Consider the following 72,089-nt stretch of genomic DNA (forward strand, 5'->3'; position numbering starts at 1 on the left):
TTGTGCACCGGGCCTCTAGTAAATTTTATAAAACATTAAGATCCCATAACAGTGAATTAAGAAAATTTAGACACAAATTATATTTCTCTTTTTAGCCAAAAGTAGACCAAATCAAATGAGAATAAGGCTAAAATGGTTGATTAGATCACATGTGAATTTCACATTCAGTGTTGGATGTTACTTTTAAAGTTGTATCTATAAGCTAGAATGCATTAGAAGACAGTGTAAGGAAAATGAGATGACTCCAAAGAAAATTAATTTATGTGTTCAATTATTTTGAAATAGCTTATTTAGATGTATGTAAGAGGTGGAAATAGAATAAAGTGTCAAGAACAAGAGGAAAATTAAAACATGTAATGATTACATAGTAATGGAGGTTTTAATGACTGTGTAGGGTGCTGTGGATACATGGTCTTTAAGTTCTAGAGTTTCCTGGCATCCACTTAGAAAATATGGTATCAATCTGACTCACATTGTCCCAATAGAAAAAAAAAAGCGTGCATATTACTCAGCCTTCTCCTGGCACTAAGCCTAAGAGAAATGACTCACATGGCTCTTTATATTGGAAGCACTGAGTAATGTAGAAAACAACGTCCTCAACAACATCTCCCCAATAAGGAAAATAACAGATTCCATATGTCGCTTACGGTGCCCCACAGAATAAACCCCGGGCAAAATGCTGTGAAAAGCATCCCTCCAAGGAGCCAGCCATGGTATAGAAATGCAGAATTTTCTGCACCTTAAATTGATTAAGAGACAAAACCTAATGATCAAATATGACTTGAAACCAAGTCACGTGGAAAGCATAGGATGGTGGGGATAGTGGGGCAGCTGAGGAACTGGACGAGGCTGTACAGGTGGTCTGGATTTAATTCCATCTATGCCACTTCCTGACAGGGTAACTCGAGCAAAATCACGGAACCTCTCTGTGCTTGTTGGCTTCTTTTTGAAATAGGGATGCTGGTCGTGATATTTCTACCTCATACAACTGCTGTTGGGATTGAATGAGTAAATACAAGTAAAGTCCTGTGCAAACGGTTTGGCATCTGACAAATGCAAAATAAATGTTAACTATTGTTTTATCTTTAGATTTGAGAAGGGCTACCCACAAGAGGATAAGGTTTGTTCTGTTTGACACTAAGAAGTGGGATGAGAATAAACACACTCAGTCCTCGTTATGCAAGGACTTGGTGATTGCAAAGTCACCTACTTGCTAACATTTCTGTGTAACCCCAAAATTTATACTAGGGGTGTGCCTTTGCATTCATTTGCAGATGTGTACAGAGCAGTGGAAGGCGGAATCACCGAATGTGAGTGTTGCCACTTGAGGTTGAACAGGGCAAGCTCAGCTCTTACACCGTAAACAAGTGTTCCCCCTCCTCCACCATTCCTCTCTTTGGGTTGTTTTGCTGTTTAAAATTACCCCCAAGCACAGTTTGGAAGTGTAGGGGGTTCCTATTGCAAGAAGCTGGAATGTGTCTTTGGAAAGAAAAACTTTAGAAAGAGGGAAAAGGAGAAAAGGGAGGTGACAAGACTGGTGTCTGTGCTGCTTTAAGAGTTAGTGCGTCCTTGGTTGTTACATTGAAACATACATTGAGTGACCATTTGTCCCCAGTTATGTAAAGAGAAAGCAAACAAAATTCATGTTTCAGGCATAAATCTAATAGCTGTGAGAAAAACGACAACACAGAAAACAAGTGTCTTTTTTCATAGTAAAAAATATTTGGGAATTATAAAGTATTAAGAATTCTATTTGTTTTCTTTAAAAAGTTATAGTTTGGAGAAAATGCTATTTGTTGTTGTTGTTTTTATCATGTTTCTGGTGTTAATGCTTACATTTTTTCAAATATTTGCATTTATAACTGGGTCAGGGCAAGTTTTGTTGCCTGGTTTTAGCTATCACAGCATCCAAGCACCTGTATCCTGGCACATCTGTTCAAGAGTAGAACACTGGCTTGTGAAAAATGCAAATGCTTATCTCTACAAGGCAATGCCAAGTTATCCTTCAAAGCGTTTACAATAACGATCCTACCAGCTACGTCAGAGAGGCCCACTGGCTCATGTGCACACCAGCCCTCAGCTTCATCAGATATTTTAAATGATGCCAATTTGATTAATGGTGACTAATTGCAGCCTGAATTTGTTTATTTCTAATCATTATCATTTTTCCTATGTTTAAGGTCTTTAATGTTTCCTCTTCAGTGAAATGCATATTCATAATTTTTACTAGTCTTTATTGTTTAGAGCATTTTTCGGTTCACAGAAAAATTCAGAAGAAGGTACAAAGATTTTCCAAATACTCCCTGCCTGCCCTCCACAGACTTCCCCACTATCAAAATCCTGCCTTTTTATGAATTTTGTACACTTGTCTAGTGATTTATATGAGTTCTCTCTGAACAGCCATCTATTTCCTAGTTTCTAGCTTGTCTTTTTACTGTTCTATGTTGTCTTTTGAGGAATAGAAGATTTAAATTTAAATGTAGCTTATCAATGCTTTTTTTAAAAAAATAAATATGTTTTATTGATTTCAGAGAGAGGAAGAGAGAGGGAGAGAGAGATAGAAACTTCAGTGTGGGGATGGAGCCAGCAACCCAGGCATGTGCCTTGACGAGGAATCAAACCGTGACCTCCTAGTTCATAGGTCGAAGCTCAAGCACTGAGCCACACCAGCTGGGCTAGCAATCTTTTTTCCCCATCACTTATCACTTTTCTATTTTGTTTGCAAAGCCTATTTTAGCCCAAGGCCATGAAAAGATCTTCCTATAAATTCTTACAATTTTTTTCCTACTTTTGCTTTTCACATATGAGTTTTTGATCCACCTGGAATGGATTATTGTATACAACAATGTAAGGCTCTATTCTAATACTTTCTGTTAGTGATGATAATATCCCACTGGAAATAGAAGGGCTTTAATAAACTTTAATGGAATTGAAAAGAATAAATGCCGTGTCCTAAAAGGGTTATCAAGCAATCAAGCAATCAAGCAATCAAAATAAGTAAGATTTGGATACATAACAACAGTCATAGAGATATTAAAAATAAGGACCCTGAGTGCTAAACCATGTGAAATGCATGGAAAAAATGAGAATCTGTACGTGCAAAGGCTCAGATGGACTTCTGTTTGAGGGACATGCAGCGTGCTTTTCCAACCTTGTATTCTGATTGCTGATGTTTTCATCCCTGGCCTTCAAAATTCTAAGGCTTTTGGTCTTTGCTAGAGGGTATCTTAAAAGTGGTAAATGCCTTGTACACAACAGCTGCTTAATACATGTTTATTTAATTGAACTGAATTTCACACTATAGAGTTACAAAATGAGGAATATGTGTTACAGATCCATAAATGATTGGAATGAAGGAAGGAAGTAAAGGAGGGAAGAAGTGGAAAGAAGAGAATACGAGACGTTCATTTTCTAAGTCCTATGTCACAATATTATCATTTTTTTAAATTTTTCTTAAATTTTTGAGGAAGACTCCTTTTTGTGGAGGAATCACATGACGAGAATTACTTGCACTCTCTAACTGGAATAGATCTATAGAATGAGGGGTGAGTCTGCAGCAGAGGGAGGGGGCTCTAGACACAGAGAGGTAAGGACACATCTCAGACATTGTGGGGTACACTTAAAAAAAAGGGGGAATGTCAAGAGGGGGCAAAAGAAGGAGACATATGTAATACTCTTTGTAATACTTTAAGCAATAAAACAACAACAACAACAAACCCACAAGAAAGCTGTCTTACGTATTTCTTGATTATTTTGTTGCTCCGTCCTTCCCATGCTCCCATGGGTGGTGAGACACCATTCCCTGATGCTTGTCTACCATTACCCATAATGAATTTTTAATGGCTTTTTTTCTACGTTCAGGAAATGGAAATGGCCTGACAGTGATTGTTCCATGACTACTAATGATTTCCTTTCCTCTTGGTACTGAAAAAAGTTATGTGGAAAGGAAACTCACCGAAGCAATCATGTCATAAAATGATACTCATTTGAACTGCTTACCCTTACTAAGACGTAAGTACCATTTAAGAGCATTAAGGCTAATGATGTGAAAGACCTAAAAATAATCGTAATCTTTAGCAGTATGACCCAATTCTGGCATCACAAATACCTTACATAATTAGATGTGGCTCTGCCCAAGCTCACTTAAATATTTTTAGTCATTTGTTTTCACTGATGTGTAAATAAAAAGATTTTCTTTCTGGTTATTCCATGTATGAATGCAAGCTTAAAAACTTACTTAGAAACTTAGAGCCCAAGGAGAGTAAATATCATACTTTCCTAATGTTTCTAATTGGAGTAGATGAGTGATATTAAAAAAAAAAAAAAAACCACCACACACACCAAACACCTGCTGAGATTGAGGAAGCCTATTGTTCCTGCTGGTTAAATGAAACAAAGCTTTATTCTGTTAAGGTTTTCTGCAAGTCATACACACAGTACTGCTTTGTATATAGAAGTTAAAAAACACCCCATGAAGACCCACTCCTTAAAGATATCTGAGGGTATTGCAGAATGAGTGAAAACTTTAGTTAAATGCCCATGAATACTGGTCACGGTTTAAAATTAGAAACCTTTTGGGAAATTCTGTATGTTTATCTCAAAATATAGATGAGATTGAAATGAAAAGCAATACATCACAATGCAATCGTACACGGAGTAATTAGGTATTTGTTAGCTGTGGTATGCACTTAAACTGACAGTTGAATTTTGGGATAAAAATCAAACAGAATGGAGAAAATTAACATGCTGATGTTCAGGTAAAGGGAAGACGACTGAAATATGATAAGTTATTCTTTATTTCCACTAAGATGAGGACAAGGAAGAATGTTAAGTCCCAGCAAAAAGGGATGTAGGTAAAATAGAATGGGAGCATCTGAGTAAACTAAATTTAACTGTTTCCTCCATTGGGATTATAAAGCCAGCACATATTTACATCAGTAGAAAGCTGAACTGTTTGGACAACTCAAATGAAATGATGGTAAAGATGTGTAGTCTGGAGCTCTTGTCAAAGCAGAATAGATATGACACCAGGCCCATCATGAAACATGAACAAAGATTGTAATGAAATGAGAGTAACTGGGAATAAGGCTGGGGCTTACTTGTTTGGGATATTATTTAAATACATTGATTCTGGAATGTTATAACTCTGCATACAAGTCTATTTGTGAGGTTCATTGTGGGGTGATCATTGTGAAGTCCAAGAAGCAGAAACAAGTTGCAACCAGAGAAAGCAAAGAGTAATAATGAGTGTGTTAGCTATAAAACTAATAAAATTACTTTAAAATCTTGTCAAAGTATCATTGACAGGAAAGTAAAATCACATAGGGAAGCAGATAATCTGTTTTTAAGTATGAACCTTAATTGTAAAAAATAGTCTTATGTAAAATGAAATGGGGAAAGTATGTAATATACATTATATATGTGTGTATGTGTGTGTATGCTTATATATATGTTTCTACAGTCATTTAGTTCTACCTATATATGTATGTGTGTATTTGTGTGTGTGTTTATTATACATGTGTTTATATACTATATGTATATACATATACACACACACAAGCACATATACATATTATCTATGCATTGCCACTGCTGAGCACAGTGCTAGACACATAGGATAAATGCCACAAATGCATTCTCACAGACATATCTCTATATACAAAAGCCTAAGCGACCATTACTGGAACGACCAGAATGACTGAAACGGCCAGTCGACCAGTTGCTATGATGTGCACTGACTACCAGGGGGCAGACACTCAATGCAGGAGCTGCCCCCTGGTGGTCAGTATGCTACCACAGCCAACCTCCCACAGCGGGCCAACCTCCCTCGACCCCTCCCCCTGGCCGGCCGCCCCCTCCCTCCCCCTGGTAGGCCTTGATTGCAGGCCAGGTTGAGGGACCCCTCCCATGCACGAATTCATGCACCGGGCCTCTAGTATGACATATTTAGGATTAATTGATACTTTCCCCTACACCCTAACAAACATGCATTCCTCCAAGAGGAAAAACATTGTCTAAACTGTGCTCATGGCTAAGCCACTCTTTGCTTTTCATATAGGAAAAGAAAAAAGAAGAAGCTGTGGAAGGAAAAAAAGAAAATTGGGTAGGAGGTACCTGTGAAGAAAGAACGTTGGGCAGAAGGAGAGAACGGAGAATAAGAATAAGAGGCATGTCATCTGCTTTAAGGGACAAATTTGTAAACAAGCAAGATGTACTCTAGAAAGGTTTTTTCAGAAGTTTTGATGTGATATGTGATAATGCTGCCTCCACCCCCATATTCCCAAGACTCATTCAGAGAAATTTACGTTATCCCTAATGCTTCCAATGTTGAGCTATGATTTTTTCCCCTCAGATAGAACCAGGGGCTGATTTTGCTATGCCCTCTTCTGCTTTCTCTTCCCCTCTTAGGGTGTCTTTCATCCTCAGTTGCCTCCTTGAGACAATGCATGATTTCAGTGTCCTTAAGGTATAGGGAACCAACCAAATTTTATATATTCCTGTTTCTCCTGAAGATACAATATGGATCTCACACTGATTGAAATGTCTTAGTATAAAGAGAAAGATATATGTCACTATAAACAAATAGAGTGAACTGTTCCAAACAGAATTTAATGTTTAACAAAGAATTTAATTGTTCATTAAATTCTATACCAAATATTTTATGTAATTCTGGAAAATAAAAGCCTAAATATTTGTGGTTTCATACTTATTTGATGCCATTAACACTGCAAATAAAATGGTTCCAATTTCATCTAGATTTTACAAGGTTTTGGAAACATCTCAAACTCTATAAAATAGTAAGCTTGAATATAAATTTATGTAAGAAGTATGATTTGGTCATGTATACAATGGCAAAATAAAGAAATTAATGTTTTTAATACTCATAAATTTTAAAAAATCATATATTATTTATATAAAATTTTCCAACTACAGGATGATACTGATTTCATAAAAAAACAGTGTTTATAGATTTTAAAAAAATTGGAGCTAGCGAAGTGACTCATAGTCTAGTAAATTAATAATTTTAATTAGCTTTTTGATTGATTAGAACTGGTTTAATCACTGCTAACGGAAAGTTTTACTTACATTCCACTGTATAAATTCTACAATTAATTTATCTGTAACATATAAGTAGCTTAACAATATGCTAATTGGTAATATTACTTGATTTAGAAAAACAATAACTTGTTGGGATTATTTTAGACTGTAGAATTGAGAACTTGAAATAAATTTTGCTTGGAAGGTAAACTTAATTGAGTTTACAAGGCAGTGGTAATTCTGCTAGGGCTTCATAGCTTCACAGATGAGTAGGATTTTCATAAGGTAATTGCTGGTCACTGGGTAGCTAAGCAGAGCCCATTAATGTGACTGTTCTAAATGATCACTATTTTTAAGAGTCTAAATGACAAAGAGGTGCTGACAGCTGAAATAGATAAAATCAACAAAGATATAAGAGAAACTAAAACTCAGTTGTTATCACTATTCATTGAGAAGCTATTTTCTTGAATTTCACATTCATTCGGTAAATTATATTAGCATTTGTTATGCCCACAGATTACGTTTGATGGTGAGATTAAAGCCATATGTTCTTGAACGACACAAGTAAGGAAGGTGGTTGCTAAAGCATAACAATGCATACCTAGAGAAAATTGCAATGTTTGCTGCTCCCGGTCTTCTCTCACCCTTATAGGAGTATACAGTTCAACTTCTGCCTTGTGAAAAGGTTACAACCACAACTTGAAGTTGACCTGTTTCTTAGCATTTGACCCATTTTTCTGGTAAACTTCATGCATCAGAATGCTTACAGCTGCAAAGAAGACTACCCAACTAACAGCGGCAGAGATATCCTCTTCATATAACAAAGCATTTTAATGCAAGGCATTTTTAGCTTGCCCCTTGTGGTTGAAGATGGATGCCATAGTCAAAAGCATTGTACAGAGTGAAGACTATTCTCCTTCTCTGTGTTTTTTGTTTGTTTGTTTTCTATTGGGAAGGGAAAAAAACACCAACCAAAACCCAGGATCCTCTCAGGCTCTGTTTGTCTGCCCATGCCCTAGCTACACATTGCTACCGGGAAAGCAAGTCACTGATATTTTCAACTATTACAGTGGGAGACAGGCTTTGCTAGGAAAAAAGAAGTAGGCCTGGATAATGATGTATGGTTGGCACATGACCCATACTTCCACTAGTTATGTACAACTGTTCCTGTTTCCGGAGAGCCTCACCAAGACTGTGAATTGTCAAAATTTAGCTTTTCCATGTCTGATAAATGAAAAAAGGTACCATAGTGTGATTTTAATTTGCTGTTCTCTTATAGTAAAAGATTGAATAAATGTATTACTTCTTTGCTCCTGGAAAAATGGAACAACTCTCTAATTAGCTCTCATTTATTGTATGTGAGTGCTACTGTATTATATCTTTTCTAATTAAACAATTTTATTTGAGCCCTGGCCAGTGTGGCTCAATTGATTGGGCATCATCCCATGCACTGAAAGATTTCTGCTTCAACTCCCTGTCAGGCACATGCCTGGGTGGCAGACTCCATCCCTGGGAGGGGGTGTGCAGGAGGCAGATGATCGATGTTTTGTTCTCACATTGATGTTTCTTTCTGTAACTCTCCCTCTCCCTTCCTCTTTCTCTAAAAATTAATAAAATTTTTAACCTAGTAGGTGATACTTTAATGTGGTTGTAAATTCAAATGTATAAAAAAGTATGCAGTAGTTTTTTTTTACATAAGAGATCTTTCTATGTAACATTCGCATATTGTCTTACAAAGTTTTATACATAACGCATATATAAAATATTTTAAAATTATTCGATTTAGCATAATCTATTTTATTGGTACTTTGTTGATGGATATTGAATTGTTTCCAATCATTCACTGATATAGACATTGATATATTATAAAAATATAAACATTACTTCACACACACATGCAAATAAATCTATAGGATAAAATATGAGTCAAAAATATGCATTTGTAATTTTGACAGGTATTGCCTACTTGTCCGTAGGGTTCATTAAAACCTACACTTCCACCAATAATATATGAGTGGATATTTCTCTACGAAACTATTTTGGTTGACATTACTCTTTCAATTTACTTAGTTGCCACCAGTTCAATTTTTTTTTGAATGGGTCAATTTATTAACATTCTTTGTCAAGTTTTAGCTTTTCCTAAAGGTAAATATTGAAGAGGCAATTGCCCACAGGTAATATAATAAATGCAACACTGTCAATAAACAAGTTATTATTGTGCTTAACTTTCATTGAATGCATTTTTATGCACCAGGTCCTATAAGTACTTATATTTCTTAATTCTTACAGAAATAGGGAATTGTTATTAGTCTTCCTATTTTTTAGCTGAAGAAATAAGAGACAGGAGATATTTCATGTTTCAAAAATGCACTGCAAGCAACGGGGAGTACTGGGACTTGAACTCATGTAGCCTGTTTCCAGACCCCATGCTCTTAACCACCACAAACTCTTGTACTAATTCAACAATAACTTCCTTTATTCCTGATGACTTTTCAGCAAGCATTTTTCATCCTAAGACAGGCTCAGCTGTGCTTCCTTCCTTTGGGCTTCAGGATATACCCTCGTGAGCTTACAGTTAATCCTCCTGAAATCTGCTTGAGCGGTTTTAGTTCCTTTCTATCAAACATGCTCTGATGAAGATGACAAGAAAGACTGTGTACAAAAGTCTGCTTGTCTCATTTGTCGTGCCCTCTTTAAACCTTAGTGCAATGAACAGGTCCTTATACTGTGTTGAGAGGCTTCCTTTGGGGAGAATATCTTTTATTCTGAACTTGGGGTAATGGGCACCTCGTCCATTTCCAGAAACCAGCATTGAGTCAACTCAGAGTGACAACCTCTGGGAGACAATATAAATAAACTGGGATTTCTTTATTCAAAACTTCATGTTGTTTCATTGCTGAGAATTGTGAGACCCAGAGAGTCTTTAACCGAACCCAAACACTGCCATTATTGTTTAGAATAGAGGCTTTGTGCGTGGGTCTAAATTGGATATGTCACTCCTTCCCAGTGAGAGATCAGAATCTGGGTAAAGTTTCAAGCCTTAGAGATCAGTTAGGTTTCGGCCCTGGTACCAAGTTTGTTTGATGTGCTTGAAGAAAGAACTATAATTGTTCGCCTCTGCTTTTCTGAAAAAGAAGACGAAGTTGATGGATGTGAGTTGACTCTGGGTTTCTAAAGGACAGACCTGGGGGAACCCAATACATTTAAGATTGTGACTATGGACTCATTATGTGTAGAACAACTAGTCGTGGGCAGAGTATCCTATTTAGATAAATGTGGCAGGAGAGGCAGGAGCCTGGTTTGATAAGGTTTGACAATGTCAGAATGCAAATATGTTTTCTCAGTTTCATTGGTGGGGAGATGAATGTACGGCTCTCGTAAAAAGACATTCCATATGAGACCTGTAAAAACTGAAGGACTGAACTTTGAAGTAAGGCATAAAATGCCAAGCAGAGAAGTTCTAAGAAAGAATGAATGCAGTGGCTATAAAAACAAACCTCCGACAGAAGGCACTCTGACATCCCAATCCAGAATAAACTTGTGAATATGATTACTAATGAGAGAAAAGGCAGTCAAAGTGAACAATCCTGGAAACCTGCACCAATAATCCAGAAAAGAAAACAAACAAACTACTGATTGGGAAGCACAGCAAAATGTACAATAGCTGGACACATTAATATTTGAGCTTCACTTCACGAAGCTTGCCTGGGACATGGTTCCTGCCATTTCAAATTTCTTCATATTTTCTGTCTCTCATCTCAGTTTGGAGAACCTTAAGTGACTTGAGTCAAAAAATACAATTGACTCTTGGTTTCTTTCCAAGATTCAGTAGCTCCACTAGGTGCCTCTTGAGAACAGTCCCCAGTAATTACCATTCCAGGGAATGTGTGCTAGTAGCACAATGCAATAGCCAGAACTCTGTAACTCTCTGTGCACTGAATTGATTTCATTAGCAGCACCAGTTACTTAGAATATCCCTAAACACCAGCTTGATAAGCCACTATCTTGTCATTATTTAAAAATAAATCTCACATAAGATTTAATTTCTCTCTCAGATGTGACAGAAAGCACTCTCAGTTCCCCCAGGCGTATCCCTCTCTTTCTTAACGGTTTGACTTGGCAATGTCTATGGTATTTTTTCAGCCGCCTATGCGCTCTTACAAAGTGCAATGAACTTTGTAAAATATCTTGTGAACATTTTATTACCTCCTAATTTTCCCTTTTTAGGGTGAATGAATAAGCTAATCTCAGAATCTGTGAATTATTGTGAAGTTTCAGAAAGCAGAGACTGGATCTAACTCAGTAACATTTTATGGTGCATTGCCTGTTGCACAGTCAGAAATTAACTAATTTTTGGTGACATTGAGGGTTTGTATTATAGTAAAGTTTCTTTTTCTTTAAATTCTAATCTATTGATTGTGTGTTTTTTTGCTTCAGATATATTTAAATTTTAAACTAATTAGACATGTTATGGCCACTCAATGTACAGCCTGATCAAAACCTAGAATTTATTTTCTGTGTATTTTTCCTTAATTTCTAAATGCATGTAAAATTGAAAGGAAATGTAACCCACATGGTTTCAGTCATTTGTATTGAAATTGTGAAAATGTTTACTTTAAGCTCTTTGAAGTTCAAGATTTTAATAGCCCATTCAAACCTTTTTATCTCTAAACTACCATTGTATTTGCCAAGAATTAACAAAGACAAACACCTAAAGGTTAGGGTTCAGCTAGAAATTCCAAACTCTCATATTTTCTCCCATGTGTTCTAAACTTTAAAATTGCCAACAAAACCTTTTTTCCTCTAGAACCAACTGGACAATGAGCAATTGGAATGTAGTAAGTGTCCTCTTTCCTTCACTCCTTCATATGTAAAGGTGTGATTTGTTTATTTACCAACACTATTTAATAGGTGTGAGAGGGAGAAATATTGATGTGAGAGAGAAACATCAATTGGTTGGCTTCCATATGCTCCCTGACTGGGGATCATAGTTGCAAACCAGGCATGTGCCCTGACAGGGAATTAAACTGGTAACCTTTCGATGCACAGAACACTGCTCAACCAACTGAGCTGTCCCAGCTGGGTGAAAAGTGATGTTCTTTGTTTTTGTTTTTAAATAAGACTTATTTTCTAACTTGTAAAATAATTATACTTTTACATATAAAATATATAACTTACTACATTATTCCACATTTGTTTCTATTATCCGAGAAATGGTAAACCATACTGCAATGTACAGTGATCTTTACTATTGAGAAAAAACAGTTGAAAATCATTGAGCTGAGCCATCTTCCTTCCTGTATTGAGTGTAAAATGGAACATCCTTACTTTTATTTATTATTTTATTTTTCTTTGCAATATTTTCAGTCTTTTTTTTAAAAAAAATTATTGATTTTTTACAGAGAGGAAGGGAGACGGAGAGGGATAGAGAGTTAGAAACATTGATGAGAGAGAAACATCGATTCAGCTGCCTCTTGCACGCCCCCTACTGGGGTTGTGCCCGCAACCCAGGTACATGCCCTCCACCGGAATTGAACCTGGGACCCCTCAGTCTGCAGGCCAATGCTCTATCCGCTGAGTCAAACCAGCAAGGGCTATTTTCAGTCTTGTATAAATTACTTTGCAGGGTTTTTTTGTTTGTTTGTTTTGTGTGTCTTTTTTCACCAAGATTACATACGAGGACCTGGCTCTCTCACAGAAAGCAGATTTGCACATGTTTAGGAAGTTCAGTCTATTATGTGCTTAACCATGTTGTCAGGGCCAACCTGACAAGGTTGAGCCGGACTGAGGCAGGGAGGTGGGAATTGAGAAAAGAAAGAAAGACAGGCAAGTGGGATCGGGAGGACTGCAGCTCATTCGAGGAACTACAGCAACTTTATTAGCCACACAATCCTATTTATACACAACACACTGAATAGGAGGTCTGTCAAGAGGAATGTATTCTTTGTTCCTCTTAATCTCTAAGGGAGAGACACAGCAGAAGGACAAATTCTCGGTACAGCAAATCTCAGTAAATAGTTACAGACTTCTTGGTAAGCCATGAAAGGCTGTTCTCATTCTACAAAGGTTGCCCTCATTCTACTGATAATCGCCATCCAAACAAGTCTGGGAAAACTGTGTGGGTAAGGGTCCCAGCCTTGCTAGCTAGCCCCTTCAGGTGCAAGGACCTTGTCAGCTTACACCTGGTCCCCAACACCATGTGACTGAAATGATTCTCTTATGTGCATTAGCAGAATGGCCATATTTTCTTATTTTTCATCTCTATGTTTCTACTGCACTTGGGTGAAAAGCAAGTAAGGCAAGCGTGCTGTTCTCTGTGAGCCTATAATTGGAACCCTTCTGTTAAGGAAAGAAAGCATGACCTCACCATGGACACTAATACGCATTGGAACTTTCTCAACTAACTGCCTAGCAACTTCAGGATTGCAAAGGAAAGAGTCCCTGAGGCATTTTGAACTGAGAGTCCCAAAGTGGACTGATTCTCTGTTCTAAATGAAAAACTGTGATCCATCTCAAGATACATGAGGATACTGAAGTGGAATTTTTTCTCATCTCAGTTTATCTGAGTCATTAAGATCAGAGATTATACATCCCAAAGTGGAAACACTGCACCGAATTGTCAAATGTATGTGGCTGAAAACCTGTCAGAAAACTCGTAAGCCTTTACCCATGTCTAGGATATTAAAAACTCAGGAGTTAAAGATTAAAGAATAAAACAGAATTTTTAAAGATAGCTGTTGCTGTGCTATAAGCCCCAATACTTTTTTCACTGCAAGATTAGTGAACATGGTTTTGTTTCTTGTAATCCTCACCCAAAGATATGTGATATGTTTCTAGATTTGAGAGAGAGAAACATCGATGTGAGAGAGAGAGACATCCATCGGTTGCCTCCCAGAATCACCCTGAGCAGGTGGGGGGGGGGTCAAATCCACCATCTGGGTATGGGCCCTGAATGCCTGGCTGGGAATCGCTCCCACAACATTTTGGTGTGCGAGAGAACGCTCAAGCAGCTGAGCCACCCGGCCAGGGTGTGAACATGGTTTCAGTGAAACCACAGAGAGTTTGATGTGTATTCTCTGAAGGTAGGAATCGGATAGTAGACTAATCTCTGCTGTCTGTGTGAGATGCAGGCTCCTTCAATGCTATGGAATCAGCTGGAGCATGTGATAAAGGTCACTGGCTATTTTGCCAAAGTGGGTTTAGTGTAGCATGAGGACCAAGTCCTGATAACATTATGATGATGTAAAATGGATTATGTTGATGCAAGATGTGAGAAAGTAGAGACTGTACAGACATTAGTTTTGGTGAGATACTCTATAAAGGGTCCAGAGAAATGAGGCAGGGAAGATGGTCTGGTGGGAAATGGTTTTTTTAAAAAAATATATGATTTCTTATGGCATATTTATATTTTTATAGGAATAATTCAGTAGGGAAAAAAAATGATTCAGGAGAGAGAGTATATGTGATTGCAAGAACAATGTCTTTGGTATGCTAAAGGAAATGATATACAGTGCCCAAGAAGACTAGATTGCTTTTCCTTAAGATAATGCTATTTCATTAAAATTGGGGTACTATTAATAAAATGTATATACCTTTAAAAAAGAGTGAATGGCTTTTTATAACTGCAGGAAGAATCCATCCTTTATAGGAGGAGAGAGAGTAGAACTCCTGGGATCAAGTCCAAAATCCTGAAGTCAATTAGAGAACCTGAAATTATTTTGCCCTTATCTTTAGCCTTACTTACTGTGTTTCATTCATTGCCTCCTTTGCACAAATGCTAACATCTTTTGGTTTCTTTTACAGTCACTCATTGTTCTCTTACCTTCAGTCTACACACATGTTATTCCCACTACTTCGACTACTCTCCTTCAATAAAAAAAATACATCTCCCCAGCTTTTATTACCATGTTCAGCTAAACAAAATTTGTGTTTTAGGGCTAGGCTTACATATCCCTTCTAAGGAATACCTTTCTTATTCCTAAGTAGATAAACAAGCTGTAGTTTTGCTAATACACAGTATTATTCTATAACATTTATTTCACTAACATTTATTTGTTTGCCTTTCCTGCTTCATTGTGAACTCCATGTAGACGATGATTGGGTATTTCTTTTGATAACGCTGCATCATATCATAGTTGACATATATTAGATATTTTATTAATTTGCTGACAGACCAACTATCTTGCATGGTTCAATATAAGGGAAATTCAACCCTTAATTTATCTTTAATCAAGTATCTAAACCCAAAAAGCTCTATGAAATATGCATTTAATATCAGGGGAGCTATTACACTACGTTGATTAACACAAAATTTAAGGTGGATAAACAACTACTTACCAGAGAACAAAGCAAGGCAGGAATGAAACAAGGGATAAATGAATGATGGAAGAGGTATTGATAAAGACCTAAAGCATTGGCTAAGCTTTGGCACAAAACGGGCTTAATGGAAGGAATAAAGTCACTCTGTTTTTCAAGGGAAGAATACAAATTTCCCCACACTCTGTTTTCAATTCAGTCAAAATAACACTGGCCTTTTCTTTTTTGTTAACTTGATCATGCTTCAGACTTATGCTCAATTTAGAGGACTTGATTACTCTTAAATATAGTTTGGCAATAGCATTTTCCATCTTGCTCCCATTAACTGAGTATCTGCTTTATATTATTTTTTTCCAAATTTGTTTTTAGAAAATGAATGCCAACCAATTTTCTAATGTAAATATTAAGTTTTTATTTTCCTTCTGTATTTCTGACATAGCTACCTTTTGCAAATTGTCCTTGAGAAATTAAATATTCAATCCATATTTTGTACATATGGTAAACGTTTGAGAACTTACTACGTAAAGGGCATTTTTCTTGGTATAGAGGAGTGTAGAGGGCATTTAATCCCTCCATAGTAACACAAATAGGTATACAACTAATTATAAAATACGACGCCAGGTGATCAGAGCTACTGGAAGATTGAAAGTGGCGTGTCTTTGGAGCACAGATGAAGGAAGAATAAATTGCCTCCAGAGAAATGAATGGGGTCATAGAGGAATTTGAATGAGGCCTGTGCTAGGAGTACTTGCTGAGAGCATTCAAGCATAAAGAAAAGCATGCTTTCTACGCAGAGATATCAAAGGGTGTTTGGGTAAGTGACTTCCCTGGTATGATAGGAACACTGTCACAAATGAGAAAGATTAGGGACATAAGCCAGGAAAAGAGCCTAGAGCCAACGTGCACAGGACATTGGGTGGCGCTCTAAAACTTAAAACTTTACATGTGTGTGATGCAATGTAATTCAAATTTAGATTTTCAAACAGAACTCATTTGAAGAATTGGTTCAAAAAAACCGCAAAGAATGAGCCCAGTGAGATGGCCATTGTCTAGGAAAGAGAGAAAGAGGCCTGAACTTGGGAGAAAAGAAACTCCCGTTCATTTACTGAGCTCCTACTAGGCACCTGAGAGGATGATGCTTTTTAGAATGTCTGAGTCAACTTGCAACAATCCCTGAAGTAGGGGTTTCTACATCCCCTAAGGACACCTTTATTGTCCAGAATAGGCCCCAGCCCCTACTGCCCCGCCCACTCTTGGCAATAAAGTGGTTTCTTTTCTGAAAAAAGAAAAGAAAAATAGCAATACTGATCTGCTCATTATTTAAGTGCTCTTCATGTTTTAATTCAATTAATTCTCCCAGCAACCCAAATGGAGGCCCAGAGAGGGTAAATAAATAGCATGGCTTCTCCGTGGCTGAACCAGGACGGGCATAAAGTTATATAGTATTTTATGGGTCAATGAACACACTGGGGTCCTTTATGATAACAGTAGGAGGAGTGGAGAGAGAAATTGAGAACTAGGCACAGAGTTCCTTTAAAACAATTTTTTATTTTTGTTATAAATTTGCAAAGTAAAAGTATATAATAATTTCTGGGCATTATCTTTCCACTATCAAGCACAGTGTAATGGTTAGGAGTATGAACTGGAGAGAAAGAATTCTTGGATTGAGTTCCATCTTGTCAGTTACTAGCTGTGTGACCTTCAGGTAGCTACTTAATGGCTCTGTGCCTGTTTTCTTGTCTCTAATGTAGGGATTATTGCTGATCTCAGTGTACTGAGAATTAAATGAGTTAATGTTGATAAAGCACTTAGTACAGTGCCTTGATTGCACCATTATTAGCACTATATAAGTGTTTGTTAAATAAAATGAAAATAAAATATTAACCAAAATCTCAACTATAGCAATCACTTTCAGTAAATGAAATCTTAATTTAGAGCAAAAACTAAAAATTCTCTATTTATGTAGAGGCTTCACTAATGTTTAACCTAGTAGGGAAGATTTATATCTTAAGAAAGAGAGGCATCCAAACGAATAATTTCTGTTTTTGATTTTGAATTTACTTTGCTTTCCCCAGAGGACCTAGGGCTGATCTTCCCGTTTGCCTAAAAGGCCTAACCAAAGTAAATACTGTATGGAAATGCCTCGTTTTGTAAACATGAATAAGCATCTGATGGACTTCTCCAATTAGCTTTCCTGGAATGAGCCTGAACTGTTCATTGTTACTGGGTTGAACTTGGAGATTTTATTACAGATATGTAAGCATGTCATTTTTTTTTTCTTCATCTGTAACTGCAGAGAGCCATACTACTTTGCTAAAAATGGAAATTATAGCAATTTTCATTTCATACAATTTCTGAATGTATCCCAATTTCAGCATGTTTGGAGCAATAACCATATACATGAAATAGCCTGATAGGATTTGAGTGAAATTTTTGTTCCAGAGTGTTTATCTTTAGACTTTGATTCAACCCAATAAGCATCATCATCTCTAAGGCTTTTAGAAGTTAATATCTAAATAATCAGGCTTCATGGTGAACGCTTGCATTATATTTAAGTGGTATATTTTAGAACCTATTGCCAAAATCAGAACACAGGCAGTGGATCAAGTATGAAGCAATCCTTTTTGTGTGTGTGTAATGATAGTACAATTCATTGGGGCAAAGTCTGCACATTTATTTTCAAATTTTTTGGAGTGGTCCCAGATATTAAAGATTTTTTTTTTTCTTTTCAATGTATTTTCCTTACTGAAGAGAGCTGGCTTTGGATTGATAAATAAATCAGGAAAGAAAACCTTGGTTGAGTCCAATGCAGTGCTAAAGCAGCTTACCAGTGGTCCTGAAAAGATGGAAAAATGGCATGAAAAAATCCTTCCGAGCATTTCATAAACAGCCTACTCTCATGCTAGACAGAGCTGCTTATTTACCTGGCTCATTCTCTCACATTATCTCCTGGCATCATAACTCCATCTAACATAAACTGTTGATGTTTAGCAATTTCTGATTTTCTCTCCTGGCATAAAAAATTCTGAGCTCACTTATTAGCTAATAAGATAGGTTACTTAAGATAGTTTTTGAGGCAGAGACCAGACACTGGTTTTTAAACATCTAAAAGATGAGGTATCACTCTCATTTGCAATCAGCACTTAAAAACGGGTCTTAAGATGAGTTGCTGCATAATCTACCACTTCACTGAAATATACATTTATTTTATTTATTTTTATTTTTATTTTTTGAAATATACATTTATAGTGAAGTTCATTTTTTCTACATAGAGTAAGATAAAATTTTGCTTAAAACATTATTAATTTTTTGCATCCCACAAATTTTGATAGGTTGTATTTTAATTTTTATTTAGATCAAAGTATTTTTAAAATTTATCTTTTGTCGAAGGTATTACAGATGTCCATTATTCATTTCTGATACACATTTGTTTAAAATATTCTGCTGTGAGAAAAGCAGCATCTTCTGAGAGATAGCTTTTGAATTTTCCTACTGAAACTAGTTTATAACGTTACAACTTTTGGTTAAGTTGATACTGATGACTTTTGATTTTTATCCTTTAGAAATGAGGAGTATTAATTATTTTGAAGTAAAACACTAAAAGGTTTTATTTTTACTGGTGGGCAACGTTTGAGAGCTATACTTAGCGTGTGCAGATGTTAGAGGATGCAATATTAAACACAAAGAATTTATTATTTCCAGTCCTTACCCTTCAAAGTCAGATGGATCCCAAAGAAAATCCTTGGTTAGTGAAGTAGACCAGTGGATAGGCCTGCAAACAACAGAAGCTGAGAGAGAGAGCCAAACAATAAGAAAGAAATGGTCTGGAAAATATGGATGCAAACGAGAAGGCAGAACTCAGCTCAAGTTGTTGTTGGAAATGTTCCAGAAGGGTTAATTCTGCAGGCAGAATAAGACTGCAAGAGAGATTTAGCAACTCATTTGAGGAGTGGGATATTGGGCAAAAGAGTTTTAAAAGGGACTTTAATAAATTTGTATTTTATATGTGCTAAAATACAATAAAAATTGTATTTTATTTGTCTTTGAAATCTTCAGAAACATCCTCAGTCCCCTTTAATGATATTATTTTGAATTTTTATTTACTTGTCAGAAGAGTGTAGGTATTCTTCTTTGGTTTATTAAGCTGTTATTTATAAACAATAAAATGACGCTGTGCCTCAGCGTGGGATGACTTGGAAGGGCCACTCCAGCTCTAGAGCTCCCATAGGATCAGCTGAAGTACAATTACTGTAGCTAAATTGCAGTGTAACTTTTCCACCCTAATCCTGTTTTCTTCACAGCCTTACAGCAGTGGTCCTGGGTGTGCTACCAACGTGCCTCCCCTACAGAAATCTCTACTGCATTTTGTTTCCAGGAGAGCTGGTGTCAGGAATGGTCCTAAGGAAGCCATCTCTGCCAGTAAAATGAGAATTGGAGGCTTGACGCACCTGCCGGCCAGATGACAATGAACACCCACGTCTGACGGTCAGCAGAGCACCCATAGCCCTTGGGATTCTCTAAGGAAGTAGTTGAGAAACCCCTCAATGGGAGTAAATGGAGATGAATACGCATGAAAGGAATGTAAGACCTGGTGGAACATCTCAAGAGAAGTACAGGGAAAGTAGTAATTTTAAGAATTATGAGATTGGCTGGTTGTTACTGGGAACTACTGAAAGATTAGAAAGAAAACATGCTGGAGGTGAATGGTCACCAATTTAAGGTGAAATGTGACAGAGTATTTCTTTGGCTGCCTCTAAAGAGATCCCATCACCTGCAGGTAGATGGCAGGAAAAAAACGGCCAGGCCCAGAACTTAATTCTAAGGGTAGGAGAGCTCCAGAGAGGTTTGAAGTCTAAACCTTGGCAAGCTTGGAACAGAGAGATTAGGTGTTGTCAAGGCATAGAGTTGAGATTTGAGACAGGGGCATCTAGGTGTATGAGGCTGAGATCTCTGAAACTCCAGATCTCCCTGAACCCCTGAACATGCAGAAGTCACCCAGCGCCTTAGTTAACATCAGTGTTGCCCTTTGCTTGTAGGCAGCGCAGAGGCCTCTGCCTTGCAAGACACTATGCTGTGCCCTGCAGAATGCACCCTTACTTTCCCACCTGGCCACCCCTAGTGGGGGTCAATGCGGCATAAGCCAGAAAAGGATTACCCGCCAAAGAAGCATCCGCTTCTAGGAAGCTACACCGGACAATGGAGAGAGAGCAGTTAAGGGCGCAGGATCAAGGAGAGGAGGCAGGACAGTAAGGGGCTAGGAAAATTCCTGGGCAAGTGGAATGGGGAAACTGAGACGAGATAATGAAACAAGGCCAAACAATTTGGCCAATTGACAGGCAGCCAGTGAATCACAAGGCCTACCTTCCCTAATCAGGGACACTTGCAAACAAATGGTTTTACCTCTCTTCCCTGACCGGAGAATAAATAGCTTAAGTCACCCTGGTCAGGGAGATAGAGGGAAGAGACCCAACTAATACCATGTGTGCCAGCCAAACCCAAGGGCGGATGAAGTCAGGGGAACAAATAACAAAAAATCTTATGAGAGCCAGACAGACCCAAGACAAAAATAAAGTGGTGAGACTGACCAGAGGATAATCCCCAACTCCCCTCCACACTCATGTTGATGCAGCAGCCTGTGAAACACGCACTTGGAAAGCTGACATTCTACTGAAACTCTCCCCTATGACTCTTGCCACAGACGGAAGTTAAGACCTTCAAGACAAACGATGCTGGGTGGGCTCTCTTTGGAGCATGCTTGAACTTTTTACTTCCTTTCTCCTAAGCTCCAAGAGTCCCCATGCAACCAGGGAATCAGCGGGCAGAGTCAGCTTGTTGGGGCTTCCACCCCGAGCCTGTCTCCAGGGCCTCCTTTTTCTCTGACTTTCCATGGAGCTAACAGAGCCCCACCTTGGCTCACTTCTGTAGCGGTGACTTCCACTTCCCAGTGGGCTCATGGCAGCCTCGCCTTGGCTCGCTTCTTCCCTATCACATTCCTAGGGAGCCGAAGCAGCCCCGCCTAGGCTCTCTCCTGTTGCTTCTTCTACCTAAGCCCTCCCGTCATTTCCCTGTCCCCAGCTTTAGTAAACACGTGCTCAAAATCACATGGGCTCTTGTTGTGAAATCTTGCCTGCCTGAAGTCAGGAACCCACACACTACAGGCCTGCCCGAGGCACACCCTCTCTGGGCACAGTCCCTGTCTGCTGACAGAGAGAAGCAGAAAGTTGGATAACAGAAAGTTCTCTCCTAAAATAAGATTTAATATTTTGGCAGAGACCCAAACGAAACAGTGCTAATAAGCTAGTAGGGTGCTCTTGGAAGTTTAGGAAAAGCGATGACCTAAAATACATGCTAGTGGAAGGGCTGTCTTAGTTTGCTCAGGCCAGTAAAGCAAAATACCAGAGACTGGGTGGCTGAAACTACAGGCAAGGCCAAGATCAAAATGCTGGCACATTCATTTCATGGTGAGAGCTCTCTTCCTGGCTGGCAGAACTCTGCCTTCTTGTGATATCTTTACATTATCTTTACACGACAGAGAGAGGAAGCTCTCATGATTCTTCTTTTCCTCAAAGGAAAACCAATCTGGTTATGAGCTCTCCATCCTCATGATCTCATCTTAATCTCTCTCCTAAGGGCCCCACCTCCTAATAGCATCACATTGGAGGAAAAGGCTTCAACATGTGGGTTTGGCAGTGGGGTTGGGGGTGGTGGTGACGCAAACGTTCAGTCTCTGACAGTCTCTAAGGCTCAAGCAGGTGTGTGTGCTGTAATGGCTGCACTAGATAAGGGGGGAAAACCCCCCATCCAACTGTGGGAGGGCCCCAAGGACCCTCCATTTATCAAAGCAGAAAAGAGCATGTCGGAGGGAGCCAGTATCACTGAGAAGCCCCTTGGTAGTTGTCCTCTGTAGGCGAGGCTCATTGTAGAAAATGCTGATTCAGAACAGAGGTCCCTGAGAGTAATAAGGATCCTGAAAAAGCAGAGTCCAGCTGGTAGCACTTAACCAGCAGAATTCAGGTGGGAGCAATTACCATAATGAATAGCAAGGTCTGAGTGGCAGCCTGTGATCCCGACCCACAGAGAGCTATTGAAAACATAGAACACAATGTTCTGAGGCACTAGAGAGTAGGGAAGCCAACAGGAATTCTGCTTAATTTGTACAATAAAAAAAGGAAGGTGGATAACGAGGATGCTGAGGGCAGCTTCAGCAATACAATGTCACATTCTCAGGCCCGATATGAGCCAGGCCTACAAGTAGAATCCACTGTCTGCAGGAGACACATCTCACACCCCAAAGGAAGGACTCGACAACAGATCTGTACAGTAGTGATAGCCCCAGCGCTTTTCTAAAGAAATGCATGAGCATCTACTATTTACTGGAAGAAAGGGGAATAGGGATTTTAGACCTAGAGCACAGGGTCTGAATCGATATTGATAACCAAGGTCACTCTTACACTGGTTCATGAGGACTCGGTAATAAAGTCCTGGCCAAGGTCTGGCTCACAGAGTGTCCGCTTGGTCCATAGACCCACCAAGGGTTTTATCCCCCAGCCCCTGACAAATAGAGTTAAGGGTGTTTTTTTAAGAAGAACAGCTGAAAGGTTATCTTAAAGAATATACCCTGTGCCATTCTCCATGAGGACATGGTATACCCCATGTGAATATTATTTTGTAGTCTACCCAAATGACTGAACAATGCATGGGTACTGGAACCAAGGGCTAGAACTACTGCTATATCACTCCCAGTGAGGCAGCTGGGGAAGTTGGAGATGATTTTTTTTTTTTTGCCTTCCCACCTGGTACAGGAGTGTGTGTGTGTGTGTGTGTGTGTGTGTGTGTGTGTTGGGGGGGAGCATTTGGCAATATCTATAGATATTTTTAGTTGTCACAGCTAAAGGATTCTACTAGAAACTGTGACTTTAAGCAAAACCATGTATAACAAAAACTAATTTTACCACAGAATGAAATAAACAAAAATTAATTTCCTACAGCATATTTATGGTCACAAAAACACCACCAAAATTCTAAATAAAGGCCCAAACCACTATTATTATTATTATTATTATTATTATTATTATTTACATATATATTTTATTGATTTCAGAGAGAGGAAGGGAGAGGGAGAGAGAGATAGAAATATCAATGATGAGAGAGAATCATTGACCAGCTGCCTCCTGCACACCCCCTAATGGGGATGGAGTTCACAACCCAGGCATGTGCCCTTAACCGGAATCGAACCCGGGACCCTTCGGTCCGCAGGCTGACGCTCTATCTATTGAGCCAAACCGGATAGGACCCAAACCACTTCTTTTATTAAAAAAATATTTTTATGATTTCAGAGCGAGGAAGAGGGAGGGAGAGATAGAAACACCAATGATGAGAGAGAATCATTGGTTGGCTGCTTCCTGCTCGATCCCCAGGGATTGAGCCTGCAACCCAGACACGTGCCTTTGACTGGAATCGAACTCAGGACCCTTCAGTCCACAGGCTGACACTGTATCCACTGAGCCAAACCAGCCAGGGCCCGCTTTTAATATTAAACATGAAATGTGAGCTGTACATACATTTAAGAAAGATTAGTAAAAGCAAGTTAGATAATTCTTTTCCAACCTGCTTATTCCATTTCAAGGCCTGGGTGGCCAGAGAGCAGCTCAGGGGGCAATGCAGGGGTCTATCTTGGACAGGACACCCTTCCATGGCAGGGCACACACACACACACACAGACTGGGACAATTCAGACACACCAGTTCACCTCACATACACATCTTTGGAACCAATGTCCCCAGAGAAAACCCATGCAGACATGGGATAACATGCAAACTCCACACAGACAGTGAGTGGCCTCAACAGGGAATCAATTATTATTTTCTCTCATCAGCATTATCACGAAACTACGTTGACTGAGAGGACACTATCAAGGACGTGCTGTACTTTGAGTTAAGAGGACAGCGGAGGGATCATCTATATCCTGATGGAGCATTGCCTTCCCGAGCAGCCTTCTACTTTAAGTGCCCAGTTCTCAAGAGTGCTTCCCTTGATGAGCATCCTTTAAGATTTGAGAGAAAATTAGATGTTAGAAAAGTTAATTGGAAATTGGACCTTTATCTACCCTATTGAGTTCTTTACATTATGTGTCATAGTTTGTGCTTTATAACTTTTTTATTCATTGGAGTTAGTAGAGGAACTAAAAAGGAATAAGATTTCTAGGAAATTCTAATTTAGTAAGTGAGGCACAGAGCCCCCAAGTCTGGGTTTTAAGCCAGTTCCCTAGTTCCTTTCTACTTGAAGTGTGGTCCTTGGACAAGTAGTATTGATATCACTGGGAAACTTTAAAAATGAGAATCTCAGGCTCCACCCTAAAACATCTGAAGCATTTTAGTAATATCCCCAGGTATTTTGTACATAAATTAAAATGGAGAAGCACTGATTTAAGGAGTCTAGTCAATACCCAAGTTTGTTAACCTGATGATGGACAGTCAAGGAAGGCCTGACAATAAGACATCATTCTTTATTATGATTTAGTTGCATGTATCTCAAACATGTGTGACTTATTAACTGTCTTATCAGGATAACCCATGCATAATTAACTAGATTTTGGGAACTGTTTACTGCAAAACAAAACAAAAAAAGTCTTAGCCCAAAATGAACGTCTGTCTACCACATTTCCTCTGCTCAGGTTGTGATAACTGTTCTTTGTTCCCTTGAATAGTCAAATGGCTTACTTTATTTGCCTCTTCTCAATGTAATCTCACCAGCGAGTCCTTCTCTACCCATGTGTGAACATTAATCTCAATATCCATCACTCTCTGCCCCCTCACTTGCTTTATTTTCTTTGCTTACTTGCAACTGTTTGACATCTTCCATATTCACTGTCCACTCTTGCTTTCATATACATGCGTACACAGCCACACACTCACAGGAATGTAAACTGCAATTTAAGGACTTTTATTTTCACCGGGGTGTCCTATGAACTTATGAAATTAGTAATTTCTATATGTATTCAGTAAATATTGGTTGAATGCCAAGCAATATGGCAGAAGATCACAAAAGATGATTTTTTAAGATGTAAATCTTAGGAGCTTTTGACATTCTCTTGACTTTCTAAATCCTTTAAGCTTATAGTTGGAGAACCTGATGATTCAACCAGTGAATGTGGTACTGCAGGAAGACGGAATGCCAGGTAGATTTTTATCTAGGTGATAAATAATTTTTCATGTACATGTAATGAATTTCTTTGGAAAAATTGCATATAAATATTCAAAGAACTAACCTTCACCTCTAATGTTTTCAGTATTTGACTTGTAAACTATGGTCTAAGATCACAAAAGATGAATTGCATTGAATATCTTTTTTGCTTTATCAAAATGTCTCAAGTTAAAATACAGAGTGAGATATTTACATAGAGAAATCAAGTTATGTGCTGAAAAAAAAAGTATGTTGCAAAAATTTATCAAGAATTAGGTAAGAGAAGACTCTTGAAGAATCAGGGGATAAAAAGAGATTTCAGATTAATGCCTCACTTTCAGGTAGCTTAAAATCTATTTGTGGAGATAATACACCCATAGGCAAAGAAAATTACAGTGCAAGGTAGAAAGTGACAAATTAATGATAGAGAAAGCAAGTTAACCTCTGATCAGAGAAGACAGGCTGCAGTCAGAAGAGACTTCGTAGAGGAAGTAGGCTAGTGCCAATGAAATACAAACATTTTCCCAAATTACTCCAAATGAAAGCCAACTTAAGGAGTTAATGCATAATAACTCTTCAGAGTTGAAATAGAAAAAATAATGAGTAATGTAAATAAACTGTCTAATCCAGCCAGGAGCATAGGTAGAACTCCGGGTGATTAATTGACTACCACAAAAGACATAATAGTTCCTATTGACTCTAGGCATAAAGAGTTACTGCCTGCGCAGCTTCTTCTCTTTTGAAGAGGAACGCAAACCTTTAATGTTTTCAGTGCCTGCTGAGCTGACTATAACTCACAGGTAGAAACCATGTTTATGTTTCTAAGGAACCCTCAAGGGTGATGACATACCAGAATAATGTGAACAAGCAGCCCTTTTAATGCTTACAGCAGTGAGTGGGTTTGAGCAATTTGCATTCCAGATCAAACTGAAAAGGAAAGTAATCAAAAGCTGCATGGATCGGTAATATCAATACAACCTCAAATTTGATCCTTGTTATTCAAAGAATCTGAAAAGGTGACACCCACAGGTGTCAGGCTGAATTATGTTGCTACCTTTTTATTAGAATTCCTAATTATTATAAGAAGCAGACAGTTCTTTTTAGAAGCTGCTTTGGTATATATCCATCCCAATCTATTTGCTGTACTATTTCTATACTACATTGTCATTTTTACCTGCTTAATTTAGAGATATTTCTTTTCTTTTTACTTTATCTTTATTGTTGAAAGTATTACAGATATTCCCCCTTTTTTCCACTGACCCCCTCCTCCATACACCCACCCCTCCCAAGCCTTCATCACACTATTGTCTGTGTCCATGGACTATGCATATATGCATATAAATTCCCCAGTTAGGTTAGTCTCTCTCTCTTATTTCCCCACCCCTACCTTCCCTTTTATTTTTTTCCAGCTCTCCCTCAGCCCCACCACCCATTCTCCATACCCCTGTACCTCACAGCAACAGATGAGCAAATAAGAACTGTTTTATTCTTATTACAATAGGAATTAGCCTAAGGAAAGGTTCAGGTGCTCACTAACCAGTAATCATCACTTCAGATACTGAACATAATGCTTTGCATCGAAATATAAATGTGAAATCATCAGATGAAGTGGTTTCTACTCAGTTCTCTTCAAGTTACAAAAAACATTTATCCACAATAACTCCAAATGAAAGATTTTTACACTAAGCTCATACAATATTTTCCTCTTGTTCTCCTCTTACTGCCTCATGTAATTTTTACAAATCTGCCTGATATACTAAACCACAGATAGAGACAAATAACCAGTAGGGTCAGGAGACTGTAAAAGCTTAACAATGACAGAAGAGATTAAGTCAAACTGAAAATTCTCAATTAAAAGAGAAAAGGTGGTTCTGGTTTAAGATAGCAACAAAGAAGACTTTGAACTCACCTACCACGGACACACCAAGTCTACAGCTACATATGGAACAATTTCCTGTGAAAAGATCTAAAGCAGCGGTTCTCAACCTGTGGGTCGCAACCCCTTTGGGGGTCGAATGACCCTTTCACAGGGGTCGCCTAAGACCATCGGAAAACACATATATAATTATATATTGTTTTTGTGATTAATCACTATGCTTTAATTATGTTCAATTTGTAACAATGAAATTGGGGGTCACCACAAGATGAGGAACTGTATTAAAGGGCCCCGGCATTAGGAAGGTTGAGAACCACTGGGCAAAGACTACAAATCAGGCAAACAAGTCCTGAAGGAGGCGCTGGAACACAATCTTGCCATAAACCCCACTCTTGTCTGGCTCTCTAATTTTTGTAGCTGCCATCAGGGGAGACTCCTACTACCATCTGAATCTGGTGGTAAAATTTCATATTTGGGGGGTACACCCTGAAGGCTTCATATGGACTCCAATGAAGACATTTAGATGTTATAAAATGTAATGTGTTAAGACATCTTATTCAGGAATTTCCAAATTTCTTCATATCCTAAAACACTCCTCAAAGATGTTTTAGGGGCTCTCACTCGAGGTGAAGGTGGGGTGAGAGTGGCAGTGAATAAGAACGTTTCACCTCAAATCTTGCTTCAAGGAGAAGAGACGCATTCTATTGCTTCCAATATTGACTGTCCTGTTTCAAAGAAAGGATTTGTGTCCGTTTTGGGGCCTCTAGAAAGCATAGACCAATATGGAACAAAGACCTGTGAAGGCTAAAGGTGCGAAGGAACAGGGACAGACTGAATGTGATATCCGAATCCTCAGAGAAGCAGATGCCGAGATGAAATTGAAAATATCAGGATTTTATAGCAGAAATACCTGTGTGAAAAAGAATGGGCAGGTGGCTGGGTAAGGCTGGGACAGCCATCAGAGATGCAAGTCTTATCCTAAGGGAAGAAGAGAGGGAAGGTTTATTGGAAGTATCTCAGACAGCTGTGCAAACTAAGAGAGAGTTAGTGAGGTCTTCAGGGAGTTCTCAAGATAAATTTGGCCTTCAGAGCAATCCTGTTTCTAAGAATGGCCTGCCTCAGCATCCTTCAGTCATTGGTGGGGAGCACCCATGGAAAGTGTAATCTTGCAAATTTAGCTATGGCTGCTAGAGCTCAGCAGACAGGGCCCTTGGTCAATGAATTCTCTCTGCATTTGGAGGTCTGCGAAGTGAATTTTCACAGCTGCCACGTGGGTGAGTGCCAGACTACAGTGTCCATCTAATACTTGTGAGGAAACAGAGGTAAGGGAAAAGGATTGAGTGATAAAGGCCTCAGATTACAGCGCAGCTCTGAGGAACTCCCATCAGCCTGTTGGAGAAACCGAGCAAGTTGACCTGCTAGAGGAAATAACCTTCACTGGGCACAGAAGATGCAGTTATTTTATTCCCACTGTTCTCAGTCTTTGGAAGTAGCGCAGGGAGAAGGTGGCCTTGGCATAAACACCACAGAGGATTCTAAAGGTGCAGCCGCTGAGAGCTGTCAGCCAACTACATTCTTTAGTGAAAGTTTTTCTTGAAGGAAGATCCGGGTGGTGCACCTTCATGGCCACCACATTTTATGAGCAAAACTTTTCGAAACTAATGTATCTAATAAATCCTAACAGATTGTGAAATTTAATAACTGTATATGAAATGAAATTTCAAGGAAACATAGTTGTTTACAGCCAAGACTAAACCCAAAATATCCTATCAACAAAAACCAGAATTATTTCTACCATATTTTCATGAATTTCCAGCATTCTGTTCCACAATATAGCCCAAAACTTACTATTCTCACCATTAAAACCTTCAAATAATTGCAGGATGAAGAGAAATCGCAATATGGCTTGCATCCTACCTTAATCTTTCTTTTTCTTCTTTACAGATTTTGAAACTCTCAATCAGTAAGTGAGAACTTTAAGGTGAATAGGTAAAGATGATGCTTTTATTAATGTTTTAAACTTCTATTGATTTTCAAATGAAATAAAGTCATAGTTGGAATTACATTGTCTGACGTGGTCTGAATAGTGAGTAATGATATGGATTAGTCCAATTTGTCTGATTGAAAAATCATCAAAGGAAACTGCTCACTTCTTTGGGTATGCTACTTTCATATATTTGAAGATGCTCCTGATGATAAGATTTACTGTTATCTGTTAAGGAAAAGAGAGCCATAAAAATCATTTATCAATAGTCCATTAACCCGTATCCTAATCTTCAAGACCTGCTTCTGGAACTTGCAATCACAATTTGTGAAAATAATTCATAGTATTTTCTTTTCTCTTTTGAAATGTCAGACAAATAAATAGAAAGAATGTTGAGCTTTACATAAAACAAATTCAAAAAATAAAATTTAATTAGAAAGGTGAATTCTGGTGCTATTATTTCTGTGATATTGAATCTCTCAATATACCTAGTTGTAAAACTAGGGTGTTTGTCCATATTTTAATCTTCCCCCTTAATTTTTTCAGTTGTTAAACAGTATAATCCTACTTGCTTATTAAGTTGGCTTTCTTTTTGTGTATTCTAGACTGATGTATATACTTTAGTGGCAAAAGATAAAATATCTGCCTCAGTTGGCTGCTCAGTGGTTGGAGTGTTTACCCGAGGACTGAAGGGTCTTGGGTTCAATTCTGGTCAAGGGCATGCACCTCGGTTGCAGGCTTGATCCCAGCCCCGGTCAGCGCGGGTGTGGGAGCCAACCAATCAATGTGTCTCTTTCACATCAATTTTTCTCTCTGTCTGTCTCTCCCCCTCCCTTCCACACTCTCTAAAAATCAATGGGAAAAAGATATCCTAGGGTGAGGATTAACAACAACAAAAAAGATAAAATATCTTAGCTCCTCTATGAGGATTTTCCTGACTGCATGCTCAATGGTGTCTTCTGCTTATTGTCAGAAGAAAATACAATGAAACCGGTCAGCAACTTAACTAAAACTGAGATTAACTATACCAAAAGAGCCAATTTTATAAGAGGATATGTACAACATTTTTTTTTCTGGTGTGTTGGAGTTTTGGTTAAACAACCTGTATCATCAGATTATAATTATTTATAATTAATAAAATACTAGGAACTGTGCTACACAGAAGAAATTAAAGACTCTCTTTTGACTCACTAAAGGCTTAATCACCAGATCTAAAATGAATTTAGAGATCATCCAATTCATTTTCTTTCCTGTGCATCTCCGAAAATAGCCAATAAATTAGCAACTGCTTGATCAAGAATTACCCTAATTGTTAAGAGAATGTCTTCATTGTATAGGCTATGGGCATCTCATCCACTAGCTTAATTTATTCTCTGTGGAGTGGCTCAAAATTGTTTCTATTCATTTTTCCACGTGGTAGCACTTTTATATTAAAGACAGCTCTTATGCCATTTATCTTCATGTTTTAGCTACATAATTGTAGCTAAATGTATACTAATCTAATTTTCTTTTAAAAATAAATATTTTGCTACTGTGGCTTTAAATGTATCCTGGATATCATTAAAAGCCTTGCCTAAAGGAGGTGCTTTTGGGAGAGTGTATAGAAGTTTTTATTTCCTTGGCAGTGTTAAAAAACAGGATTCTTGATGAGAATTAAAGGAGAGGGAAGAATTTAGCTCCTTCAAATCCTTTTAGACTCTGGAGTGAAATCTCTGGGGAAATAGCAGAAGAAATGACAGAGGAGAATGAGCTTTAAAAATAACAAAACCTGCTAATTAGATTAAATTGGGGCACCTCCTTGCTATCATCATAATCATCTCTCTCACTTAGTGTTATTACACACACCAGGAGAAATAATGAGAACATTTTATAGTGAACAAACTGAAAGTCTGTAAAAAAAGCGAGACATTTTAAAAAATGTAGAAGTAGTCTTATTGTAGCTATCTTAAAAATTAGTTTATATTTTTGCATGTATGCAGCCTAGTGTCCATTATGTAAAAATTGGAATGCATTATGTAAAACCTAGATAATGGTGAGTGGGATTTTTATACTTCTAAACTAAAACTAGGATTTACCTTTTTTAGTCTAAATGTTTTAATTCTTTTGCACAATGAGACAGAGTAATATCTAAGTGCTACAGAAATTAAGTTTGCACTAGCATATATAAAACCTTCCAAAACCCCAAGATTTACTTTCAGCCATGTTCTGATAATATCCCTTTGCAAACTGACTATTAAAGATTATCTTCTTTGGAAGCTCAATATATTTGATTCTGGTTACATAGAAACTTGCGATAAAGTTAGAAACATTGATTGCAAGTATTTTACGCATAGAGACATAGTATTTTGTCAAAATGTATACTATAGAAATTTTGATTATTTTTTACTGTATATTACCTTTTAGTAATGTTACTTTAAACCAGTTTTTGTGATATTACTATTTATTATTTCAACCTTGTTAACTCTTAAAATATATTATGGTGCAAAAGTGAAAGATTTGCTATGTTAATCTAGAGTATTATGGTTTCACATAACTTTTATACATCACAACAGAACAGCAAAGAAAAAATAGAAAGAAATAATCAGATAAAGCAAAATTATTTTCTATGTTGGTATTCTAGCATCCTACTCTATAAATGCAAAATCATCCCATTAAAAATAGAAAAGTTCATGCAAAATAGATGAAGTAAAAAGCTTGCTAAGCTGGAAATTGAAATTTTCTAATACATTCACTCCTGTAGCTATTATGACATCTTATTTTAATGTTGCTAGATTCTTTCTTCATAGGTAGCAACCAAACTTAAGGGGGTCTCACTGGCTGGGAGAGTTGGTACTTAATGGCTTAGATTTCTATTTCTTAGCTAAAACTGAAGTTAGATATTTTTACATAATTCTTTTAATACTGTCTACACTATTTGTCATGAACAAGACTTAAAAGTTATAATAAATCATTCTCTATTCAGGGAAACATATATGTACATTTTTATTGCAGTCAGTTATTTATAAAATTTTAATTCTTTTTTTAATGAAGGGTGAAGATCAAATATATTGTTCATTGTATATAATAAAAGGAAGACTACACACTTTGTATGTTTAAATAAAGTCTAGATTGTGAATATGAATGAATTTTAGAATGAATTTTGTAAATGAAACATTTTGTCATTTTCCAGATACATTTAGCCTAGCAGTCATGTCAAGTTTGCTGTCTATTGTCATTGTCTATAAAAATAGCTTCTTTCTCCATTTATTAGGTGGAATAATTATACAGGATGCGGCAAAAGTAGGTTTATATTTGTGAGTACACAAAACAGAGTTTATTCTTGTATTATTACTTATAAATTATTACATTACTTATATTATTGATTATTATATTACTTTTGCCACACATTGTATATGCAAAAAGATAGGTTTTGCTTTGGCCATAAAATTTTGGCAGATATTGGGGCTACTGAAAGCAATATAGGTTAATCTAAACACCATCTTTCTGCTTTATGCTACAACACATCTGTCTTATCCCATCATCACCTGGGAATTTTTATCTGAAAAAATATGTTTTTATTTCTGATTCTAGCCTTGGTTGCATCATGCAATTATTGGTAAGGCTATTTCAGTGTTTTACCAACTAGGAAGGTATAAGTAAGCAATTCATTAGTCATGTAAAAGTCAAATTTACTAGTTTTTCAAAGGTCACATTCTTTCAGTTTGAAAAGGAGATGCTGCTTCATATGAAAAACATTCCAAAGATGAAAAAATGGTTTCTTGTTACAGAGAAGTAAATATTTTAAGTCCACACAAACTGAGGCATTTTATATCAAATTCTTCCCATTGCCTTAGAAAAACCTCATTCATAAATATAGCCATGTGGTATTATATTGCACTTAAGTCTCAGTTTCAAAGTGTTCTTGAGTTAATATTGTTTCAGTAATGAATCACTATAGCATGTACCTTGTTCACAACGGTTACTCAGAGTAATCACTTGTGGTATTACTGTGATTGCCTGACAGATTATGTGGTGATTTTAGAGGGCCTTTTCCTTGACATCACTACCCCAATAGAGACTAGGAAATAAAGATCACAAACTAGAGTCCTAGACAACGGAACTCTATGGCTAGAAAGTGAGCTGCTTTTGGAATTTCTATTTAGTTTTGGATAATGCAATTGTGCATGACCAATTTCTAAAACACAGTTAAAACCAACAATATATTGGACATGATTTCCTGTCATGTAAAAATATATACTCTACTTTTCTTAAAATTAATTGTTAAAAATTTATTCTTGCTTCCTTTTTTATTATCTTCAGAATCCATACAACTATTGTTACTGCTATTACTATTACTACATTACTAGTAACAGCTGATATTTATTGTATGCTTTTATACCCTAAATCTGGTATGCGTCACAGCACTGATTTCTTAGAACAGTTCTATCAAGATAGTACAATTAGTATCATCCCCATCTTCCAGATAAAGAAAAAGGAATGAATAACTTATTCCATGTGACACACGTCAACTAAATCAGCGATTCTCAACCTGGGGTCGAATGACCCTTTCATAGGGGTCGCCTAAGACCATCTGAAAACATATATATAATTACATATTGTTTTTGTGATTAATCACTATGCTTCAATTATGTTCAATTTGTAACAATGACATTGGGGGTCACCACAACATGAGGAACTGTATTAAAAAGGGTCACGGCGCCGTAGCCGGTTTGGCTCAGTGGATAGAGCGTCGGCCTGCGGACTGAAAGGTCCCGGGTTCGATTCCGGTCAAGGGCATGTACCTTGGTTGCAGTCACATCCCCAGTTGGGGGTGTGCAGGAGGCAGCTGATCGATGTTTCTCTCACATCGATGTTTCTAACTCTCTATCCCTCTCCCTTCCTCTCTGTAAAAAATCAATAAAATATATTTAAAAAAAAAAAAAAAAAAAAAGGGTCACGGCATTAGGAAGGTTGAGAACCACTGAACTAAATGGTAGAGTTAAGATTTGGACAAAGCTACTTCTGCTTTTAACCAATAGCCAAGAAAATATTAGAAGCACCTAAGCATTTTGTGAATTTCAGGGGTAGAGGTATAAAAGCATCACATTGTGGCTGTTATCAAACATATCATTTTCATCATGGCCACTTGTCTCTAGGTACAATAGATCTGCATCATGGGGCTATTCCTCAGGTAAAATGTCTATAACTTCCTCAATATGACCCCTCAATGGTTCTAACTTTTATCAGCATAGCAAGTATTTAATACAATAATTAACTCCAATACTACATTTTTATGAGCTTTGCAATCAACATATATGCATGAATATATTTCAACTTGGCTTACACAAATACATACTAGTAAATAAATGTGTGTTTATAGCAGAATAAATGTTAAAATATAATTCCACTTTCCATGTAACTAATGTGAATCAAATGAGATAAATCAAGAGTGAGTGACATTTTCTTTCTCATGCATATCAGTTTTGGTGACTCATGCTTCTGTAGCTAGAGTCCTCCATGCTATCTGGTGTGCAGAGTGGGTGCTTCTATGAACACGGAGACAACAAACTCATGAACCCAGAAACCCACAATCTCAGAATTCAATCAGTGTTACTCATTACATTTACTTGATGAAATTGAAAGTCAGGAAAAATATTAATTGTTTTTTTTTTCTGATAAGGAATGAAAGGTTATAGCTGTCCTCTGTACACCTGGACATTCATCCTCATTCCCTTCTTCCCTTCTCCCCCCTTGCACCACACACAGGCTTTTAAGGTATCAACTCAAAGCCTCATCCACTGATGAGTCACTACAGTTATTTGTTCAAGTGATCATGCAGGAACACACCAAACAGAATGGTAGAAACATGAGGGATACCTTAACAAAAGGAACACTTGATCCTTTTAAGAGGAATATCATCAAGGTGACTAAACACGAAAGGATGCGGACAAATACAAATACTCGGTGATGCCATTAGGATGTGTAACAAAATCTTAAAAGCATATCAAACATAATTACATTAAGAGCCTCAGCCTGGATTCAGATCTGTGCTTTATCATTTGTTATCCTGCTCAAAACTCAGCTTCACTCTGTTGTTTACATGGAGGTAATTGCAACACTCATCTCGAAGAATCATGCTGAGGATGCAACTAGATACTACACATAAAACAAAAAGGAGAGTTCTTAACATGTAATAAAAACTCAGATGTTTGGTACTGAAACAGAATCTATCACAAAGGGATACAAACTGGGCTGGAATGAGAGCTTTACCAAGTTCTCTGACTCAGTCGTCCACCATCTATGGATCTAATTCATTGGCTAGAATTTAGTCCCATACCACACCCAGTGTCAAGGAAAGCTGTGAATTGCAACCAAGGTTTTGTTATAATGAAGAAGAAAAGAATAAATGTTGGAAATGCAACCATTAATCTCTAACATAGTATGTTGCTATTAAATCTAAATTTGAACCGAACCTGTTGCTCATTCATAACAATCTATATATATAAAAGCCTAAGCGACTGTTACAACCTGACAATCGGCCAGTAGCTATGACGTGCACTGACCATCAGGGGACAGATGCTCAATGCAGGAGCTGCCCCGTGGTGGTCAGTGCGTTCTCACAGCCAAACTCCCGTGGTCCCTCCCCCCAGCTGGCCCTGATTGGGCTGGGCAAGACAGCCTCAATCGGCCGGGAGGGACACCACCTGTGCACAAATTCGTGCACCGGGCCTCTAGTATATTGAATATTAAGCTATATTTAGACTCTTGATACCTAATGACCAACTGCAACATCATTAAATAGTAGAGGCCCAGTGCATGAATTTGTGTACCAGTTGGGTCCCTCAGCCTGGCCTGCGGGATCAGGCCGAAACCAGCTCTCTGACATCGCCTGAGGGGTCCCAGATTGTGAGAGGGTGCAGGCCAGGCTGAGGAACCCCACAAGTGCATGATCGAGGCCCAGGAGGGATACAGCTGCAAGCTAATCTACTGGTCAACTGTCTGCCCCTGGTGGTCAGTGCACATCATAGCAAGCGGTTGAGTGGTCTTAGCATAGCATTAGCATATTATAGTTTGATTGGTTGAACGGCCGACCAGCCAACCAGACACTTAGCATATTAGGCTTTTATTATATAAGATTATCCAAATTTCTCCCCCTCTACTCTTGACCATAAAAAAAATAATAATGCTGGAAAAATACTAACACTTATCTGTTCCACTATCTACCAATTTTCACCTCAAAATACATACATAGTCTGCCTTACACTGTGAAAACAAATGTGTAGTCACTCATTTCCTGGGAAATAAAGCAAGTTTATTAGTGAGAACACCAGTAAATTTACTTTCTCAGAACAACAAAAATCTGTCAAGTTCTTTTGCCACTCTATAAATTTAGCATACAGCATTCTATCAGATAGCCTTTATCCTGCGATTACAGGGAATGTGTAAATTACTAGAATGCCCTCCAGAACCACATTGAGTTAGTGTTACATTTACTAATATTAATTAATACAAATATTAATTACTTATTAATCACTAACTAATACTAATATTTTTTATTCCTTTGAATTATGTAGACATACTTATGCCACCTGTGACAAAAATAATTTTACTTGTTTCTTTCCAATATTTATAGGTTTAATCAACCTGGTATTACATTGGCTGGGACCTTTAGTACAAAATTGAAATGAAGTGGTGAAAGTTTACATTATCCTTACCTTTTTTCCAATATTAAAGAGAAAGCATTACATAGTTCACCTTTTAGTGTGATAGTTGTAGAGTTTTTTGGTAGACAATTTTAATTAAATTAAGGGAGATGCCTTCAATCCCTAGATTTTTTAATGATGTTTATATCATAAATGGTTGTTGAATTTTACCAAATGTTTTTTCTGCCTCTGCAGATGATCATATAGTTCTTCTTCTATCTTATTTTTAAGGTGATAAATTACAATAAATGTTTTATGAATTATAATTTTAAATTTCTGAAATAATTGATACTTAGGCATGAAAACATATGTGTATGTAAGTATAAGATTATAAACATTTTGTTTGTAATTTTTATATTTATGTACATTAGAAATGTTATATATTTTCATTTTTGGAATGGCCATACCACATATTGGTATGATGATTATGCTGGTTTCAGAAAATGAACTGAGAAGTAGTTTTTCCTTTTCTATTCCCTAGAATAGTTTGTATTTGGATAAATTTATTTTTTTAATATATGGAGAAATTTATCAGCAAAGACATCTGGACTTGGAGTTTTCTTCATGGGAAAGTTTTAAATTATGATTTCAATTTCTTTTAGGTTGTTTTTTAGATTACCATTTTTATATTTTATCCTCAAGCCTAACTAAGATTAAGAACATTAATATAAAGTGAGTGTTGACAAGTGAAACTCAAGTAAATATAAGAATTCAGGAAATATGGAAAGGGTTTCAGTTTATATAGAAGTTCAAGTTACTGATGTTAGAAAATACCGAAGAGTGATATGAGTATGCTTATGTTCCATTTCTATTGAACACATATTATATTTATAATTTCAAAAATATTACATTTTTGTTTAGAAACAAATGTGCAACGTCAATGGGTTTTAGCAATTTGAAGAAATTTTTTATTTTATTTTGTCAGATTATTATACATATATATTTCAATTTGAAATCAGTCAATTTATTAACAGACCAGATTACAAAAATAACCATGACAGGTACCTCAGCTCATCCTTGTAATAAACCTATTGAGCTGGTGTTTCCTGTGCCAGCATCTCCATCTTCTATAAAATGCGTGGTCTTTTACTTTATTCCACCTCACAGAGAAGGTACTTTGAAGGGCCACAGGAAGTTGTTTCAGATCCTCCGTGAGGATGATGCCACATTTACCAAGAGATCAAGCAATTGATGTGTTGTCTGTCAGGGAAATTTGTTCTTTTTGACTTGGCCATACCACACTTGTAGATAAATTCATTTACTGGCTTCAGGTTTGGGTACCTCCATGCAATACATAGTCCCACAGTCCTCAGCATGTTAACGGAAGCCTTGCTGAGCCTAACAAAGGTATCAGCGAAGATTTGAAAAAGGCGAAGAAACCGCCACACCTTTCGGACTTTTGGGCTCACACTGTTGTTACCTCTGGTCCTGGTGACAAATGCCAATTTGTGTTCCGCAGCTACATAGAAGTCACCAGCTTTTCTTGCCATTCTAGCTGTCCGAGCTCACGTCTGTACATATGCCTATGTTCTTTGTGATGGTGCTCAGCATGTTCATGCATAAACTTTCTCCTTGCCTTTCAAAGTATCTTTTGGGGGAACGCCTTTCTCAGGTGTTTGATCTTCAGCTCTGTGAAATTCCTTGCCCTTTTCTCAAGGGTCCTGGCACAGCAGGAACCTTCTTCTTGTCCTCACCTTCCTGGGTTCCAGCTGGAAAAGAGGTTGTCCGGTTACTTTTATATATCACTGTAAATATCTAAATTCACCTGTTTTAAATCCCACCAGTTGTCTAGATGGTTCCTCCCTCTCCTCTGTCCACACACATAATAAGCAATCTATATGTATTAGAAAGTTAAATGAATTTTTTTGCATTTGGTTTTAATTATGTCGTCTGGTTGGTTCTTCTACCTCTGAAAATCAAGTATTTCCCATGTGAAATAATTTTAAGAATTTGCTTAATAGAAAGGATATCTATCATAAGTTTGCATGATTTTATTTTGAAAGTAATCATGCCTTTCTAATTCGAGCTAGCCTGAGAGAGAAAAGCATACTTAGTTTTTACTTATTAACTCCAGAACTTTTTTTTTTTTAACCTGGGCCATTCATGAAATAGTTCCATATGCCATTGTACAAAATGATATATTTATGTCAAATTATCTGTTTTTTGTTTATAGTTGGTGATATTATATTAACTATCACTTTCCTAAAGCAAAGTAAGAAAGAAAAGAATAAAAAGACAGAGTAATTATTTACATTGTTGTTATTCTCTCAAGAAAGTTTTCTTCTGTTTTGTATATTGCTTAGCATAAAAGATAGATTTAAAAATGCTTACTCTCCCAATGACATTTTTTAAAGAAATAGAACAAAAATTTCATTTGTGTGGAATCACAAAAACCCCAGACAGCTATCATAATCCAGACTATTTGATCTTTGGAAAAATATTTATTCTGGTCATTTGCCCATTTTCAAAATTGAATTATTAGGGTTTTTGTTTGTTTGTTTGTTTTGTTTTGTGTGTGTGTGTGTGTGTGTTTAGTTGTATGAGTTCTTTATTTTATTTTTATTTTATTTTTTTATTTTTTTTGCAAAGGGGGCAGAGGAAGGTGGGGCAGGGGGGAGAGAAGGGCACTATGGAAGAACAAATAATTTTTTGGAAAGATAGACGGGAGATATGATAGTTTTTTTTTTATTGTTTTATTGCTTAAAGTATTACAAAGAGTATTACATATGTCTCCTTTTTTCCCCGCCCTTAACAATCCCCCGGCCTCCCCTGCCCCCCAGTGTCTTGTGTCCATTGGTTATGCTTATATGCATGCATACAAGTCCTTTGGTTGATCTCTTACCCCCACCCCCCTCCCACCCCTCAACCCTCCCGGCTTTCCCGCTGTAGTTTGACAGTCTGTTCAAGGCAGCTCTGTCTCTGTATCTATTTTTGTTCATAAGTTTATAATGGTCTTTATTATCCATGAGTGAGTGAGATCATGTGGTGTTTTTCCTTCATTGACTGGCTTATTTCACTTAGCATAATGCTCTCCAGTTCCATCCATGCTGTTGCAAATGGTAAGAGTTCCTCCTTTTTTACAGTAGCATAGTATTCCATCGTGTAGATGTACCACTGTTTTCTAATCCATTCATCTACTGATGGGCACTTAGGCTGTTTCCAGATCTTAGCTATGGTGAATTGTGCTGCTATGAACATAGGGGTGCATATATCCTTTCTGATTAGTGTTTCTGGTTTCTTGGGATATATTCCTAGAAGTGGGATCACAGGGTCAAATGGGAGTTCCATTTTTAGTTTTTTGAGGAAACTCCATACTGTCTTCCATAGTGGCTGCACCAGTCTGCATTCCCACCAGCAGTGCACGAGTGTTCCTTTTTCTCCTCATCCTCTCCAGCACTTGTCATTTGTGGATTTGTTGATGATAGCCATTCTGACAGGTGTGAGATGGTACCTCATTGTTGTTTTGATTTGCATTTCTCGGATGATTAGTGACTTTGAGCAAGTTTTCATATGTTTCTTAGCTTTCTGAATGTCCTCTTTTGAGAGGTATCTATTTAGGTCTTTTGCCCATTTTTTGATTGGATTGTTTATCGTCCTTTTGTTAAGTTGTATGAGTTCCCTATAAATTTTGGAGATTAAGCCCTGTATGAGTTCTTTATATATTTGGATATTAATCCATAATAAGATATATGTTTTGCAAATATTTCTTCCATTCCGTTGATTGTCTTTTCATCCTGTTGATTTTTCTTTTCTTTTTTTGCTGTGCAGAAGCTTTTTGGTTTGATTCAGTCCCACTTGTTAATTTTTTATTTTGTTGCTTGTATGATTTCCAAAAATTCATTACCAAAACCCATGTCAAGGAGTTTTTGTTTCCCTAGGAGTTTCATCCTTTCAGGTCTCACCTTTAAATCTTCAATCCACTGACAGTAGAATTTTTATGACATAGTTGAATCTAAGTATTTCATTAAGCAATTAATTAAATCATTAGGCACATTTGTTTTTGATTTAATGTTCATTGGTAGTATATTTTACAAAATAGTATTAATAAAGATAGATCCATTATTTCAGTTTAGCAGATAACCATTTGCATTTTTCTAAAAAGCTTATCTAATTTTAATTATAACTTAATCCTTAGCAAATGTTAAAAAGTTACTATCAAGTTTTAAAAAATCATTTAAATGTTTAATATGGTTTTTGTACTTTAGAATTAGTATCCTCTCCACTATATTATAAGCTACTTTCATAATGGGTATATACAATATTTTTCTTTGAAACCCTGGCACCAAGCAGGTGGATTGGTTGCTTCCTGCACTCACCCCAACCAGGGCAGGAGATCAAACCTGCAACCCAGGTATGTGCCTTTGACTTGGAATTAAACACCATCCTTCAGTTGGCGTGCCAAACCTCTGACCATTGAGCCATGCAAGCCAGGGCAATTTCTTAGTCTTTTTACTTAAATTTAAACCAAGTTCAACCATCTTCTGATAAGAAAATGGAGATGGACACACTACACTTATTTTGGTCTAGTGACCCAGTGATGGTGAACCTTTTGAGCTCGGCGTGTCAGCATTTTGAAAAACCCTAACTTAACTCTGGTGCCGTGTCACATAGAGAAATTTTTTGATATTTGCAACCATAGTAAAACAAAGACTTATATTTTTGATATTTATTTTATATATTTAAATGCCATTTAACAAAGAAAAATCAACCAAAAAAATGAGTTCGCGTGTCACCTCTGACACGCGTGTCATAGGTTCGCCATCACTGCTCTAGTCAATGGCAACTTTAATTTCAAGGATTCATAAGTCACAAACAAAGACCAGGTAGAGGTGTGTTATTCTATAAGAAACCCAGACTCAGAGATTGAGCAATAACCATTAGCAGAGACTGGTCTTACATAATCTGGAAAGCTGTCATAAACTGAATTTAATCTATGTCTCTCAGAGCTTACATGTCTCCCATTTCTGTCTCTCTCTGCGTATATGCTCTATTCTCCTATTTATGTCAGCAGAATAGGCTTCTTCTGCTTATATGATCACCCTTAAATGACTCAGTGCTAGCAGCCTTAACCCCAACATTTGTCATTTGCCTGGCATTCATTATTGGTTAATTATAGTCTGTGTTCTTGAAGTTCTTACTAGAAATAATCTGATTGGTTTAGTTCAGCCTATGAATACTTCATCTTCTTGTGTTTATCCCAATGTAAACAGTAATGCTCATGGCTATGGATTCATGTGATACCAGGACAGCCAGATCCAGAAACTCTAGGTGTGGTAGATACTCTGTAATGAGCCAATACTGTACTAATTTAAAGAGAGCAGTTGCCCTACATAATAGGATGTGAGGCTATTCCCTTTCTTTCTTTCTTTCTTCCTTTCTTTCTTTCTTTCTTTCTTTCTTTCTTTCTTCCTTTCTTTTTTCTTTAATTGCTCTCCATTTACAAACTTTTAAAGATAAATTTAGACAACATTTAAATAGTTTTGAAATTAGTGTTTTTGTTCCATTATCGACTTAGACTGCTTTGTTTCCCTTACTCACCTTTTTCTCCACTTTCAAATACTTGTAACCTACACAATGCTGAGGTAAGAATAACTAAGAAATAATTATGAAAACATATTTTTAAATGTAATATTTCTAAAGACTTTATCTCTCATCTGTGCTCTCACCTTCCCAATGATGATAGTGATGAAACAAATGAACACAGTATTGCATAGTGGCCAGTAGTGCAGGATTTGGAGTTAGATCATTTAGTTACTTATTCTAGCTCCATCTCATTCAAGCATTATGATCTTTGACCATATGTGTATCATGTAAGTTGCTTAATACATATAATTGATTGCAAATATTAAACATGAAGTAGGTGTTTAATAAATAACAACTATCACTACTATATTATTACAACTGCTAATATTACTACTAATCCTATATAATAAAAGAGAAACATGGTAATTAGCGTATGACCGCTACCCTTCCCATTGGCTAATCAGGGCAATATGCAAATTAGCTGCCAGCCAAGATGGCGGCCGGCAGCCAGGCAGCTTAAAGTCTACATGAGGCTTGCTTGCTTCAGTGACGGAGGACTCCAACATTCCCCGCCTGCCGCTGCAGGTCTCTGAGCTGCAACTCTAAGCAACTATGTTACAAATATAGAAGCTAAACAAAACCCCAGAAACCTGCTTTAGTCGCTGGGCTTCAGCCAGCAGGATTGCAACATTGTTTCAAATACAGAAGGTAAACAAAGGCCAGAAACCTGCTTTCAGCAGCAGAGGCCTAAGAGCTGGAGCCAAGCCTCAAAGCTAAAGCTGGCCCAGAATAAAAAAAAAAAAGAAAAAAAGGAGCGGTTGGGAGTTTCAGTCACTCCCAGCCTGAAAACAGCCCTCAGCCCCTCACCCAGACTGGCCAGGCACCCCAGTGGGGACCCCCACCCTGAAGGGTGTGTGACCAGCTGCAAACAACCATCATCCCCTCACCCAGGCTGGCCAGGCACCCCAGTGGGACCCTCACCCTGATCCAGGACACCCTTCAGGGCAAACCAGCTGGCCCCAACCTGTGCACCAGGCTTCTGTCCTATATAGTAAAAGGGTAATATGCCTCCCAGCACCAGGATCAGGGGAGCCAAGAGGCCTCCCGGTACCAGGATCAGTGTGACAGGAGGCAGCGCCCAAACCCCCTGATCGCCCTGCGGCTCTGAGTGTGACAGGGGTTGGGGCAACAATCTCCCTATCCGCCCTGCTCTGTTCGTGACAGGGGAAGGCGCCACAACCCCCTGATCAGCCGTGCTGTGTGTGTGTGACAGGGGTCAGCACCCCACGCCCCTGATCGGTCCTGCTCTGTGTGTGACGGGGTAGAGCCATAACCTCCCCATCGGCCCTGCCCTGAGTGTGAGAGTGGCGGCGCTCCAACCCCCTGATGGGCCCTGCTCTGTGGGTGATAGAAGGTGGTGCCCCAACCCCCACCCCACGGGCCCTGCTCTGTGTGTGATGGGGTAGAGCCATAACCTCCCCATCGGCCCTACTCTGTGAGTAACAGGGGGGAGCTCCCCAACCCCCTGATTGGCCCTGCTCTGTGCGTGACGGGGTGGCGCCGCAACCTCCCCATTGACCCTGCCTTGAGTGTGACAGGGGGCGGTGCTCCAACCCCCCAATCGGCCCTACCCTGAGCGTGACTGAGGGTGGCATAGCAACCTCCTGATCCGCCCTGCTCTGTGCATGACAGGGGGCGGCGCCCCAACTCCCCAATCAGCCCTGCTCTGAGCCCGACCAGGGGCTGCACCTAGGGATTGGGACTGCCCTCTGCAGCCGGGAGCAGGCTTAAGCCATCAGGTTGTTATCTCCTGAGGGGTCCCAGACTGCGAGAGGGCACAGGCCGGGCTGAGGGACCCCCCTCCCCCCCGAGTGCACAAATTTTTGTGCACCGGGCCTCTAGTCTATATATATAAAAGCCTAAGTGACCATCACAACCAAACGGACGACCAAACAGGCTGCGTGGGGCGACCAGGCCAGCAGGGGGGTTAGTGAGGGACGACCAAACAACTGAGCAGCAGGCTGCAAAGATGGCGGCGCCCACAGACAATAAGGAGGGAGTATGCTAATTGACTGCCATGCCCTCAAAGATGGCGGGCCCACAGCCACAAGATGGCTGACAGGGGAGGGCAGTTGGGGGAGACCATGCCTGCAGGGGAGGGCAGTTGGGGGTGACCAGGCCATCAGGGGAGCAGTTAGGTGTTGATCAGGCTGGCAGGGGAGTGGTTAGGGGGTGATCAGGCTGGCTGGCAGAAGCTGTTAGGGGCAATTAGGCAGCCAGGCAGTTAAGCGGTTGGGAGCCAGCAGTCCCGGATTGTGAGAGGGATGTCGGACTGCCGGTTTAGGCCTGATCCCTATGGGATCAGCATCCCCCGAGGGGTCCCAGATTGGAGAGGGTGCAGGCTGGGCTGAGGGACAACCCCCCCCCCCCCCCCCGCACCAGTGCACGAATTCCATGCACTGGGCCTCTACTCAGTTATATTTAACATTTATTAGGTTTTTTTTAAGATTTTCAAATTAATGAAACATGTTTAATTACATTCTTATAGCTTTCCTACAAAGAATATATAAAATTTTAACATGAGCCTCATCAATAGCTTTCTGTCAACTTATCTTTTTGTAATATTTGTCTGTTGGAAAAATTCTATCTGCTGCATTGAGATTTACCCAAAATGTTTTGCTCTGTTTATCATAAGAATTGTCATTTTCGAGGCTGCGTCACTGCTTTTACCCTATAAATATTTATTTCTCATTTTCTATTCTAATGTAAATAGTTTAGAATACTCTAGGATCTAGAGTCTAGGTCTTTAAGGGAGGAGATTAAAATATCTACTTTTTACTTTTTCACAACTTTAATTTTTATTCAATTTATATTGTTTTCAATTGTCTTACATTAGAAGAATAAAAAATAACTGAATATATAGCATTCCTTTTGAGCGAAAACTGTAAAACCTTAGTTGTCTATTTTGGAAGAACAGTATGGATGGCTAAAATATGTCATTCATGCACATAAACTATAAGCACAGAACAATCTTATCCCTTGAGATAATTCACACTGTGGAAGCCTTGGTTTGCCTCAAACCTTGGTTTTATGTAAATGTTTATATCAAAGTGCAAATCAAGAGGAAGGTCTTTTTTAGATTAGTGTTAAACATGAGGATACATGACAGCACAATTGCTGGGAATAAACATTGTCTGGTGCTTCCAATCTTATTTCCAAGAATGGCAGTCTTCAGGAGTGCTCACCAAACTCTTTCCAGGAAGAGCTCTTTGAGAATGGCAGCTGGTGTAGAGCCGTCACGACATTGAAATTCTTCAGCCAGTCATGCCTGGGAGGAGGATTATGAAACAGATGTACGGAAACCTTATATTTACATGTGATGAGAGTAACCCACGTGGTGATGAGATTAGACTTTTCTTTGGCCTCTCTAAAAGCCTAATGTTATTTAACTGAAACAATGATATGTTGCTCCAAATAGATAAAATAAAATTACATCAATAATAAATATTTGAAATCAAATAGATGTTTTCTTAATCCCAGCTAAATTATCTTGTTTCTCTCTCTCTCTCTCTCTCTCTCTCTCTCTCTCTCTCTCTCTCTCTCTCTATCTCTCTCTCTCCCTCCTTCTGCGGTCAATGAGACTTGTGTTCAGATAGGTAGCAGCAAGTTCATAGAATGTTCTTCTGAGGTCACTGAAGTAAGTGTTTTTGACCAAAAACCTCTCAAAACCCAACTGTATTTTTGTTGTTGTTGTTGTTTCTATTTTCAAAGTAGAAATAATGTTTTCTTTTCAAAAGTGAGTGATTCTAGAAACTAGTTAATTGTTTTGATGTCTCTGGTTCATATTATACATTTTGTGCTTTTGGTAGGGGTTGCTCTTTATAATAATTTTAAAGAGAAATGAAAGTTATTAAGTCCAGTACACTCTGTAAAAGTATTAAATAGAATGTAATGCAAATACGTTTACATGGCCTTCAGCCTATTTCCAAAGGAAAGGACAACATCATACTTGTTTTTGCACTGACATGCTTGATAGCACGTTTCAGACACTAATCTTTCTGGTGTAAGTGCCAGAGCCTGTGCTATTGGATAGGACTTGACATTTAATTTGAAACTCAGATGATGAGAAACATACCTAAGCAAAGGGATAGAAGGGGTATTTATAGAAAAGGGGAATCAACTTATTCATGTATTGATTTATTCATTCAATGTGTCTTTCCAAAACACCATGCTGTTTAATTGGATATTGAGAGAGTGAAATGGGCAAGTAAAACAAGACACTTTCCTTTAAGTCCTTTGAATCACTGAGGCGAGAACATTCATCTACATGATTAATATAAAGGCGAGTACAGATGAGTTCCAAGAAGCATTTTGAATCCTGAGTTGAGCCCCAAACTGGCAGCCTCAGACTCTCATGTTGTTCTTATACTGAGTGTCTCTGAAATCTCATCTCAGGAGCACAGCTAGAAAGAATGCCAGATGGTGAGGTGTCTTTTAAATCCCATCCCTGGGTCAAAGTTGATGACCAGATGTAACAGATCTGGAAAAAGGACTCTAAGCCAGATGGAAAGGGCTTTTTAAACACACACACAAACACATATATACTCTATATATTTTAGGAAGACTAGAATCATATTGTTTCTTTAGTAACTCATGACTTTTGTATCTATTTTCCAAGTAGAATCTTTAAAAGTTAAATCTATTAATATTAAGAGATCTATAGTTTTAAGCTTATGTTAACAAAAGAATAGGACTTCATTTGTTAAAAACATTGTAATATACAAGCTTGATTGTAAATCAAGTGATTGTTAATCAAGTGGTAGTGACAGTAAGTCTTGATGAGTCCGTATCAGTGATCTTGAATCAAACTCCTTGTTATATTATAAAAACATTCAGATGACCTTTCTTCCAAGTACCCATGCCTTTGGAGGCAGTTAGTCATTGACTTGCTCTCAATATCTTTTGCAGACTTAACGTTCTTAGGTATTTATTCAGTCTATAAATATTCTTCTCCCATTTATTGTACCAGTCATCCAAATCAAAACACTCTGCAATATCGATTCCCCTGAAGCATGTGGTCCGGATATCTGAAGAGCCCGCTGGAAATAAAACAAGATCCTAAGTCAATGAAAATATGCATTCTTTTAATTCATTGCTGGGATCATAAGAAAACTAAAACACTTTCTAGAGACAAATAAAACAAAACAAACAATACACAAAAACAACAATAAAAATGTGAGACACTTAAGGAAGAGGGAAAATGGCCAGGGATCATAAAGTAATAATGAACAAAGAAATAAGTAAATATGTAGTAAACTGAAATATGTACTGTCTATATAAAATAATAAGGGCATTGAAATATGTATTGTTTATATAAGATAATAATAGCACAGTCTAACTTACAGATTTAACAAAAAACAAATAAAATTCTGCATATTAATGTCATATAAATCAGAAAAAGAAAGATTAGAATTAAAGAGTTCTAGTCTGGCTGGTGTGTCTCAGTGGTTGAGCACTGACCTATGAACCAGGAGGTCATGGTTTGACTTCAGATCAGGGCACATGCCTGGGTTTCAGGCTCAATCTCCAGTGAGGGTGTGTAGGAGGCAGTCGATTAATGATTCTCTCTCAGCATTGATGTTCCTATCTCTCTCTCCCTCTCCCTTTCTCTCTAAAATCAATAAAATATATATTTAAAAAAAGAGAAAAAAGAATGGGGAACAGTTGAAAAAACCTTTAAAAAATAAAGTTCTAAGTATCTTGTATGATATATTATGGCAGTGGTCGGCAAACTCATCAGTCAACAGAGCCAAATATCAATAGTACAATGATTGAAATTTCTTTTGACAGCCAAATTTTTTAAACTTAAACTATATAGGTAGGTACATTGTTATTAACTTAATTAGGGTACTCCTAAGCTGGCCTTTGCTAAAAACGTCCTCATTTTATAATAATAAAGCCACCAACACAAAATAATTACAATTCTTAAATTGATGACAAAAATACCTGTAGGATTTGCAGCTGGTTGGAAAAATACAGGTAACTTTATGCTTCGAGTAGGTGCTTTTGTCACCCGCATGTGATTTGCGGACGTGACTAGCACTAACCACTGCACAATGAGACTGCTGACTGACTGGCTCACTCAACTTGTGCATGAATTGCTCACACCTCTCCTGAACTGTGTGTCCCGTGGCCCGCCTGCGCTGCATCTCCTGTCGCCCGACCTACTGACACCCCCCCACTTCTTCTAACGCCACTTCTTCAAAATAGACTCGCCCAGGCCCAAAACCGACTTTTGCGCATGGGCCACAAAGTTTCAATCACACTGTACGTGCATGCCTGCACGTGGTATTTTGTGGAAGAGCCACACTCAAGGGGCCAAAGAGCCGCATGTGGCTCATGAGCCAAGGTTTGCCAACCACTGTATTAGGGGATTGAGATACTAAATAACTTTTGAATCTTAAGTTAAATATATATGTAATGAAATTTCAAAGTATTCCTAGTCAAAGAGAAAAAATTAAAATGATAAAATAATTGGTATGCCAAAAATTAAAATATAAGATAAAAGGAAGCAGAAAAAGTGACATTAAGAATCTATATATATAAAATGGCCAGTAGGTATGACACGCACTGACCACCAGGGGGCAGATGCTCAACACAGGAGCTGTTGAGTGACAGCAACTTTGCAGAGTGCCCTCTCACACTCTGGGACCCCTTGGGGGATGTCAGACTGCCAGTTTCAGCCTGGTCCCCATAGGCCAGGCCAAGGGACCCCACCTGCTGGAGGGACCCCATTCATTCTGCAGATGCCTTTTGAACCCCGGCATTGTCCCAGGTCTAGCCATCCAGGGAGGGACTGTGAAAAGTTGGCTCCAACGTGTGTCCGGCCCGTCTTGCCCAGTCCCACCCTGCTGGCCACCTTCTAATTAATTTCCTTTCAATGTGCACGAATCCGTGCACTGGACCTCTAGTGTAAAATAAAATGGTGGAAATAAGTCTACCAAATGTGTCAGTTATCACAATGGAATTAATAGGCCAAGCTTGACAGATATGATAATGAAGTACAATCTATCTATGTGTATACTACCTGTATAAGGATAATATGGAAGATGCAAAAAACACATTTAATGACAAAACTATGAAGTAATTAGTTAACTTCAGAGTATAGGACATTCTAAGTGCAACTGTCCATAAGTCAATGGCATGAAGATGGTGGTGAAGGTGGCATGGCAGAGATCAGTTCAAGAGCAAAATCTATTTATGTATGCCTCGAGAGACATACAACCCAATTTAATAATTGTACCTTGTTTTCCCTCGGCTGTGTGCTAAGTGGTTAGAGCATAGGTTTGTGCACCTAAGGGTCACAGATTGGATTCCCAGTCAAGGGTACATACCTGGGTTAGGAGTTCATTCTCTGGCCCCAGTAGGGGGCATGTGAGGGAGGCGGCCAGTCAATGTGTCTCTCTCACATTGATGTTTGTTTCTCTCTCTCTTTCTCCTTCTCCCTTCATCCCTTCCACTCTATGTAAAAAGCAATGAAAAAATATCCTTGGGTGAGGATTAAAAAAAATTGTACCTTGTTTCAATCATAATTTAAATGAGCCGAGTATAAAAAGACATAGTTTAGCAATAAGGGGAAATTTGCATAGGAGAATAATGACAGTCAATTTGAGTTGGACACAATCTCTTTTAAGGCCCGAGTTACCGAAGGTTCAGGGATTGGTTCAGAAGTAGAGATTAAGCATTTGGGGGACAAATACTACAAAGTTACACTCTGCATCTTCAGTGACAAAGAAATGATAACCTAAAAAGTCAACTACTTCACATACATGGTGCCTACATTTGAAACATTTTATATGTTTATTTGGCTATATGTTGATGTGACATATCCAATGAAACTATAAGCAGTTTATTTACTTTTTCTAAACTGTCTTTTGAAACTTCCTATAGAGGGACTTCTGGAGTTACACCTAATAAATTTTATTAGTCTCTGATGAACAAGATACATCCAGAGACACTGAAGCCTGCAACAGACTAATGAATTTCAGAGGGAAGGGGTAGGGGGAGGGAGACTAAGCAAATAACTTATATGCATACTAGAGGCCCGGTGCATGGATTTGTGCATCAGTGGTGTCCCTCGGCCTGGCCTGCAGGGATCAGTGGAACTCTGCGCCATTGCAGCCTGGCCTTACCTGCCAGCTCGTCGGGGTCCAGTCCACTGTCCAGGTCGATCCCACACTGCAGGAAGTAGTGAGTGAAGAGGCAGGTAGCCTGGGAGGAGCTTGAGCCCAGGCTGGGCACCTCGCCACTCCTGCTCAGCTCATCCTGCCCCTGCTGCACCTGCCCCTGCCCCTGCTCACGTGGGCAGGGGGAGTGTCCATGGGAAAGGCTCATGCTGCCACAGCTGCACTTGCCAGCCATGAACCTGATGTCTGGTGCCCATCTGTCAGCTGAGCAGTGCTCCCGCTGTGGGAGCGCACTGACCACCAGGGGGCAGCTCCTGCATTGAGCATCTGCCCCCTGGAGGTCAGTGTGCATCATAGCTACCAACCAGTCATCTGGTTGCTTAGGCTTTTATATATATAGATATGCATACCCCATGGACAGATAATAGTTTGGTGAAGGCCTGGGAAGGGGTGTGAGCAGGATGGATGGGGGTCAATGGTGAGAAAGAGGGACATCTGTAATAGTTTCAACAATAAAGATAAATTTTAAAAATAATATTTTACATAATCAAGGTGTAATTCTATAGGGTTCTAAATCAATATAATATAGTTAATTACTTTAATATTAAGGTAAATATTATAATATAGTTTACTATTACATAAAAATCAACTATCCCAATATATTTCCTCCAGTGCAGAGGTGTTTTAATGTCATAAAATACAAATGGAAAGCCTCAATTTTAGAAGGTAAAATTCTATCATCAACACATAGTGTGATTAAGGGCTCCCCCCTTACCCACAGATGAAGTCATCAATATTCATTTTACAACTTTCCTCCCCAACCCTTGTTTAGGTTGTATTACCAGGCTGGATTCCAAGATTCAGCTCACTCGTCCCATTCACTAATCCTTGAATTTGCTCCCTGTCTTTTCTTTTGGATTTAACATTGAACATTTTAGAGCTCATTTATGTCTCTGCATGAGACTCTAACTTTATTTTACTCTCTGCTTTATGCTTTCAAACCAAGATCAACACCAGTTATAGCCACCATAAAGTTCAGGTCTAAGGTTTCCAGACCAGGTGAGGGTCCATATATTATTAATCCAATGAAAAAGAATTCCATTCTCTTATTTTTTAAATACATATTTATTTAGCATTATGCTCAGACTATTACTTTTGGCAATCAACAGCATGAGTTGCAAAAACACACACCAGACTGCATTAAAGCCCTTGGTTGGAATGCTTTACACTTTCCACAGAAAAGAAACTAAAATAACCTGCGATACAATTAGTCATAAATTCATCCCTCGAGATTTTTGCCCATTCACATAAGTATTGTCTAAAATATGTCTTCTTGTAGCAGCTAGGCCCTGCCACCACTGTGCATGGCCGAGTTCACAAATCTGTTGTAACCTGTAGCTTCCCTGCCACTTCTCTGGCTCTACTCTCTTGCTGAGCTTTGTTTCCTGGCAGTAATTAAAACCTTCTGCTGCTACCATAGCTACTGCAGCTGCTGGAAGAGCCATAGCCCCACCACTGATTTTGTGGTTTGACAAAGAATTGGCCTCCACCACCATAAGGACCAGGGCTTCTGCCGCCCAAGTTTCCTCCTCTCATGGGTCCAAAATCTGAAGATTGGTGGTTGTAATTGCCAAAATAATTGTAGCTTTTGCCACCTCTAAAATTGCTTCCATCATTACCAAATCCATTACAGCCATCCCCACTGCCACCATATCCGCCACCACAGCTGCCACCAAAGCCGACTCGATCACTGAAGTTTCCTCCACCACTGAAGGGTCATTCCCACCAACATTTTCAGAACCACTTTGGATGAAGCGCTGGCCATCTCTTGCTTAGATAGGGCTTTCCTTACGTCACAGTTGTGGCCATTCACAGGGTGGTATTTCTGAAAGACAGTCTTGTCTCCAGAGTCATGGTCATCAAAGGTTACAAAAGCAGAGCCTTTTCTTGCCACTGCCTTGATCAGTCATGATTTCAATCAATTTTCCCTTACTGTTCAAAATAATCCCTTAGTTCTTCAGTGTCTTTGATACCACCAACAAAAGTCTTTTTCACAGTTAAGTGGCACCAGGTATTTCGGAATCTTCTCCTGAGACAGCCCTCTCTGGTTCCACACTCTTTCATCCATCTTGTGTGGCCTTCATTCATAGCCACACACGCCTTCTCCACGGTGGCATAGGTGACAGACCCACAGCCTCTGGAGCACACAGTCTGTGAGCGTCCCCCATGGCTCACCATGGCTCTCATGGATTGTCTCAAAGCTCAAACCTCTGATAAAGAGCTTCCACAGCTGTTCTGGCTCTTTGGGAGTCTCTGATTTAGACATGACGACTGTGGGAGGGGAGAGTTTAATGATGCAGAAAAAAAAAAAGAATTCCATTCTTTTAAAATGTGTTCATTAAAAAAAAAAAAAAGCAATTCTAAATCTTTTCTTTATTATAGGTCCTCTGGCCAGGTTATTATAACACTTACATATCATGTTCAGACAGTCAAATATGTGGAATTTTCAGTTAAACAAAGTTGATGTTGACCATACAAGGGAAAAGATAGGTGAATACTGACTGGGGAGGTATTATAAGCTGTTTCCTATACTATCTGTGATATAAACCAAGTCTCTTTATCTTTCTGGGACTTTTTTGATTTATTTATACAGTATACTTGTACTAGGCTTTTTTCTAAGATTGCTGCTTATTAAATTATATCTAGCTTTTTTATCTTTGTTAATGATGCATCCTATGTTTGAAAACTTCCCCTGAGTGGTCTGGACTATAGAAGTAACACCTACCTTTGTGTTTCAATGGCAACTTATGTGACTCTCTGAGGATTATAATTAAATTGTCATCATTGCTTTTGTCTCCCATTAAACTTAAATCCTCTTGTTCATTCTTATTTTCTAGCTGTCCATCTTGGATTCAACACATAATGTGTGTTCATTAAATATTTATTGAAAATATGAATGAATTACAAAGAATGTTTTCAGTTTAGATCTGTATCATATCATACAGTGTTGCTGTTATTGTGTGTGTGTTTTTAAATTATGTTGTTTTGGTCCAGTTTTGAGGTCCTGAGCAAAGGTCAACCAGTTTCTCTTCTTGAGCAGCTAATCAAGTACACACCCGACCATTTCCCTTGTTGGGCACGCGCACTCTAGGCCACTGTGCATCGGCCCTAATCAGCTCCAGCTTTCTGTTGCCATGTCCCTGGTGCAAAAGCCCTGTGTGGCCCTGCCTGGCAGCCTTCTCTAGTTGGGAGCTATAACTAACAAGAAGTCCTGCCTTTCATCTACCTGGTGTTAGTTGGTTATTTCTTACCATCAAAAGGACCTTTAAATTTCATAAAACACATGACAACCCTTACCTAAAAGCTATGTGTGTCAAATAAAAATAATCAACTTAGCCTTTATATTCAGAACTCCAAATAAAATGTCCCTTAGAAATTGGGAATAAAAAAATCTTTATTATAAAAAATATTGAAATAACTGCCCTAGAGTGGACAAAAACATGTGGAGACTACTACCATTTTTTAAACCAACTTTAAAATTTTTAAAAGAAGCAATTATGCCATATTCCACACTTATATACCTCTTGTATTTCTAGATGCATAATAGGAATTTAAAGACAATTACCAACTGATTGAATTCAGGACATATTTTGGTTGATCTTCCTAAGGAAATGATACTATTTCATTATTTCTGTGAGGACAATTTAGTACAATCTAACTATATTCATTTAAGGTGATCTTTAGACCAAATAACACAGAGACAATAACATAAAATAGATCAAATAACAGAATTTAACTGCAATCAAACTCAGACATAAGTAGTATGTTATTTTAAAGTATGCAATTAGTATTCTTTTTTCCAGTTTCCAGCATCTGCTGAATTTACTCTATAGGTTGTATTGTCCTTACATTTTGGCAGAAACATAAGAAAGAACATATTTTCCTTACTGCCCCTCACACTCTTTGATTGGAAGGTTCCACTACTTTATTTGGACATTTTCCATCATACGCCTTATAGTATCCATATGCTGGCTTTTTATGCCTGTTAATGTTTTCTTTACTCTGGGCACCCTTCCAAACACACTACTTTGAAATATGGAACTCCTTATTTAGTTATATAGCCAATATCTAAAAACCTCAACTAAGAAAAGATTTCCACCAGCATTTTCAAAGGTGCTGTTAAGATCAATCAAGGCAGCCACTCAATGAGTGTGGAAAAGAGTCTTATAACAGCTCAGGAAACCATCCCATAAAGCCTCAACCAAGGAAAACGTATCCGAAGACGGATACTACAAACCACCACAAGGGGAAGCCAGCCAAACCCAGCAGCAACAGATGGAGAAGAAATGAGCTTATTGACTAACTTCCTTGTGAGGTTGCATTTATGTTTCTACTCATTGGGTGCAGATTATGCTTTTCTGCCAACAGTAAATGCTATTGATTTAATACATGTGAGCTCTGCAGCACACTGTAGCCCTCTGAAATGTAGGGATAGAAGAGAAACATAGAGCTTGTTTTCTAAGATACACAAGATAACCCATAGACTATTCAGACACCTTTGCTCCAGAAAGGCTCATGACTAAGGAATTTGCATATTGTCTTTTGAAAAAAAAAAAAATAGACATGAAACAAAACACATTTTGGATGGAGATAGGCGATGCTGCTTCTTTTCCAGATGTCTGCCCAATTTCCTGGCCAGAAATCTCAAAGATTTATATGAAAATTTCTTTAAAAAATGCTTACCAATGCTCTGTGAAGGAAAAGCAAGGCGCATAATGACTTCATCATCTCAGAGCGAGTTGTAATGAACAAGATGCCGCACCATTACTGAGAAAATATGAGTTCAGAGAAACCTTGGCAAAGCCAGGCTGGCTAACAGGAGCAGAGGCTTTTGATCCCGTTGTGGATTTGCCCCTTTGTGAAGATGACATGCCATCTCCGGCATTCAGGAAGTAAACATTTTAAAGTAACTGGCTATGTCACTTGAAAATCCAATCCCAGAGTGGCTGGCTGGAGGCCAAGGAGTTACTCCCAGATGCATAAGCAAAGTGGTTGCAGCATATAATTAGGTTAATGCTGGACTAGACCCTGCTTTTGATGAGTTGGCAACTCCCATGACTGCTTTGCTTTAAGTGGGCTGGTGCCTGGGAGGGAAATAGACCTCTGGGACTTAATAGGAGGCAAGCACCAGAAAGCAATTGAAAGGCTAGGATTTCACAAACGGTTCAAATAATGGAATCACAGAACAGAAAGGTCCTCTGGATGGGTTCCTGACACTACTTGGGTTTTAGTCTGAAAGACGAAATCCGTCTACTTTTTCATCTAGATCGCCAGAGAAGGGGGCTCCACCATCTTCTTTGGTGAAGGTTTTAAGGTTTAATATATCAAAAAGCTCTTCCCTATGACACCTTGAAGTCTCTTTATTACAGTTAAGCCCTAGTAAATTTCTCTCAGGATATTGTTTCATATACAGGTGTGTGATTCACTCAGACTAACTCTTATAATTTTTTCATTAGAATCACTTTCTACACTCTGAGAATTTAAATTTCACAGTGGCTCAAAATTGATCAGAATTCCATAAATTCTCAGTTCTGATAACATGGAAAACATTGCACTCTGCTTCTTGGGTTTCCTGTTAAAGTTATGGTCACTTGCAATAAGGAATGTCTTCTAGTCTACTTGACACTTTTTTTCTTTTTGGAACCTCACTTGAGGATTTTTTTTTATTGATTTTTAGAGAGAGAGAGGGAAGGATGGAGAAAGGGAGAGAGAGGGAGAGAGAGAGAGAGAGAGAGAGAGAGAGAGAGAGAGAGAGAGAGAGAGACATTGACTGGTTTCTCATACATATCTCAACTGGGGATTGAGCCCACAAGCTAGGTATGTGCCCTGACCCTGCCGGGGAATCAAACCTGCAACCTTTTGGTGCAGTGGAGGACGCTCCAATTAACTGAGCCACTCAACCAAGGCCTATTCAACATTGTTGTTAATTGGAAGGAACTATGAGGGGCACTAAATAAACCTGTTACCCAATATTAAATGGTTATGTTACCTAAAATCAAATTTGGCTGAAAGTGAGAATAAAAACAATATCAACATATATAATGAGCTTCTGGTATGTAAGACAATATGCTGATTTTTATGAAAAAATACAAACTATTATTCTATTTATTATTCAACATATAGAACCATATTTTCTAAAGATTTTTATGATACCTCAGAAACATACATCTTTCAAGAATTTTAACTGCTATAATCTGCCTGACTCATATGCTAGCACTAAAATATTACATGCAGTCACTTTCAAACAGCACATCTAATAATATTGCTAAGATATTGTGTGTACTCTGGAATATAATTCTAGAAATGTTTTTTCAGTAGCGCATTTTCTAGTCTGCCAGCAACAGAAATCAACACTGAGCCCCCAATATGGCATAATTCCCTGGGGCCATCAGTCTTCTACCCGGTGATAGGTTCATTAGATTGGATTGCTAATCATCATGGGAAGGGCACTATTTTGTTCTTACTGGTGTACTTCTATGTATAGAGATTTGGCATTCTTGCATGCAATGCTTCTCCCCAAACTACCGTCCGTGGGCTTACAGAATGCCTTCTACACTGTCACATAGCATGGCTTCTGATCAGGGAACTCACTCCACAGCGAATGGAGTGCACTAGTGGACCCATGCTCTTGGAACCCTTGGGCCTTCCTGTGTTCCCCATCATTCTGAAGCAGCTGACTTGGCAGAATGGTTACATAGCTTTCTGAAGACCCAATTACAATCAATAGGTAGAAATATATCTTAGGGCTCAGTTCATGTTCTCCAGGAGGCTGTACATCAGCTACCAATATATGTGCTGTTTTTCCAATAGCCAGAATTCTCGGGTTCAGGAAAAAGAGGTGAGAATGGGAGTAACACTGTTAGACATGGTGATCCACTAGCAAAATGCTTTCTTCCTGATGCTGGTCTAGAGGTCTTAGTGCCAAGAGGAGGAAGGCTTGCCCCAATTATTCCACTGAAATAGAAGTTAAGACTGCCTCCCAGCCACTTGGAGGTCCTCATGCCTCTGATCTGCAGGCATAAAGGAGAGTTAGTGTGCTTACTGAATTTATTGATCCTGATAACCGAGGGGAAATTGGACTGCTACTCTGCAATGGAAATAAAGAGGAGTGTGTCTGAAAGTCAGATCCGTTAGGTGTTTCTTAGTACTACCATGCCCTGCCATTGAAGTCCATGGGCAACTTCATGGGGGACTGTGAATGTCCCAGGCCCTTCAGGAACGAAAGTTCGGGTCCATTCACCAGGCAAACAACCACAACGAGCTTCGCTATTTGCTGACGGTAGTGAAAGAAGGTAGTTATAAATACCAGCATCAGCCATGTGGCTAGTTGCAGAAACAAGGATTATAATTGTTATGTCCTTATTGCATTGTGAATACGTTTGTGTATGTTATGTGGAAAATCTTGGCCAATATAAAAATATAGGCAATAAAAATGATGACAAGAGATAAGAAACATTATGAGAATTAGAACACATACAAAACAAGAAATAAAAAAGGCAGAAAGAAGATAGAGTTAATAATTTTTAAAACCCTGTCAATGAATTAGTCAGCAGATCATTCACAAAAGTGAGTTGCAACTTCATATTTTGACAAACACCATCATCTTTATTACAGACTAGTAGCCCAGTGCAAGAAATTCAAGCACATTAAAAGGGAATTAATTGCCTAACCAGTTTTGCTCAGTGGATAGAGCATCAGCCTGCAGACTCAAGGGTCCCAGGTTCGATTCTGGTCAAGGGCATGTACCTTGGTTGTGGGCACATCCCCAGTGGGGAGTGTGCAGGAGGCAGCTGATCGATGCTTCTCTCTCATTGATGTTTCTAACTCTCTATCCCTCTCCCTTCCTCTCTGTAAAAAATCAATAAAATACATTTTTTTTAAAAAAAGAGAATTAATTAGCGGAGATATTTTAATATTGCTATTTGACCTTTCTCTATAATAGAAGTGTGAGAGATGAAAGGAAATTAGTAAAATATATATGAAAATAATATATAAATTTATTAATAAATAAACAGTAACAAAAAGATATAACAACAACAGAGGCATGATATAAAAACAACAAAAACATGATATGAAAACAACAGAAACATGATATAAAAACAACAGTGATGCAAACAATGACTGATAAAGTGATTAAACTTATTCTAATATCTCCCTGTACACCACATTAAGAGTGAAAACACTTTCAGAGTGCTTGACTAATTTCCCTTGTGATGAAGTACTTAGAACTTTAACTGTAACATCACATGCTCTTCAAACTCGAGAGAAAGCAACATATAACTGACCATGTGCGAAAACGGGTTCAGGTAGGAATATGCCTACTTTGTCTAGAGTTTGTCTTTGTGATTTATTAATAGTCATCACAAATGCTGGCATCACGGGAAACCATTGTCGAATCAATTTAAATGGGAGGCCAGTGTCAGATGGGGACAAATTAATTCTTGGAATCAGAACAACCTCTCCCTCTGCAGATCCTGTTAATACTTCAGCTTCGATAATGTTAGGTCGTAATCTTTTGATAATAAATCTGGTACCATTATAAAGACCCCATTTATTATTGAGATTTCTCAATAGCATGATGATTGCACCCACTTTCAATTTTAATTTATGACACGGCATTCCTGAAGGAGTAATACTATTAACTAATTTGATGGGAAAATTTTCCTTTTCAGCATCATCTGTGGAATCAATGGAATCATCACTCATATATGTGTGAAAATCTCCATCTAGTATATCCAAATTTTCTTTATTTAATTTTTGAACATGCTCATTTTTTGGACAAAGAATTGCATGTTTGGGTATATTTTTAATATTATCTATAGCAGTGATTCTCAACCTTGGCTGCACATTAGAATCACCTGGGAATCTTTTTAAAATCCTGATTCCTGGGCCTCATCCTCCAGAAAGTGTTTCTTTGTTATGGGGTGGGGCCACAACATTAGTAACAAAGAAACAGAATTTCTGGAGGATGAGGCCCAGGAATAAGGATTTTAAAAAGATTCCCAAGTGACTCTAATGTGCAGCCAAGTTTTAGAACCACTGATGTATAGATAAAGTATTTCCAAAGGTAGCTTCAGTAATAGATCCATTACAAATCATTTCACTTCTACACTCCGCTCCGAGGGCGGGTTCCTGCCTGAAACCTCACCCTGAGGGCAGGTTCCTGCCTGAAACCTTGCCCTCCAGGAAATAGCTGGGGGAGGGTGCAGCCATTTCTAAGACAACCCCTGCAGGACTGACTTCCTTCTGTTTGGTCGCGGTTCTGGCCGTGATGTTACACCCAGGGTTTTTATATAAGTAGATTGTTATGCTAAGCAATAACTTTATTCAAAATTATTTAATAACAGAGAGCTTGTTTTTATGATTATTATCATACTAATAGTTTTAGATAATCAAATAGAACACAGAACTTACTAAAATGAAACAATACTTTTAAATTTTCAGGATTTTAGAAGATTCTAGTTAATTTTATGCAGAATCAAAGGTTGCCTATCTTGTTTTGTGTAAACTATTCTCAACAAACAGACTTTATTTTGAAATACTGAAAATAGAGTCTCAGTTACACATTTTTAGGCAAACTATGTTTGCTTTCAGTGGTCAAGATGAAAAGTGATGTTCTATAAGTGAAAATTTTATATGCAATCCTAAATTAATTGCTGAATATGAGCCACATTTTCAAGGGGACTTGGAAAATATCAAATGGAACATATGTAACTAACTTAAAACATTCTAAGATTAATTGAAATCATTATAAAGTATATAGAGAATAATGATCCAAATAAATAAACTAGAAAACAAATATAACTCATACCTGTATATTTTACATCCTATATAATAAAAACCTAATATGCAAATTGACCAAACAGTGGAATGGCAGGTGGAATGACCGGTCACTATGACATGCACTGACCACCAGGGGGCAGATGCTCAATGCAGGAGCTGCCTCTAGCCCGCAGGCCCCAGGTCAGCCAAGGTGGATGTCAGGGGGGCCCCCTGATTGCCTGGCCGGTTGCCCCACAGATTGTCCCTGATCACCGGCCAGGCCTAGGGACCTTACCCGTGCACAAATTTCGTGCATCAGGCCTCTAGTTACATAATAAATAGCAATCACTGACAATTACTTGTCCTACTATTACAGTGGAAAATCCTTGGAGTGATTTTTTTAAAAAAACTATTTGATAAATAGAAAATTAGCGTGGTTTTAACTTACCTTTAAGTAATATTCATAGTCTGTTATATGGCAATATTACTTTTAAGAGCTGAAAGCATTCCATAAAAACAGCACCAACTACACAGAATATGTGCCATAAATTCCTAACCTTGATGTCCTTAAAGAGAGAGCTACTGCTGGGATACCAGAAACACGACTTTGGTATTTTGCCATAATTACAAGTTTTGTCTTTGGTTTATCTTAAACACATTTGACAAGTTGGGTTTTTCTCTAAAGAGAAAATCTGCTCCTTATTATAAAGTTGTAAATGTAGTTTTGAAGATTTAAAAGTGAAACCAGAATATAAGCAAAATATGAAAATGTATTTCAAAGTTGATAAAGCTTAAATGTGCTATTTTAATTGCAATTTGGAAAGATGGTTTGGATTGCTTGATAAAACAAGAGAGAAATTATAGATTACTCACATGGACATATTTAAAAGGTAACTTTTTTGTCACTTTAAAATTTATTTACTAAAAAGTTGAAAGTTCAGGAAAGATGAAATATAAAACAAAATGATAGGGATGCGCAATAATATCAGTAGAAATCATTCTGATATGCAGAAGTGAGTTGTAGCAAAAAACATTTAGATTAATACTAAAACAGAAATTTAAGAGGAAGAGATAAATTTTGAGTATAGTAATGAACAGACATATTTATTATAGGATGATCAAGTTATCCAAGATAAGTAAATCATAGTCACACATTTGAAAATACTGATAATAAAAACAATATAAAACCTACAATATGCTACTATAATAAAGAAATGGAATATTTAAGAGACTTTGATATGCCCTATATTAATTTGGCTTCTTAAGGAAGAAACTTGGTAGACATCTCCTCAAATTGACAACAATCCTAAAAACTTACATGATATTAATTGATAGACTAAAATAATTCCAACAGACACTTTTTCTAGTGTCTCTATAGTAAATTCTCTTACAAAATTATTGTTAAATTAAGAAGCAATCAAAATATATACAACCAAAATTGCAAGAAAAAAACATTATTAGAAGTATGTCAGACCACTAACAAAAAGTCCTAGACTCTCCTGCTAAGGTGGTTTTAGATCATGGTACTGCTTTAGATAACTTACTGGATGAGCAAGGAGGAATCTGCCATAGCGAATAGCTTTTGCTGCACATGCACCAACACCTCTGGTATTGCAGCAAGTATAATTAATTAACAAACAAGCTACTTGGCTAAATCAGGTTAATGCCCCTTCAGCTACATTCTTTGATACCAGCAACTGGTTTGGTTCAGGGGGGCCTTGGCTGGGAGTATACTTCCTTCTCTTGGTATTGTCCTCCTAATAGGTCATCACTGTAGTGTCCCTGGTGCACTATGCTCCCTCACGGGCCTTAAATACACATTCACAGCCACCAGCAGCTCGTCAGATGGTCTCACTGGGTTTGGAGAAAATAACCAAAATGAGCAGCAAAAATAAGATTTCCACGGATCTGACATCATAAGCTATGAGTTGTACAATGAGACAAGAGCAACTTAAGCCTAATGGTGACAGAGAGCGATGCTTATACCAAGTTTTCGATTACTATCTCACAAATGAGAAGATGAGCAAAATGGGGGAATTGTTTAATTATTTAAACAAAGAAGCCTTTAAACTTAATGTAGCTAGCTCTAATGCCATGGTGGCCTGCATAAGCAAACCCAAATCTAAGTCTATAAATGCCTCAAGGCTATGAAATCAAAATGCTAGGGACAAACAATCGCAAACAACCAACTAGACTTTCAATTATAGCCATTCCAATAATTTATTTTCTTCGCTTCCACACTTTCTTTATAGAAGTCTTTCTCCTGACTCCTGTTGGGGGAGCAGTCCTAATCACTTCCAGGTTGGCGCTGCCCAATTCCAATTGATCTTTGCTCAAATAACCTCAAGTAACTGTACTTTTGATCTTATGGATCCTGAGAATGGGGTTCAGGATTCCCAAGGAATCGACAGAAAACACTTTGGGAAACATGCTCGAGTGGAAGAACAGATAAAAGTTTACTGAATGGCCCTGGCCAGTATGGCTCCGTTGATTGGGCGTCGTCCCTTGCACTGAAGAGTTGCAAGTTTTATTCCCCATCAGTGTACATGTCCAGATTGTGTCTCCATTTCCAGTAGGGGGCGTGTAGGAGGCAACCAACTGATATTTTATTCTCACATTGATGGATCTCTCTCTCTCTCTCTCTCTCTCTCTCTCTCTCTCTCTCTGTCTGTCTCTCCCTCTCTTTCTCTCTAAAAAAGACTCAATAAAAAATCTTTAAAAAAATTTATTAAATAGACTGACAAATAAAGAAGAGGATCATAAAAACTGTTCATTTGTCTCCAAATGCTCATATTATGAAGCTACGAAGGGCATTATTCTCAATGGTAAGCTGTCCTTCCCAGTTTTTGGCATGAGAGAAAAGGACAATAATAAACTCATTTTTATTTATTTTACTTCAGATTAAATTCAAGAAATCCCAATTTCTTAACAAGTAGTTGTGCGAGGAAATGTGTTAACATTTTATTTCCTTGATATTTAGCAATTTATTCTTTATGTTTCTGACTCATAGTCTGAAAATGTTAATGTTGTTAGATTTTCAAACTTGTTAAAAGCCATTGCTTTTCATTAAAGCTCATTATGGTTCCGCCACTGTGGAAAGCAGCATGGAGTCACCTCAAAACCTACAAATGGAGCTGACTTAGGACCCAGCAACTCCGCTTCTGGGAATTTATCTGAAGAAACCCGAAACACTAATTTGAAAGAATATATGCACCCTTATGTTCATTGCAGAATTATTTACAAAGCCAAGATTTGGAAGCAGCCCAAGTGTCCATTGATACCTGAAAGCACAAAAAACCGTGGTACCCGTACACAATGGAATACTACTCTGCCATAAAAGGAAGAAAATCTTACCCTTTGCAACAGCGTGGATGGAGCTGGAGGGCATTATGCTAAATGAAATAGGCTTGTCAGAGAAAGACAAGTACCATAGGATTTCACTCATATGTGGATTCAATGAACAATCTGAACTACCAAGCAAACCAGAGACAAACTCATAGAGAGAGCAGGTAGACAGCTCTGGTGGGTGAGGTTGGTTTTTTGTTTTGTTTTGTTTGTTTGTTTTCATGGGGGGATCAGCAAAAAAAGGGAAAGAGAGAGAGAGGAAAAAAATCCCTCATTATGGCAAGAGTTTGGTTTTTCACGAGCTGGTTTCAGCTGTCACCTATTTTTTATTTATAATAAATTGTCCATAGTGTCTTGGAAGAAACTTAGGAGCACTTGTTTTTCCTCTGCAAAAAGAAAAGAAAGATATCGGCTGGCTGCACATGATGTTTTAGTGGGTGTGGACTTAGAATAATTTTCTCCATGATTACTAACAAACTGCTCTCTGCGCTCAGCTCTGTTAGTCAGAGTCTTATTAAAATATTTAGTTTCTAAATATGATTACCTAAATCCCGAGGGAAATAAATGGATTAAAGAATAAAACGCCCATGCAGGTTTCATTCCAATATTTTTGCACTCGTAGTATTAGTGTGTCCAGCCCTAGACTTCATTCTTTCTGTATCTTCACCTATAAAAACGTGTACTGTGAATTATTTACTTATCTGCCCTCATTCCAGAATTCCGTGCTCACTCGGATGCTTTATGAACTAGAAAATTAGGAGTGGCCTGGCATCCTTGGCGGATCACTAACAAAACTGGTGCTCTCATTCAGAGCAGATGGGAAAGGACAAGGCTTATTAGGAAACATGCACAGATATAGCACGTGGTGGACAAACATGTTCCCCGAAATAAAGGAAATCAATTACTGCTTTGATGTGATAATAAACTCTTTCCCTATTTATACTCATCGACCCATTAGTCATTTGCTTATTTTTTTTCACAACTCTCAATCCTGGGCACTGAGATTAAATTTGTGAGGAGAAGACATATACTGAGGTGTTGCTAATTTAACCTTGATGAGGGAGTTCCAAGATGGCAGCAACCGAAAAGCCCCTCTAAAGACATCCTTAATCAATGCATTTTTTAACTTAGTTTCTGAAAAGACTTCTTTTTTATGGAGCAGTTTTAGGTTCACAGCAATTTTGACAGAAAGGGAAAGAGATTTCACATATATTCCCTGCCCCCAAACATGCACAGCCTCCTTAATTATCACATCACCACCACAGTGGCACATGTGTTATAGCTGATGAACCAACAGTGACACATCATTTTCGCTTAATTCCATAACTGACATTAGCGTTCACTCTTGGTAGTGGCATACATTCTATGGGTTTGGCCAGACATCCATCATTGTAAATATTATATAGAGTAGTGTTTTGGTTTTGTTTTTTTATAAATTTTATTCAGTTTTTACAGAGAGGAAGGGAGAGGGAGAGTTAGAAACATCGATGAGAGAGAAACATCGATCAGCTGCCTCCTGCGCACCTCCTACTGGGGATGTGCCTGCAACCAAGGTACATGCCCTTGACCGGAATTGAACCTGGGACCTTTTCATCTGCAGGCCAATGCTCTATCCACTGAGCCAAACCGGTTAGGCCTAGAGTAGTTTTAATGTAAAAATCCTCTGTGCTCCATCTATTGATCCTTCCTCTCTCCCCTCAAAAGCTGGCAATCACTGACTATTTTACTGTCTCCATTTTTGCCTTTTCCAGAAGGTCATGTGGTTGGAATCACACAGGTGGAGTTTTTTCAGATTGGCTGCTCTCACTAATATTCATTTAAGTTTCCTCCTGTCTTTTCAAGGCTTGATAGCCCTTTCTTAAAAGCACTGAATAATACCCCATTGTCTAAATGTACAATAGTTATCCATTTACCTACACAAAGACATCTGGATTGCTTCCCAGTTTTATCTATTATGAATAAAGCCATCATAAACATCTGTCTGCAGGCTTTTGCCCAGGCATACATTTTCAGTTGCTTGGAGTAAATACCAAGTAGCACAATTGCTGATTCATATGGCCAGAGGATGTTTAATGTTGTAAGAAACCACCAAACGTTTTTTCCAAAGTGGCTGTACTATTTTGCATTCCATCAGCAAGGAAACTGTGTGATCCTGTTGCTCCACATCCTTGCTGGTATTTGATGTTGTCAGGGTCTGGGTTTGGCCAGCTGAGTAGGCATGTCATGGAATGGCATTGCAGTTTTTATTTGCATTTCCCTAGTGATGTATGATGTGGGACATCTTTTCAGATGCCTTTATGCTTTTGTATGTCTTCTTTGGTGAGGTGTCTGTGAAAGTTTTTTGCCCATTTTTCATTGATTGTTTCTTATTGTTGACTTTTATGAATCCTTTGTGTATTTTGGAGAACAGTCCTATAGCAGATATGTCTTTTACAAATATGTTTTCCCAGTCTGTGACTTGTATTTTTGTTCTCTTAATATTGTCTTTCACAGATCAGAAATTTTTATTTTTAATGAAATCTAGTTTATCAATTATTTCTTAGATGGATCCTGTCTTTGGCTTTTTATCTTAAAAACTCATCTCTGAACCAAAAGTTATCCATATTTTTTCCTATGGTATCTTCTAGGACTTCTACAATTTTGCATTTTACATTAAGATATGTGATTCTTATTTATTTATTTGTGTGAAGGATCTAATCCTGTAACAAATTTTGAGAGTCCAGGGAAGACAGATAACAAAGACATTCGCATCTTATAGAACCTGGAAGTTCATTTTCCTTTTGCCAAAAGCTCATGCAATTGATAGGACTTGGGAAAATTCCATAATTTATTTGTATATATTTTTTAACAATAATATGATCTGTAGTGAGAAAAAGGCTCTAAATTATTATGTATTTGTGAATCCCTTCTACAGGAAATACAGTAAGTTTCTCCTTACTACTCTGTTATTTTGTGACACCTGAAGAACTGCTATATAACATTTTAGATGCTGTGTATGTGGATTAGTAATCCAGGATGTCTCCAGACTAGCAATGTTCAGCCAGTATGCCATGGCACACTGCTGTGCCACATAAAACTTTAGAACACGCAATATTTAGTCAGGGGCACTGACCTCTTTTCCCTTAGATTGTCATATAAAAGAATGACAACAGTCTAAACAACCATAGTCCAGGGTGAATGAATCAAAATTATACTTATAACTATTTTTTGTCGGGTCAGCTATATATATATATATATATATATGTATATATATATATATATGTATATATATATATGTATATATATATACATATATATATATATATATATATATATATATATATCACAGAATTTTAGTAATTGGTTTATGTGTGCCATGAGATTAAAATGTTGAAAATCACTGCTTTAGACCTGTGGTCGGCAAACTGCAGCTGGTGAGCCACATGCGGCCCTTTGGCCCCTTGAGTGTGGCTCTTCCTAAGCCTTAGGAGTACCCTAATTAAGTTAATAACAATGTACCTACCTATATAGTTTAAGTTTAAAAAATTTGGCTCTCAAAAGAAATTTCAATCATTGTACTGTTGGTATTTGGCTCTGTTGACTAATGAGTTTGCCGACCACTGCTAGACAATTGATTTAGCTCTGCGTCCTCTTTCGAATTTGAGATTTTAGTTTTATACACTCACATGCCTTAAATGTTTAAACCAAAGCAATAAGCAACAAGAACAACCTTCCTTAGTCCAAAAAGTATAAATCAGATTGAAACTTTCTACAAATGGAGAAATTCTATTAATGAGAAATTAAGTTTCCCCTTGCCTTCTCTCTCAGAATCCTGTTTGTTCCCTTCATTGTATTCACTAACTATGCAATTATTCTGTTCTCTTTGTTACAGTTTGCTTCTCTCACTAGGATGCATGTTAGAAGAGGTGTTTTACTTTTTCTGTTTTATTCATAATTGTAACCTGGGCCCAGCAGAGCATCCAGCACAAAGCAGACACTTTTAAACAAGGTTTTGAGTTCAATGCTTTAAAACAAAACGTTTTATTAATGTTTACCACTAGAGGGCATTTTCCTTCCATCTTAAAATCTTAGTCCTTGTCTTTTAAAAATTGGAGATACTGAGTACACTTTATTAACTTGGAAAGATAAAATATTTCTGATCAATCAATCACCTCAAATTATTAAGAGCACATATGCTCTATTGCACATATTCCTCTAAAATATGTATTTTATAGTTAAGCCAGCTGGAATTTAAAACACTGATCTAATAAACTATCCAGGCTTTCCAATTTAGATCCATATATCAATACACACACACACACACACACACACACACACACACAGGTATTTAAATGATATGAAATAGACATAATGGCCAAAAGCATGCATCATATAGCATTTCAGTTACCTAAGAATGTATTGTCTGTTTGATACGATTTAATAAGAGATGGGTAGCTTTTGAATATGTTAAAAATAAAGTTTTGTTTTCATTTAAGAGGACAAAACAAAGTCAATGGTCACAGTGAGACTCTCCTGCTTGAATTTCTGTTCCAATGATGGCACAGAACTCAGAGGTGACACGCGAACTCATTTTTTGGTTGATTATTCTTTGTTAAATGGCATTTAAATATATAAAATAAATATCAAAAATGTAAGTCTTTGTTTTACTATGGTTGCAAATATCAAAAAATTTCTATATGTGACAGGGCGCCAGAGATAAGTTAGGGTTTTTCAAAATGCTGACACGCCGAGCTCAAAAGGTTCGCCATCACTGGTTTAGACCCCCTGGAAGCAGCCTCAGAGATGGAGTGAGCCTTCAAGATGTTCATTAGGAAATGCCCTGGTGTCACACCTGTGGAGAGGAGGTAAGGAAACAGGATCGGGCAAAGACTGAATGCAGGCTCCGGAGGTTGATAGGAGTCAACACTAAAAGTCGCTCTGGAGCTGCAAAGATCCATTAGAGCAGTTGGAAGTTAGGCCCACATGGCTGGCCCTGTATTCCTCCATCCTCCAGTCACTGGGCGTGGACCAGGGGAAGGGGAGCAGTTGGGAGAGTCAGTAGGTGCAGCTGGGGAATGAACCCCTAAGGAGGCTGCGAGCTGAAGTGCAGGGCCACAGGTCCTGCTTTAAGGGGGATCTGGGAAGTGCCTGGCCGTGTCTATCACAGATTAGTTTTATGTTGAATTTATGTGAAGCACTAATTAAGTGGGGACTCCAGAATGGGTAAGTATAGTTAGGAACAAAGTATATTTTGTAGAGCAAGTGAAATACTTCAATGTAATGATATTTTATAAATTAATAAATGGATGTTTAAGACATAGTGTTACTATTCAGGTCAGGAGTTGGGGGAAAAGTGTAGTCACCTTGCATAGTGAGTAATGTTTTAAGTGGAACAAAGATGTTATTGAAATAGCTTAACACTAATAAAACTATTCTGCTTTGTAATGTTTTGCTATGTGCCCACTCTAATTATAAATGTTGATATTAATGTTCTTGATTAGAGAACATTATGTTTTAAGTATCAAGAAGTTTAAGATTTTTAAATAGCGAATTTGCCTGAAGGCATTTTCAAGAAAATGTACATAACTAGGTGTAAAAACCAAAAACTCCTCTCTTAACTGTAAAAGGAGAACTTCTCTTGTTAATTTTCTCTACCAAAAGACATACCTTTGTCTTCCTTGTCCCAACCCCTTCTTCCCACTTTACTTTTTAAAGTGAATTTTTACTTTCTTTTATGTAATTTAGAGTGGAATATAGTCCCAAGGAGGAAATATTTTCAACAATCCTGTAATTCAGCTACAAAGAACCGAAATTCTTTGTTCAATCACTTTGTGACCTAAAAAGTTCAAGGAAAACCTCCTTCTGTTCCCACCTCGTTTACCAGAAGATGGCGCTCGTGCTCCTCAGCGGCGAACCTGGAGCATTTGAAACTCCACACGTATCAGTCAGGTATCTCCCCTTGAAAGAAGTATAATAAAAAAGGCGCCTTCAGCATGTTTATCTGAACCAATTGAGATTCTTTAAATGCAGGTGCAACTAATCCTTTCAAGATGTAATGAAGCTCAATAAATCCTCCTTTTGCAATATCTTCACTGGTCTTTGGGGCTGATTTTGCTTTTTGTACGAAGCAAAGTGCAGACTAGCTTTGCACTATGCCGCGTGTTTAAGCAATAAGGAGACTGCTCCATTGTCTCCTGTCAAGCTGCCTGGGACGCAATTTCCTTTTTCCTGTTCTCAAAATTAGCTGATGAGAGCAAGTTCCCAGGTGAGCATAAGTTCTCCAGATCCCCCTCACCCCCGTGAAATTGGTGACCAAAGAACCATGCCTTCACTAGCTGTTATTCTCAACTTTATGCGCTGGCAAATTCACTGGGGCACAATATATTACCCTTCCATATTTCTATAGCTGCTTCTTATTATTACAACAAAGTGTTTACCCGCTATTTATTTTCCTTTAAGTTATTGTGTAAATGCTGAAGCTATAAATTGGAAATTTTCAGAATTATTATAAACATTGGGGTCACTATCAGGCAAGTATACAAATATATGTAATATTAAAGTATATATATATGTAAGATATTATTTCTTTCTTTATATAATACAGGATAACTTGCCCTTTGAACTCGTAACCATCATTTCAAGCTAATGTGCTAATGTTTTTGGTCATTTCTTAGGGAATCTCATATTCTCAGATGCAATTAGTTAGAAATACTTCTGCTATTTAGTTATGACATTCTGTGAGAAATAGGTATACATAATAAACAAACAGGACTTCTCTGAATTATTCTTAGCCCAAGAAAGTTACAATAATATCAATTGATAAGCTAGGGGTTTTAGCCCTTCAATCACAGTTTAGAGCTGCTAATGAGAATGAATGAAAAGTAAATGCAGAAGAAGCCGATCTTCCTCCTTTAAAAATCCTCAGCTTTCCTACTGCCATTGTATTCATACTAAAGCGTGCCACTAAGAGTTAGATATGGAAATAACATGCTGTGCCTACCTCTAGCTATTCCTCCCTAATGACTATATGCTAGTTGTTGACGGGCTAACCAAACAGATACATTTTGTCTTAAGCAACCAGAGGGATCTTTTAAAATCCTCAATCAGACGGAGTTCATTCCTACCTATTTTAACATTTTCCAACATTTTCAAATTACACTTGAAGTTAAAATCTATATAAATATTTGTGACAAGTATTTTGAATTCCACTCTAATTTGATATCCTACCTTTTTCAAGCTGTATCGGCTTGATTTGGGATCCTGGAATGTAGCAGGCTTGTCACAGCATTAGGATCTTTGCTACAACCATTTCTTCTATCTCGAACGTTCTTACTGCTCTTTGGGTGTGTGTGCCTGTGTGTGTGTTTCTTTATTTACATTCAAACCCCAGAATCAATGGCATTCATTGACTTTCTCTAAAAAATTCTCTTTCTAATTTATCCACAATGGATCACTGCTGTGTTAGTTTCCTAGGCCTATCATAACAAATTGCCCCAAACTAGGTATTCTGTTCTGGAGACCAGACGTCTGGAAGTCTGAAACAAGGTGCTGGAGGGCTATGCCCCCTACACAGGCTCTAGGGGAGAATCCTGTCTTTCCCCTTCCAGCTTCTGGTGGCTCCCAGTATTCCTAGCCTTGTGAAAGTATCTCTCTTGTCTCAGCCTCCTCTGTCTTCCATGCCTTTCTCCCCATGTGTTTTCCTGTGTCCTCTCGTCCTACATGGACACTGGTCACTAGTAGCTTGATTGAGGGCCCAGCTCAATCTAGTATGATCTCTGTAAAAACCCTATTTCCAAATAAGGTCTCATGGATTTAAAAAAAAAAATGATTTCAAGAGAAAGGGAGAGGGAGAGAGAAATAGAAACATTAATGATGAGAGAGAATCATTGATTGGCTGCCTCCTGCACACCCCCTACTGGGCACTGAGCTTGCAACCGGGCATGTGTCCTGACCAGGAATTGAACCATGACCTCTGGTTTATAGGTCAACATCAACCAGTGAGCCACACCAGCTGGGCTCGATGGATTTTTGAGGGACATTGTTAAGTCCACTATATTCACTGTTTGATATATTTCATGATTTATGTATTGATTTCTTTATTATTTTTTTCATCGCACCTACCACTAGAATGTCAGTTCCCTGAAATAAGAAACATT

At 38.1% G+C, this 72,089-nt stretch overlaps 1 pseudogene across 1 annotated transcript; it reads right to left on the reverse strand.

Annotated features, from left to right (window-relative positions):
• Window positions 1-52,242: 52,242 nt before the first annotated feature.
• Window positions 52,243-53,113, reverse strand: LOC308526998 (heterogeneous nuclear ribonucleoprotein A1-like; annotated as a pseudogene). Its single transcript has one exon. The product of its transcript is annotated as a heterogeneous nuclear ribonucleoprotein A1-like (transcript).
• Window positions 53,114-72,089: the final 18,976 nt, after the last annotated feature.

Source organism: Myotis nattereri (genome assembly GCF_964212035.1).
Source record: "Myotis nattereri genome assembly, chromosome: 11".
Lineage (NCBI taxonomy): Eukaryota > Metazoa > Chordata > Mammalia > Chiroptera > Vespertilionidae > Myotis > Myotis nattereri.